Genomic DNA, 72089 nt, shown 5'->3' on the forward strand with positions numbered 1-72089 from the left:
CCTTTCATTTTAAAACATTTAATTTCTTGTAGTAAATTGTCTATTACAAGACATGTTTCTAATTCTATTTGTCATTCATGCCCATTAGACAAGAGCAAGAGATTGCCATTTTCTTTGTCTACTTCTGTTTCTCAATTTCCATTGCAATTAATTCACTCAGATGTTTGGTCATCATCTACTTTGTCAATATCTGGATTTCGTTATTATGTGGTTTTATTGATGATTTTTCTCGTTATACTTGGTTGTATCCACTTAAGTTAAAATTTGATGTTTATGCCACTTTTGTCAAATTTAAAAATCAAGTGGAAAATTTGTTCAATACTAAAATTAAACTTTTCCAAACGGATGGTGGTGGTGAATATGTAAACAATGCCTTTAAAACCTACTTTGAAACTCATGGGATTCTTCATCATTATACATGTCCCCATCATCCTGAGCAAAATGGTATGGCTGAATGTAATCATCGTCATTTGGTTGAAACTGGTTTAACGTTACTAGCTCATGCAAAAATGCCTGAGGCTTTTCATATGGCAAATTATTTAATCAATCATCTTCCAACTAAAGTCCTCAACCTTGTTTCCCCATATACCAAATTGTTTCAACGAGATCCCACATATAAAATTTTGAAAGTCTTTGGTTGTGCGTGTTTTCCGTATCTTCGTCCTTACAATAATAATAAACTACAATTTCGATCTCGCAAATGCATTTTTCTAGGCTACTCGTTAAATCAATTGGGCTATCGTTGTCTTGATCCTCAAACTGGATGAGTTTTTCTTTCAAAACATGTAATTTTTTATGAATCCTCATTTCCTTATGCATCATTGTGTTCTCCTAATGTTTCTGGAAAGAATCTGCCTCCTTCACCTATCCATGAAATAGGACCATCCCATCCCCCCATCCTAGTCAACCCCTTGACCACACACATCCCAATCCTCTACCTACCCCACCACTCACTGCCTCACTACCAACGCCTCTACAACCTACAACTGTTGCCACTCTACAACTGGTTCTCTTATTTACAAACTGACCTTCATCTCATTCCTTATCACCCCACTAGTCTTGACCACCCTCAATCACCACTTCATCCTTCAGCCAATCCACCATAGTCTATTCCCTTGTCTCAGCCATTGACATCTTCCTCTTCTAATATGAGTAATTCAATGCATCCAATGGTTACTCGAGCAAAACTTGGTATTCATAAACCGAATCCTAAGTATGCTCATGTGTCCTCTTTCGGATGGACGATTGCCGTCGCTTTATTCGGGCACTCTATGGCCATAGATACTAAGTTGCCAGTCAATTTTGAGCAATTTTTCCAGGTGAGGGGTTCTTCTTCTGATCCAAATGCTCAAGGCCTAGATTACTTGGTTCCTCTATCAATTTAACCTATTACGTAGCTTAGACACTCTCAGACATCATCGTCATGATAATTTCGATGGCAGTGGCTTTACACCCAGCCCTAATGGCAATATCGATTGAATTTTCCAAGATTCTATGAGAAAGGTGACTGCTAGCATGAATCTATATAGTAGAGCAATATTTCTCCTATTACAATGTCCTTGAGCACCAGAAGGTTGTCACTGCCTCATTTTACCTAGAGAATGAAACACTCTATTGGTTCCATTGGATGGATTGTCTACACATTACTCCAACATGGGGAGATTTTACAAAGGTCCTTTGCCAGGAGTTTGGACCATCAGAATTAGAAGATAGCATGGAAGTCTTATTGAAGCTACGTCAAAGAGGTACATTGAAAGAATACATCATGGAAATTCATAAGCTTGCTACTAAATCTACTAATGTTGGACTCATATTATTAAAGAGTTGTTTCTTGGGTGGTTTGAAACGTGAAATTAAGTATGATGTTAAATTGCTTAGGCCTACTTTTGTTCATGAAGCAATTGCTTTAGCTATCCAAACTAATACCAAATTCAGTGATCTTAGAACAACCTTATCTTGTGTAGTAACAATTCCAAAGCCTTAGTATGCTCCAGTGTCCAATGTTATTGCCCTTAGACCTAGAGTTGGTACTCTTTCTTTACAAGGAAACTCAATCTTAAAGGAATCCAACGTAAGAAGGACAATGAATAATGTTGGTTCTGTGAGAAGTAAGTCAGGGATTATAAATGCCCTCATAAGCAATTATTGATGCTAGATATTTTACATTTGGATGGTTCAAAAGATAATGAAGAAGGTAGTGTTGAAAAAGATGACCTACATATGGAGTTAAGTGAATGGGCCTATTATGGAACAAATGCAAAACAGACCATTCAAACAATAAAGGTTAAAGCGGTTATTGAAAGGCAACCAGTGATGATTTAATTAGATTCTGGGAGCACTCATAATATCATATATTCTAGGTTAGTCGAGAAATGGGGTTGGTAAGTGCAAGACACTAAAGTATTTGAAGTTATGATTGCTAGTGGAAGAAAGATTAAGGGGCAATGGAGTTGCAAGGGAATACCATTGAATATAGGAAGGTATAAGTGTACCACTGATTTATTTCCTCTACCATTGGGAGGATGTGACATAGTTCCAAGAGTGCAATGGTTATTTACTGTTAGTCCTATTCTCTAGGAATTTCACTTGATGACCATGGAATTCTAAAAAGGGGGACATGCACATAAACTTGCTCATAGTACCATTAGGGCACCCTTGGTGTAGGAGATGTCTTTTCAACAGCTTGATAAAGAGTTTTACAACTCTAATTTAGGCATGCTTTTGTATTATATGTAATCTAAGAAATTAGAGGCTTGTTGGATAAGCTCTTTGGGGCTAACTTTTTCTCCAAGTTAAATCTCAGATTAGGGGAGCTAACTTTTTCTCCAAGTTAAATCTCAGATTAGGATACCACCAAATTAGAATGCACCCATATGACATTGCAAAAAATGCATTCAGGATATGTGAGGGCCCCTATGAGTCCTTGGTTATGCCATTTTGGCCTCACCAAATCTCATGCCACATTTCAACGTCTAATGAATGACCTTTTCATATCATATCTCAGGAAGTTTATCTTAGTGCTTTTTATGGTATTCTTATATATAGCAAAACCTTGGAAGAACATTTGTGCCATTTGAAGAAGAACCAACAATTTGTCAAGAAACCAAAGTGTGCATTTGGTGAAAGTTATGTGGAATAACTTGGGCACATTGTTTCTAAGGATAAGGTGGTAGCATACCCTTCCAAGTTCAAGCTATACTTGATTGGCCTATCCATACTAATGTTAAGTAGTTGAGGAAGGTTATTGGGACTCACTGGGTATTATAGGAAGTTTGTACCTAGCTATGGAAACATTTCAGCCACTCACTAGGTATTATAGGAAATTTATACCTGGCTTGGAGTCAAAAAGCGATAGAGGCCTTTAACAAGTTGAAACACATTATGGCATCTTCATAAGGTTGGCCTTACTAGATTTTTTAACACCATTTGAGTTAGAATGTCATACATCTAGTAGTGGGATTGAGGCAATTTTGCAATAAAAACAAAGACCTATTGCTTTTACTAGCCAATCTCTAGGACTAAGAAACCAAGCCTTATCTACATATGAGATAAAGTTGATTGCTATTGTGTATGTAGTAAGGAAGTGGCAAAACTGCCTACAAAGAAGGCACTTTGTCATCAAAGCTGATCACGACAATTTAAAGTACTTTCTCAATTACAAGGCTGATACATCCTTCCAGTAAAAATGGTTGTCAAAATTGATGGGTATGATTATTATGAGACCATGATTTTCCAAGGTTAAGAGTAAGGCTGATTCAAATACAGTAACCCTAAAAGTCCAATCATAGACACAGCAGCTCCGAAGTCAATTCTAAGAAAAGACTAAGACTTCAACATCAGTTAGGTCTAGAGGGAAAGTATGAGCATTATGTATCAGATGAAGTAGGGTACCACTATAACTCTACTCAGGGGCATTAGACAGAGTCCTAGTGACTATGCTAGATGACAATGATTATTCTGCATGACATGCGATCAAATCTGGATATGGAAACCTTCTGATCTATAAGTTTTGGGGTGCCTCCATTCAAGGGATAAGCATGCGCCACAAGTAATCACAACTCCCAAGAGGATGCAATATCTATTTACTAGATATTCCCTCAGATTTTTTTCAGCTTAGAACGAGGATTTTATCCTAAAAATATCTCTCTCCCATGGTATAAATACACTCATTTAGGGTTCATATATAGCAATGCAATTTATACACTTGATTTTCTTGCCTACTGCTTGAGGCCCAAATCATTCGCTAACTTGATCGTCAAAGAACCTTTGGCCAGCACACCCAACCCCCCTATCTCCCCCCTGCGGCCTAAGGTTTGCTTACAGTTGTTTTACTGTTTTGCATGTTACTCAGGTTCACTTGAATTTGGTTCCAATAATTGGTGCTTTCATTGAGAAGGATCATATATTCCTCTCGACCCTACCACTCTGTTATAGAGCCCATGCCCAAAAAATTGCTATTTGGATGAACACAACCTTGAATGAAGAAGAAGCTTCTTTTATTCATGGGACAAAATCCTAAAGATACACATATCTATGAAAGACCTCAAGCGAAACTTACAAGTCAGAGAAATGATGAAGCTTACTGGGCTGAACTAGAGAATGGAGACTGTAAAGGATGTCCTCGCCTGATTTGAAAGTTCTGTTCCACGTCTAGAAAGATTGATCCAGGAGTCTTTCTTGGTTACCTCCCCAACACCCAAGTAAGAAGTCATTCCTAGGCATTAATTGTATAAAAATAAAGTAAGAATATCCAAGAAAGCTCAAAAGAGAAGGAAGACAACTCGGGGAAAACCTCAGATGAAAGATCCTTCAATCAGGCTTGGTTACCCATCTTCCAATGGCATCATCTTCGTCAGGCTACAAATCAAAGACGCCATAGTCGGCATAGTCTTAATCGATAACAAGTCATAAGTCAACATCTTCTTCAAAAGGGCAGCTATAAGGATAGGCATCCTTGACGAAGTTAAGTAAAAGAGGTTCACTGCCCAAACTCTTAAAAGGATTCTGCTCAACACCATGAGACAATAAGTCTCATGGTTCGAGCAAAACCATCTGGACATATGATGACTTTCCATGTGATGGATAGTGATAGGAGCATTATTTATCATATTTTCATGTTAATTATCCCTAAGTTTTTTAAGGAATTGATTATAAAAGAACCTTATTATTTTTCTTTTTTTCAATTTCAGCCAATCTGCACACTTAGAATGTTTTTTGTGATAATTCGACTTTCCGGATGAGTTTTGTTGCAAGGCCAATTAGAGAAGGAACTTAAGAGGTTGAAGATCATTTTATCCAAATTTCATAATTTTCCATGAAACCGTTCATTCCAGTTTTACAAATTAATCCCACAAAAGTTGTTTTCCCGTCAGAATTGCGTAACTATGGGAGAATGAATATTGAAGGCTTTCTCGATTTTTCCTAGTGGCGTGCAATATATTCTAGGAAAGATTAGAGATATATCTACGTTTTTCATATTTTTACAGAATTTTCCAGAAGATAAATCGACCCTAAATCTGGCATGCAAGACAGATGACGTGTTTCCCAAGCCAAGAAGGATTATTTCCTAGTTTGTGTCATTAATTGTTCAGGAGTTTGTTTTATTTAGTAGAGTTTCTCCCAGACCTTTTAGGGTTTTTCTAGTATAAATAAGGCGTCTCAAGTTATCCCTACATAACCCCACAATCACGACATTACCCCACACCATACTATTATTCACCATCTCCGCAATTTGTGGAGAAGAGTTTAGGGACGTGCTTTGCCATGGACTTCGGGTTCTAACTTCCTTTTATTTTTAATTTTGCATCTAGATAGTTAGATAAATCTATGAAGATGGTTAATCAATTAGGTTTATTGAAACTAAGATTAAGCAGAGTAGACAAACTAGTAAGGATGACCAATATCAAGCTAGTCCTACTTGGTTGACATGATTCTTCTATGCGTAATGGGCTTTTATGTGTTTAATTGTATGCCTAACCACAACAACAACAACAACAACAACAAAGCCTTTTCCCACTAAGTGGGGTCGGCTATATAAATCCTAGAACGCCATTGCGCTCAATTTTGTGTCATGTCCTCCGTTAGATCCAAGTACTCTAAGTCTTTTCTTAGGGTCTCTTCCAAAGTTTTCCTAGGTCTTCCTCTACCCCTTCGACCCTGAACCTTTGTCCCGTAGTCACATCTTCGAACCGGAGCATCAGTAGGCCTTCTTTGCACATGTCCAAACCACCGTAACCGATTTTCTCTCCTATTTCCTTCAATTTCGGCTACTCCTACTTTACCTCGGATATCCTCATTCCTAATCTTATCCTTTCTGGTGTGCCCACACATCCAACAAAGCATCCTCATCTCCACTACACCTACATGTTAATGCTTCACCGCCCAACATTATGTGCCATACAGCATCGCCGGCCTAATTGCCGTCCTATAAAATTTTCCCTTGAGCTTCAGTGGCCTACGACGGTCACACAACACGCCGGATGCACTTTTCCACCTCATCCATCCAGCTTGTATTCTATGGGTGAGATCTCCATCAAATTCTCCGTTCTTTTGCAAGATAGATCCTAGGTAGCGAAAACGGTCGCTCTTTGGTATTTCCTAATCTCTGATCCTCACCCCTAACTCATTTTGGCCTCCGTTTGCACTAAACTTGCACTCCATATATTCTGTCTTTGATCGGCTTAGGCGAAGACCTTTAGATTCCAACACTTCTCTCCAAAGGTTAAGCTTCGTGTTTACCCCTTCCTGCGTTTCATCTATCAACACTATATCGTTTGCGAAAAACATACACCAAAGAATATCATCTTCAATATTAAGTTTGTGATCTTCGCTAGATTGCTCCAGTCATTTGTGTGGATAAGTATGTAAATGGATAGAGACAGGAAGCAAACACAAGATGTACGTGGTTCACCCAGATTGGCTACGTCCACGGAATAAAGGAGTTCTCATTAATTGTGAAGGGTTTACATAGTACATAGGTTCAAGCTCTTCTTTAGTAAGTACAAGTGAATGATTTAGTACAAATGACATTAGGAAATATTATGGGAGAATGATCTCGTAATCACGAAACTTTTAAGTACCGAAGTGTGGTATCGTCTTCACTTGCCTTATCTGTCTCATAGGTAGATGTGGCATCTTCTTTGGAAGTACTCTTCCTCCCTCCAGGGGTGGTATCTTTAACTGGTAGAGATGCACAAGGTAATGTATCAATTTCATTTGACGCTTACTTGTAGTTTCAGGCTTGGTCAAACGCGATACAAACCATGTAGTAGGAGTCTCCCAAGTCGCCGAGCTAGGGGATCAGCTGAAAGAGGTGATAGACAAGGTAAGCAATCAGAGCTCCAAGCAATCAGTCCCAGATCAGAAGTTTGATTTCGAGTTCTGGCTGATTGTTATCATTCTCCTTATCTTGCAGGCAGCATGAAGGATAAAGAGAAGAAAATGAGAAAAGGTGATATGAGATACTTTTGCTTTTGAAGAAGTAACTTTCCACAGGCTTATTCTTGAACTAGGCTGAAGGGTTTTCTGGTTTCCGCCAGAGTATAAGGCCGACTGAAGAATTTGAGGGTCAAAACAAATCCATCAAATCTAGAGTACGTTCGACCCTGCTGATATGGGGTACTTTTGTTGTTGACCAAGTAGTGGATGTATCGGCACGTGTTCTGTTGCGCTTGTCTCCACATGCTTCCTTGTATCCTTCTCACTTGCCATATTTGTTCCTCAGGCAGATGTGGTATCTTATCGGGAAGCATAAGATGTTGAAGATAAGTACTTGAGAGCAATGCCAGGTAAGTAATCAGGTAAGGGGTTCCAGGCAGTCAGTTCCGGACTGGAAGCTTGATTCCAAGTGCTGACTGATTGCTCTCTTTCTCCTTGTCTTGCAGGTAAGAACATGGCCAAAGGAAAAGATAGGGAAAACGCATGATATGGGATACTCTTGCTTTTAACCCTGATGATATGAGATATTCTTGCTCTAGTGTAGCTTGTTTGCAGAGGTATTCTCGGGGTGGAAAGAAAGCTGAGTATTTCGAGAGGCTTCGTTGGGAGTGCCCTGTCAAATATGAGGAAGGGTTGAGCATTTTTGCAGGTCTGCCTGTCCGTTGAGGATGGAGATCGACATATATAGGAGTCTCCCTAACAACAAGGAGTAATGCTATTCCTTTACCCTGCTTGGTCATAGCACGGTAGTGGAAGCTGCCAGTTTCACGTGTTTTAACTCTGTCAGAGCACTTTGAAAAAGTGGTCTGTGGTATCTGGAAAGCTGATGTTACGTGTGAAGATTACAGACAAGCTTTATCCAAGAAGATCTGGCTCTCGAAGTTGAGAAAGTGGTGTGAGGATTACAGACAAGCTTTATCTAAGGGGCTCTCGAAGTTGAGAAAGCGGTGCCTCTTCGACTTTCGAACAAGCAATCCTGTCGGGGATCTGTCTCTCGAGATTCGGAGAACGGTGCCTCTTCGATGTTTGAGAAAGCAATCCTGCTAGGAGTCTGGCTCTCGAGATTAGGAGAGCGGTGTCTCGTTGCTTTTTGAGAAAGTAATCATGTTGGGAGTCTGGCTCTCGAGATTTGGAGGGCGGTGCCTCTTCGATCTTGAAGCAAGCAATCTTGTTGGGAGTGTTTTCTCGAATGTGAGTAAAGGTTAGGCCTGTTTGCTAGTCTACCTTGCCACGGAGCACAGAGGTTGACACACAAGGACTTTCCAATTATCCAGCAGTGGTCATGTTCCATTACCCTTGTGGGTAATAATATGGTAGCTAGACCTTCAAAATTTATGTGTCTAAACTTTGTTAGTGCTGTTTCTTTACTATTCTTTTACCTTTCTTGGTCATAGCGATGTAATGGGAGCTGCAAGCTTCATGTGTCTAAACTTTGTCAGAGATTTTTGGCAAAGTTATCTGTGGTACCCGTAAGCTGATGTTGCGTGTGGAAAGTGGATGATTGAACAGTAACATTCACGTGTTTTCTACTTCACCAGAAATTTTCGACAGAATGCCCGTAATTTTCGTAAAGTTGAGTGTGCATGTGACAGGTGCTGACAAGGCTGAAAAAACAGGTGCCTCTTCGATTTCTGAGATCGGCCCTCGTGGTCTCTGAGCAGCCCAACTTTTGAGAAAGCAAGCGCCTCCTCGATTTCTGCAATCGACCTTCGTGGTCTTTGAGCAGCCCAGCTTTTGAGAAAGCAAACGTCTCTTCGTTTCCTGAGATCGGCCCTCGTGGTCTCTGAGCACCCCAGCTTTTGAGAAAGCAAACGCCTTTTCTATTTCTGAGCAGGCACCTCTTCGATTTCTGAAGCTCCATCGAGTGCAGATTTTTATAGAGGCTGGTATTAAGTTCCATAGCACACTTGAATCTCCACCAGTAGAAGCTCCCTTCTTGCATTTCTAAGATCTTGATTTATCCGACCTCTTCTCTCTTCAACACCTTTGAAAATGTATGGCCCCTCCGACCGTCGTTTTGACTTGAACCTTGTTGAAAAGGCAGCCACACCTTCTCCAGACAACATATGGCGCCCATCCTTCTTATCCTCTACTGGTCCTCTTACCATTGGGGATTCCATGATGAAGAATGACATGACCGCTGCGGTGGTGGCCATGAACCTTCTCACTCCCAAAGATAACAGACTACTTTCCAAACGGTCTGATGAGTTGGCTGTTAAGGATTCTCTGGCTCTCAGTGTTCAGTGTGCAGGTTCTGTGTCTAATATGGCCCAACGCCTATTTGCTCGAACCCGCCAAGTTGAATCATTGGCGGCTGAAGTGATGAGTCTCAAACAGGAAATTAGAGGGCTCAAGCATGAGAATAAACAGTTGCACCGGCTCGCACATGACTATGCTACAAACATGAAGAGGAAACTTGACCAGATGAAGGAATCTGATGGCCAGATTTTAAATGATCATCAGAGGTTTGTGGGTTTTTTCCAAAGGCATTTATTGCCTTCGTCTTCTGGGGCTGTACCGCGTAATGAAGCTCCAAATGATCAACCTCCGATGCCTCATCCTTCTAAGGTGCTGTCCAGTACTGAGGCTCCGAATGATCCCCCTCCGGTGCCTTCTCTTTCTGTGGCTCTACCGACTGCTGAGGCTTCTCCTAAGCAACCTTTGTGAAGGCTCCCTCTTGTTTGTTTATTTTGACTCATGTATATGTACATATTTGTAACTTATTGGAGATATCAATAAATAAGCTTTGTTTCATTTCAACGTATTGTGTTAAATACACCAAAGCCTTCTTCGCTAAGTTCTTTGAATTTTTCTTTTGTTGAAGCTTGTATGTTGAAGCTTTGTGAGTGGAGCATGTAGGTTGAGGTAGTGTTCCCTTAATTTCCCGAGTGGGGAAAACTTCTCGATTGGAGACTTGAAAAAATCCAAGTCACTGAGTGGGGTCGGCTATATGAATCTTAGAACGCCATTGTGCATGATCCTGTGTCATGTCCTCCGTTAGATCCAAGTACTCTAAGTCTTTTCTTAGAGTCTCTTCCAAAGTTTTCCTAGGTCTTCCTCTACCCCTTCGGCCTTGAACCTTTGTCTCGTAGTCGCATCTTCTAACCGGAGCGTCAATAGGCCTTCTTTGCACATGTCCAAACCACCATAACCGATTTTTTCTCAGCTTTCCTTCAATTTCGGCTACTCCTACTTTACCTCGGATATCCTCATTCCTAATCTTATCTTTTCTCGTGTGCCCACACATCCAACGAAGCATCCTCATCTCCGCTACACCCATTTTGTGTACGTGTTGATGCTTCACCGCCCAACATTCTGTGCCATACATCATCGCCGGCCTTATTGCCGTCCTATAGAATTTTCCCTTAAGCTTCAGTGGCATACGACGATCACACAACACGCCAGATGCACTCTTCCACTTCATCCATCCAGCTTGTATTCTATGGTTGAGATCTCCATCTAATTCTCCGTTCTTTTGCAAGATAGATCCTAGGTAGCGAAAACGGTCGTTCTTTGGTATTTCCTGATCTCCGATCCTCACCCCTAACTCATTTTGGCCTCCATTTGCACTGAACTTGCACTCCATATATTCTGTCTTTGATCGGCTTAGACGAAGACCTTTAGATTCCAACACTTCTCTCCAAAGGTTAAGCTTCACATTTACCCCTTCCTGAGTTTCATCTATCAATACTATATCGTCTGCGAAAAGCATACACCAAGGAATATCATATTGAATATGTCCTGTTAACTCATCTATTACCAACGCAAAAAGGTAAGGACTTAAGGATGAGCCTTGATGTAATCCTACAGTTATAGGGAAGCTTTCGGTTTGTCCTTCATGAGTTCTTACGGCAGTCTTTGCTCCTTCATACATATCCTTTATAGCTTGGATATATGCTACTCATACTCCTTTCTTCTCTAAAATCCTCCAAAGAATGTCTCTTGGGACCCTATCATACGCTTTTTCCAAATCTATAAAGACCATGTGTAAATCCTTTTTCCCATCTTTATATCTTTCCATCAATCTTCGTAAGATATAGATTGCCTCCATGGTTGAGCGTCCTGGCATGAACCCGAATTGGTTGTCCGAAACCCATGTCTCTTGCCTCAATCTATGCTCAATGACTCTCTCCCAGAGCTTCATTGTATGACTCATTAGCTTAATACCCCTATAGTTCATGCAATTTTGTACGTTGCCCTTATTCTTGTAAATAGGCACCAAGGTGCTCTTTCGCCACTCGTTTGGCATCTTCTTCGTTTTCAAAATCCTATTGAAAAGGTCAGTGAGCCATGATATACCTGTCTCTCCCAAGGCTTTCCACACTTCAATCGGTATACCGTCTGGGCCCACTGCTTTTCTATGCTTCATCTTCTTCAAAGCTACAACCACTTCTTCCTTCCTGATTCGACGATAAAATGAGTAGTTTCTACACTCTTCTGAGTTACTCAACTCCCCTAAAGAAGTATTCCTTTCTTGTCCTTCATTGAAAAGATTATGAAAATATCTCTATCTGTCTTTGACCGCGTTCTCTGTAGCAAGAACCTTTCCATCCTCATCCTTGATGCACCTCACTTGGTTTAGGTCCCTTGTCTTCTTTTCCCTTGCTCTAGCTAGTTTATAGATATCCAACTCTCCTTCTTTGGTATCTAGTCGCTTATACATATCGTCATAAGCCGCTAACTTAGCTTCTCTCACGGCTTTCTTCGCCTCTTGCTTCGCTCTTCTATACCTTTCACCATTTTCATCGGTCTTATCCTTGTATAAGGCTTTACAACATTCCTTCTTAGCCTTCACCTTTGTTTGTACCTCCTCATTCCACCACCAAGATTCCTTTTGGTATGGAGCAAAGCCCTTGGACTCTCCTAATACCTCTTTTGCTACTTTTCAGATACAGCTAGCCATGGAATCCCACCTTTGGCTAGCTTCCCCCTCTCTATCCCACACACACTGGGTGATTACTTTCTCTTTGAAAATGACTTGTTTCTCTCCTTTTAGATTCCACCATTTAGTCCTTGGGCACTTCCAAGTCTTGTTCTTTTTTCTCACTCTTTTGATATGTACATCCATCACCAACAAGCGATGTTGATTAGCCAAGCTCTCCCCCGGTATAACTTTGCAATCCTTACAAGTTATACGATCCCCTTTCCTCATTAGAAGAAAATCTATTTGTGTTTTTTACGACCCACTCTTGTAGGTGATCACATGTTCTTCTCTCTTCTTAAAGAAGGTGTTGGCTAAGAAGAGATCGTATGCCATTGCAAAATCCAAGATAGCTTCCCCATCCTCGTTTCTCTCCCCAAAACCATGGCCACCATGAAAACCTCCATAGTTGCCTGTCTCCCTGCCCACGTGTCCATTTAAATCTCCTTCTATAAATAACTTCTCCGTCTGAGCAATTCCTTGCACCAAGTCTTCAAGGTCTTCCCAAAATTTCTACTTCGAACTCGTATCCAACCCTACTTGAGGTGCGTACGCACTAATCACATTGATGAGTTCTTGTCCTATTACAATCTTGATTGCCATGATTCTATCTCCTACCCTCTTGACATCTACAACATCTTGTGTCAAGGTCTTGTCCACAATGATGCCAACACCGTTTCTCGTTCTATTTGTGCCCGAATACCAAAGCTTAAACCCTGAGTTTTCTAGATCCTTTGCCTTAAGACCAACCCACTTAGTTTCTTGTAGGCACATAATATTTATCCTTCTCCTCACCATTACTTCCACTACTTCCATAGATTTTCCCGTTAAGGTTCCTATATTCCACGTTCCTAAACGCATTCTACTATCTTGAACTCTACCCTTCTGTCCTAGCTTCTTCACCATCCCCCGTCTAATAGGATCAAAGTACTTCTTTTGTGTGTCCTGTGTAAAGTTGATAGGAGCATATGCTCCCAAACAACTTTGAGTGGAGTCGTTCGAAAAGAAGTTTCTATGGCCCCCTTGCTCATTTAACACTGCATCCGGGTGCCGATGGAGATACAGCGACCCTTGCTCACTTATCACTGTGCTCGGGCCACAAAGCGCGCCACTTATGGGTGATGTCCTAGCTTTAGCGCAATTTCGTTCTGGATTCATTGTCATAAGGATTCGACGTAACTGTGGAGTGCCGGCTGTTGACTACCTGACGCCCTCCCCCTCCTCATTTATCCGGGCTTGGGACCGGCAATGTAAGATAAACTTACACAGGCGGAGTTAATTGTATGCCTAACCGATAAGATATAATTATCATGTAAAGATACAAGAGTTGATGCCTAGCCATGGATTAATTCATACCTTATAAAGAACAATCTTTAACATTGGCATAGTAATTGGATAGTAGTTGGCTGTAGAAAAAGTAAATAGGATTGTTGTTGGTGGATTCATAACCTTATACTTCCATTGTTTCTCAATTTCTTCTTCTGTTATGTGTTTATTTTAATTAATTATCTTTTCTTTTTCTTGTTAATTTTAGCCTTAATCAATTACTCAATTATTCAATTCAATCTATCCTTTGTTTGTTTAATAAAGTCTAGTGTGATTAATCAATTAAATTGGTGTTAAAGCAATCCCTGTGGGATCGACCTTGTATTTGCATATATTACTACAATTGATTCATGCGCTTGCGAGTTTAATTTGGTTTAAATTAATCTATCATTTAGGTTAGTTTAAATTTACATCAGATAGCTCATCGCCATACAACGTTATCCTTGGCCGAGAGTGGTTATACATCATGGAAAAGGTCCCTTTTAAAGATGGAATATCGCCTCGTTACCCTAGAATGACGCCAAGCAGCGAAGGATTCAATAATAGAGAAAATGGAGGACTTGTGCCAGAATAGAGCTTTTGTTAAACAAAATTGAAAGCCTTGCAGACTGCTTCAGGTGACCTAACACAAAGTGAATCTCACACAAACTACACGCAATTTGATTTCCTTCCTAGAATATGTAGGCAGTCCTTTCTTGACCCAATTCCAATGCCACCAACTGCACGAAGACAAGTCCATGGAGAACTCATCTCCTAACGCCCCACCATAGGTTTATCATCAAAAGTGACCCTTGATTTAATTTTTTACATAACGTCATTTTTTTTCCTTAGAACTACATAAGTGGTTTGATTATCCGTCCCAGAGATATGTAGGCAATCATTCTCAAATTCAATCACCCCCTTGTATCAATCAACTTTACGTGGATCATGAATAAAGAGCATTTATTCGTCTTAAATATATGTTCTTTCTTTATTTTTTTATGATGCTGGGAGTAACCTACTCATTCAAAACATGGCCTAACCTTTAAAAACTTCGCAGCAATGCAAGTCTAAAAACGTTCAACATTATACTGTCAGTAGAGCCTCGTTTAGCCTAATTCATCTGGAACGGTTAATAACTTAGAAGTCTTGAATCATTATAAGCATGGTAATGGTTCATGGGCTACGGGCACGAGCACATAGCGTCTTGACCCAGAAGATGCACAATCTGGTCTTAGAAAGTTTTTGCAACTAGCAAGGTTATGGGTTATAACATTCAAAGCCGAGCTCTATGTTAATCTAGGAAATAGACAGGGCGATCCATAACTCATTCGAGGGTGGCTCTGAAATTTGACCCCAAGTACAACTGCTTCTATCCTAGACAAACTTACTGAGTCAACTAAGCTCTGCAGCACCAAGTGTTAGTAGGTTTGAAGTGAGCATCCAAACAAGGCATTCCCCAAAAGGACTTTATACTAACGGAGCTTCGATATGTGGAAATGATTTGGCCCAGCCAACCAAGGTAATCCTATCGGAAATGCTCAGGTCTGGAGCCTATGGTACAACAAAAGGATTCAAAAAGTGTTTCTGACTCCCATGTTGACGATCATGCTCCCAAAGACTTTCATTTAAAATTCGCTGGGAACGGACATGCAATCTAGTTTAGGAAAATTACTCCCATACTACATTGCAAATATTGAGGATCTTAATTCAAAAATGGGACAAAATTTTAAGCATTTTCGCTAACTTACTCCCTGCAAGATACTTCGAGAACAATGCAGCAGTCTCAGGTCTGATAAATGCACAAATGAGCTCAGAACGGAGGATTCCTCATGGGTTTAAATGGTTGTATTCTTAGCACCAGAGTAAAGTGGTACTCTGGCTATCATGATGAGAATCCTTTAAGGATGCTAAGTTTGGAAGGTAATGTTTCTCCAAATCAATATTACTAAGGGGTTTTTTCACTAAAAACTTTGTCCCAAGCCCAAAAACTTACTTGCATTCTATTCCATTGTTTATTATATTCTTTAAAGTTTGTATACATTAGAAACATTTATCAAATTGGGAATTTCACCTGAAGAAGATGTACGAGATGGGAAAATCTTTACACAAGCCACCTAGCAATGAAATATTTGAAAATGACTACATGAGATTCGTAATTAACTTCATCAGGTTCTGTTGTCGGATCAGTGATCTGATATGCCTACCTTGCTGCATACTGCACATGATACTACATTGAAGGCGAGTATCTTGTGGAAGATTTGCCACCATCATCATCCATACGAGGAGGACATGGAGAAACTTGGAGACTAATAATTCACAAGAGCACCCCATCATCTTAAATGAGTGGGCACTAGTACATGTTCTGCACAAGGTGTCCGGCGAGAAGAGAATGGGCCACTGCTGTCATCGTCAACAAGCATTAGATGAGGAAGAAAGCGGAGATGGAAATGCCTTTCAGGGATGAAAATTATAGAGCGAGTTGCACGAAGAAGGGAGATATTCAGAGATATTTAGGGATTTTCAGTAGGCAGTACGATTTTCTAGGATTAATATTTTTTTTTCTCAACGAGAAGCTAAAAAAAAAACTAGAGTTAAGCAAGAAAAGCACAGGCATCATGACAGAATATGAGGAAGTGTTGAAGAAAAACTGTGATTTGGTAAAGCTATTTAAAGGCAGGTCACCAGAAGATCCCACCGTTGAAAGTGAAGAGTCGCGCATCTCAGGATCAATGCATACGACGATTGGAGTTAATTAATAAAATGCTTGGTAAAGCAACCGCGTAAAGCAGAGGCATTCATCATCATGGCAGTTGATCTTTTTTCGTGATTTTAAGATTTATGCGATGAAAATCAAAGCAACTCGACTACCTCGCTTTAATGATGATCCGGACCTATGTGCAAAGAATTTGAAGACTAAACGATATGTATTATAGCTTACTCCAAACGGCATGGTCTTTGGTAACAATCCATTTTCAAAGGGAACAAGTTGCCTCTCAAACGGATAGTTAGGGGAAATTACGGGACCATGATGTTTCATGGCTGGAGTAAGGCTAATCCGATTACTATTACTTAAGAAGTCTGGTCATGGACTCACCAGTTCTGCGCAGAGCTCTATCATACAAAGTAAGGTGCCACCATCATTCTACTCCGGGGCATTAGGCAGAGTCCTAGCAACTCCACTAGATGGCCATGCTTGCTCTGCAAGACATGCGATTTGATCTAGATATGGACACAATCAAATCCTATAAGTCTTGGAGTCCCTACAATCTAGGATTAGGTATGCACCGCAAGTAGTCACAATTCCTAAGAGGATCTACTTACTAGATATCCTCTAGGATACTCCGGGCTAAAATGAGGATTTTCTCCTAAAATGGTCTATCTCCCAAGTGTAAATACACCCATCTAGGGTTCATTTATGGTAGTGCAATCTATACACTTGAATACTCTTACTCACTGCTTAAGTCTTAAATCATTCGCTTGACCGTCGAAGAGTCTTTGGCTGACACATCCTCCCCTCTCCCGGCCTAAGGTTTGCTAACAGTTGTTTTACTATTTTGTAGGTTGCTCAATTTTACTTAGATTTGTGCTCAACCATCGATCACAGAGGTGCACAAATTTGGTTCCGATAATTATGAAATACAATATAAGCATGGGAAAGATAGCATAGTTGTTGATGCCTTTTCAAAGGGGTATGGTTTTCATAACCTTCATGAAGGGGGCAAAAGTACCAACGGGATGACTAAGTGTATAGCAGTCCCTTATCCATACTTTAGGTGGGCTAGATGAATTGAGAAAGGAAGTGGATTAAGATGAATGGATTATTTAGAAGAATAACGAAGTACAAAGGGCAGCCTTTTATAATATCCCAATGCATATCTCCAGTTTATCCAAGTTTCAAGTTGACAATGGATTTCTCAAGTATAAAGCTAGGATTGTGATAAGCCCTACATCCCATTCATGAGCAAAAAACATGGAAGAGCACCACTTCAACTCCCTCAATTGGTCATCAAGGAATCTTGAAGGCATACCAAAGAATAAAAAGTGTTTTTATTGGCCTGGGATGCAAACAGAAGTCAAGCAATTTGTGGCTGACTGTTAAGTTTACCAATTACATAAACAAGAAACCATAGCACCTTAGGCTTACTGCAACCTCTTCCCATTGAATGTGGACAGAAGTTAGTGTGGATTTTATTGATGGCTTGTCAAGCTACAAAGGGAAGTCTGTGATTTTAATAGTGGTGGACTGGTTAACAAAGTATGCATACTTCACTTTTAGTACCACTTCTTACTGTAACAAAAACACTTGTTGGAAATATGGTGCAACCAAGAAAGGCACGGGAGTCTTTGGGCATTCCTTGGACTAATTACAACTTGAGTAGAGATAAGGGGCTCAACAGTGTGGAAGTAGATGACTAAATTAAGTCTCGTTGTCCCACACAACAGAGTACAACCTTTCCATTTGTCATTTCGTATTGAACTTAAAGAAAATGTGGTTTCCCTGATTATAGTGTGCCACCTCCTCCACCCTCCCTAGAAGATTTTTACAAAACCCAACGGTTACCTTATCGAGCGCTAATAGTTCGATGTGCTCGTAAAAGGTTATGTTGGGAAGGGTGTGCGGTGAGTGACAGGGACCCCATTTTCCTTAACAACTTTTGGAGAGAATTTTTCCAAGTTACAAGGTTCTACTTTTATGGGTATCACCCTTAATGTGATGGCGAAACTAAGGTGATGAACAGGAGTCTAAAGACTTATCTTAGATGTTTTGTTGGAGCACAACCTAAAATATGGGTCCAATGGTTACCCTGGGCTGAGTGGAACTACAACACCCCACAACTAAGTTCATTCCCTTTGAACTAGTTTATAGTTACCCACCTCCCCACATTGCTACTTATGAATCGAGATCAACTAAAATGGATGTGGTTGAGCAAAGCTTGCAGGATAGGGATAAAATGTTGTCCATTCTTAAATCCAACTTGGTTCTGGCACAAAATGGAATGAAGGTTTAGGTAGACAAGCACAGAATTGGAAGGGAATTTGCTATGAGGGATTTGGTGTATTTGAAGTTGGTACCTTACTAGCTACAATCACTAAACTCACATTCCCATCACAAGTTACATCTAAGATTTTGTGGGCCGTGAGGTTTTACAAAGGATTAGTGAGGTAGCCTACAAACTCAAGTTGCCAGCCAATACAAAAATACATCATGTCTTCCATGTAGGGATGGGCAACGGTTATAGCAGGCGGGTAACCGCAGTTATTTACGCATAATCATTTATGTTCAGACCGGTATAACCGTTTACCGTACGGTAATTGCATAAATGGTTATACCCATACCCATAACAGTTTATAAACGGTTAACAATACCCATAACCGAGTACCCATTTAACCATAACCATTTACCCATTTAACCATAACCGTTTACCCATTTAACCATAACCATTTACATATATTTACGTATCTCACTTTCTATAACACACACACACACATATAATAACAGATGTAAGGTATACAAAGAATTCCTCTATCTAACTTGGAAGTTGAGTTTCCTAATGCAGAAGGCAAACATGAAGGCGAAGAAGACTCCGAATCCAACTAGAACTCCAGCCACTGGTCCCTTGAAATCTGATTCAAATCCGTAACGGTCTTTTAGGTACCATTTCACAGTTGGGTCAGGTGTATACCCAGGTGCTTTAATGGTCTCCTCAATGTCACCATACTGTGTTACAATCAATCCATACACCGTCCATGCCACGGGACATATCCAGTAGTACCAAATCCACCAACCGGGTATTTTCTGAAAATTCAAAAGATAAAGAATTCGTGTTAACATACTTTTATAACGAGTTTTAGTCACTTCATCACCGCTGGGGACGAAAATCGAATCACCAACTGTTAAATCAAAATCCAATAGTTGAGATGCAAACTCGATTCAGAACACTTAATCATTGGATTTTAATCAGTTGGAAAATGATTGCTGTGATTTTGTTGATCAATTTAGACCAATAAATCACAGTATTATTATAATCCAATTTAAATTGAAGTATATGCTTGTGGGAAGAAAAATACTAGTACTTACTGGTCTTGGAATGAAGAAACCGGAGAAGAGATTGAAGACTGAATAGAAAGCTGCGGCGAATATGGCTGCTACTTGGTGGTTCGGTGTGATGGAAACGGTCATCATGCCGTAGTATGTGAAGTAAAGGAAGGAGAAGAAGTTGATAAAGAAGAACCAGAAGAATTTTCCTGCTTCCCATTGGAAGCTCACCATAGCATACACTATCAGTGTATAATACGTGGTCTGGATAAACACATATGGTATTTCAATAATGACCTGCATGTCATACAAATGGTTTATTTTAGTCAGTCAGATGACAATTTTTTCTATAGCAACAAATATCGATTTATAATAGTGTTATACATGAAACTAGGATCAATACTATATATGTGCACAATGTGAGTTAACGTAAGTATTTATTCTCCCTTCACCTGTGCCAGTGCATAAGGTAATGCAGAGTACATCCCAGCAGCTCTTTCTCGATAGAAAACTGTTCTTTCAATGGCGACCACGGGTTGCACCGTTGTGCAGTTATCAAATCCGACGAAAAAGACAGCAGCGTACATCGCCCCGATAACCATGGTCAAATCAGAACTGCTTTCCCTGGATAAGGAGAAATATATAATTAGCAAGAAATTGGTGTATGGAATCTCTTGAACGAAAACTTTTATAGTCAAAAGAATGAGTACTAGTTGAAGTTTGAAATAGTGAAACTTTGAGATAAGCACACACATTTTTGAGCCAACATCCCAGAAAATAGATCCAACGAGAAGGGCTGCTGCCAAGGTAAAAAAGAATCTGACAAGGTTATAATCAGGACTTCTCCAATACGTCCACCACTGCTTCCAGAGGCAAGACTGGAATTGCTTCCATGACGGCTGAGAAAACTGAGTGGGAAAATAGAGGTCGTTTGCTCCTGCTGGTGGTGTGCTCAACTCATTTACTAAAGCTTTGTTTCTCCTGGTCATAAATATTGGAATATAAGTTTTATATCTTCCAAAAACCAGCCAATTTCGAACCCTGCAACTAAATAGTATTATTTACATTTTTTTTCTACTTACTGATACAAGGCAGATGATTTGTAGTATTGAGCAAAGTCCATTCCAAGCCGGACCTCAATTGACGTTGAGCTCGCCTCAAGCATCCATGTAGCTGGATTGTACTTCTCTTTGATTTTTGGCACGCCAGGAACCGCCTGGAATTAAGTTGGTAAGTTTACACTTGGATGACAATGCCTTTGATTATTTCTCTGTACAAAATTAAGATACGAAAAAAGTTGCACGCAGATAAAATACCTCAAAATATTCAACAATCTTGTGAGAATTGCGGCCCAGTGGTCCTAAGTAGACAACTTGTCCTCCTCTCTTCATCAGTAGCAGCTCATCGAATGCCTCAAAGATATCTATGCTAGGCTGATGAATTGTGCAAACAACTGTTCTCCCAGTGTCCACTGTATTTCTAACAGTCCTCATAACGATGGCAGCTGCCCTTGCATCAAGACCTGATGTTGGTTCATCCATGAAAATAATTGAGGGATTGGCAACAAGCTCAACTGCAATCGTTAACCTCTTTCTTTGTTCTGTTGACAGCCCTGAAACTCCGGGAAGCCCTACCAAAGCATCTTTAAGATTGTCCAGCTCAACCAGTTCCATCACTTGATCTACAAAAATCTGCAAACATATATAGTATATGCAGTTCAGCATTTAAATAATTGCACTATGCTTTGTTAAGAGAAGCAGTGCAAGTCATGGTTTTACCATCTTTTCCTCGTTGCTGACTTCTTTAGGGAGTCTAAGGAAAGCTGAGTAAACCAACGATTCTTTGATAGTGACTTGGGGTGAGTGGATATCAGTTTGTTCACAGTAACCAGAAATTCTTGCAAAGGTTTCTTGCTTCTTAGGGTACCCAGAAATTCTAATGTCACCTTCAATGTAACCTCCGGTCTTTCTTCCTGCTAAGACATCCATCAAAGTTGTCTTCCCAGCCCCACTTACCCCCATTAGGGCAGTCAAGACCCCAGGCCTAAATGCACCAGTTACTTCACGAAGTAGTTGCAGCCTGTCCTCTGCTACTCCTTCCTCCTTCATTTCCTGTTATAGTGAACTAAGTTAGCTAATTAAGTAGTGAAGTTGGACTACAAGATAATGTTTCAGATAAACAAAGAGTGAAATACAGAAAAAGAAATATTACAGCGGGCATGTCCACGAAATAATTAACACTGTCGAAGGACATTGCAAGAGGAGTGAAAGGTAGAACCATTCCTCTCTTGGGGGCAACGCCACCGGAGACTTCGAGAGATGAATCAGCATTTCTACCTAGTCCACTAGAGCTGGATCGACTGCTCATTCGTCGGACTTCCATTTCTCCTACAGAAAATTTAATCCAATAAGAAACTCGGATAACAATATGCTCACATTACACTTGACGATATTTTTCTGTTTCTTACTTGTATTGTTTCCATCAGTAGAAGATAATGATCGAGGCAATGAAACATTCTTAGATGGGGGTCTTCTCAGTCTTGGCTCTTCCTTTGATTCTTCTTGGTCTAGCTCCATTTCGTTTGCCGCGTCTTCAGATATGATGGCTTGTGGCTTTCCAGGAGCTAATTTATTAAAACAAAACCATGAAAAACTGCAACTTTAAAAGTACAAATGAAAGAAGTTCCGTGTAGACATAAAAAGGAACATTGACTCTTACGACTTAGGTACATAAGGGAGACCGTATAAAGGGAGTTGAAGAGAACAATAAACCCCAGAAGAGCGCCAGAACCAATCCAAAACCAGTTTTTGTTGTGGTAAACATCAAAGTTATTAAGCACTGCCTCACCCACCCTGGTAACATTATCTAAAGCCTGCAGCACAAGGAAGTTCGATGCAGAAGCTTAGCCTTTTTGTTAAGTTAAACAAATGTAGCTCATGAATGACAGGTGCAAGGAAGAGCTTAAGTTTATCATACCAGTTTGTTCATCCACCTCGGAGCATACATTTCATTTACGGAGATAGCATTGAAGCCATATGTCAAAGGTGAAATCCAGTATGCCCACGTCCACCAGTTCGGAATTTCACCTGTCACAAATGAAGCAACTCGTTGAATATTCAGTGAAATACTAATTTGGTCCCTTCTTGCTAGTTTTTGACTATTTTTTAAAAACTAAATTTGCAACTCAAACTAACCTCTTGGAATTATGAAACCTCCAAGCAAGAAAAGAATTAGAAGAGAGAGAGTCCCGCCAGTGTTGGATATGATCATGGTCCTGCTAACTCCAGCAATAAGCCTAAATAGCGCAGATGCCATTTGTTGCATCAGAAATATCAACAATAGTTGCTTGAAAAACCTGCAAATATTTTGACAGTTGCTTAGTATCTCAAGGACAAGAAACTTTTCAAAGTAATAAGATTTTGTACCTAATCAAAAAGTAATTTGCAGTTTTATCAACTTACCCACACGTGTGTTTATAATATTATAACTAATCAAAATAATAAGATTTTGTGCCTACGTATCTATTCAAAACTACATAAAATAGTTTACCTAACGACGAAAGGACCAACATAAAAATTCAATAAAACATTTGGTTGATGAAAAAACTATGTTAGTCAATGATGGAAAACTAATTTACGAACAAAATATATAGAAATGAAATTAAGCAGAGATAAATGTGGTACCTGCTAGCTTCAGGTGCAAATCCAATGGTGTAGTATGTAATGCCTATAAAAACGGTAGATTCTATGATGGATATAGGAATCCCAAGCAGAACAGATGGGACAGTGAAAGTCCAAGCAGGGTGGAAAAGAAGGTCTCTATGCTTGTAAAACACAGGAAGTCTTGCAATGGTCAATGAGAGCTCAGCAAATCCATTAAACATGTTAATGATTAGGCAATATATAAGTGCACCAACATAGAGTGCTCCATCATTTTCATTTCGAGCGTCCATTTCGGTCCTCAAAAACACTGTCGCCGTTATGATTGCCCCTATTATAATTTGGACAGTCTTGAAAATGTAAATAAATGAGTTCCTCTGCATGAGCAGCCATTCTTTGTCAAAACATGCTTTGAGAAGCTGCATTTTAGGCATTGAATATGTTTTGAATACAAGAGCTGCTTTGTGGCTTTGAGCCTTGTCGAATGGGATTGAGAGCTCATCCGCTATCCTCATGCCCACATGGAAACGCTTGAACCGGTTTGCAAATTCTGTGACCGATACATATCTGTATGGAGTCCTTCTGTCTGCCCAATACTGCTCCTGGTCTTTTCTTGAGGTAACCTGAAAAGGTTGGACAAGAGTTATGGGATGTAAAGGCTTATAACAATATCAAATTGGATTAGCAAAGGCTTATTACAATTGTTCACAAAAAAAACAAAAGGGGCTTATTACAATTTCTTGGACTTCAGTTTTTATATAAGCAATACTAGGGCATGGCTGGAAGTCGAACTCAGGACTTCAGGTGCAGTGACAAATGCTTTTAAACGCTACAAACCCTTGGTTTGGGCTAGAAGTTGGGAGAAAACCTAAGGTACAGTCAAACTAGTTATATACAATTATATATCATGACTAATCACGTGATAAGTGATAAATAGAGACATACAGGTAAATGTGTGCAACTGGTGGTAGGGAAGATTTTTTCAGAAGAAAGTCTTAAGCAATATGTCACTTGCTCCTAATTTTTAATTAGATGTGTCACCACCTATTAAATTAATGTGAGACTTTATCGTGATTTCACCTCTTGCAAGAAATCAGCAGTTCCCTTTCTCTCAGGGCATCGAAATCCACATGTCTCAAAAAACTCTAATATCTGCTCACGTGGTCCCTGGTAGACGATCTGACCTTCTGATAAAAGGATGATATCATCAAAAAGATCAAATGTCTCAGGAGCAGGTTGGAGTAAAGACATCAAGATCGTAGCCTCAGTGATGTGTACAATTTGTTGTAGGCACTTCACGATTTGGAACGTCGTGGAGCTATCGAGACCCGTTGAGATCTCATCCATGAATAATGTTTTAGTAGGTCCAACAATCATCTCACCTGTAATTAACCATAATAATTTACTTTCTCAACACATTATACATGTACAAGACAACGTATACAATTTAAGACGTCGTATAGCATTTTTTTGCTTTTTTTTTTTTATAAAAAAATACAAGAATATAGTAATTAGCTTACGATTTAGAATGACTCGTATAAAATTTATTTAAAAGGTATTTGTTATACTATTATTCATCTAAATTTAGTTATTGCTTATCAAACAGTATTGAAAAATCCTGCTCGATATTCTAAAGACATTTCTTTTCAAAGTGCATTTAAATTCCAGTTCTTACGGTATTGATGACTTTGCAAAGAAATTTCAAAGTGTGACACCACCCACAAGTATCTTTGGTCTACAACATGATACCATATGATCGCGACCCTATTGAGAATACATTTGCTCACCACCTCCATGTGGTGATGATGCTCCACTTTATTTATCACCATTAGATAAGTTTAAATATTGAGATATATGTAGTGGACAAATCTCAAAGTTTAAACTCATCAAATGATAATAAATAAGATAATGAGCAATACCACAACTTGAGAGTGATGAACAAAATGCGCTGCAAATTCTAAACAAAATCAGAAGGACAAAAAAGGTGGGAATTGACCTGTGGTTACTCGTTTTTTCTGGCCGCCAGATATCCCTCTCTGCATCTCATCTCCAACAATTGTATCCTTACATATATCAAGCCCCAAAATCTGTACCATTCAATAAAAAATCATGCTTCATCATTATTTCATTGAAAAATTTTAGAATATAAAAAACATTAATTCTAAATGGTGTTTTAGTAAATTGCTTCCAAAAGCATGCTTGGTCAACAACCAAAGTGTAAGCATGGGCCTCCCTAATTCCCTATCCAGCAATGTGTTTAGACAACAGCAGTCATCAAAGTAGATTGGGAAGAATAATTTGACAAAAGAACAAAAAACAATTTGACTATTAAGTAACGTTAAGCAACGTCTACATTTTCATGATCTGGCTTATGGTCAAATCCCCATAAGGACCATTTCTAAATAAGAATACTAAAACATCCATGTTTATGGGACTGACTAACCGATGAATGCCTGCCTTCTTCTTGATCGAGCTCTTATATGTATACTCATTGTTTTTAGGAAAATATGTGAAAGAGAAGTTTAAATTTCTATATTTTTAATTTAAAATGAGAGATATGCTGTGATGATATATAGATGAAGACTAAATTGTCTTTCCACCTTCTTTTAATTGACAAAGAGAATTTTATTAATAAGTAGTTTAGATGTACGCAACTACTTGAACCATTACTCATTAATACTTAAATTTGCAGATTAAGATAAGATGGACCATTTTAGTTTAGGGCCTAGTTTTTCCTTAAAACAAAATTTACTTACTTTGAGAGTATAATCAGTAATGAGACTGCTCTCAAGTCCTCCCATTGCAGTAGCCTGAAAAGGAAAAAAAACCCAGAAATTTAGATATAATTAAATATATACGAGGGGTTTGTGTGTGATATATATATATATATATATATATATATATATAATATTACCTTCATGAAAAGGTCTACTTCGGGCTCTGGATATATTCCAGCGGCTTTTTCTCTTCTAGCAAGCTCAGTAAGAAGTTCTACATATGAACCATTGAATAATTAAAATGGGGATTGAATATGAATATGAGAGTCTCAATTTTGATGAGATGGATTAATAAAATACCATATCGGGTCCCAACCCCTTGGCACCTTGCTGAAAAATCTAGTGTTTCTTTGACCGTCATATTTCCAACGTGAAGATCATTTTGGCTAATATATGCCGATGTCTTCCGTGGCACAAACTCATTCAGCCGGTGACCATTGTAAGTTATCTCTCCTTTAACCTGTTCCATATAATTTAACCAGAAAAGTATTATAGTAATAATTATAATTATAAAAGAAAATTGGGATTAAAATACTACAAGCAACATTTCCTTCATTTAAATATTTAGACTTTCAATGTATATTACTGCTTTGTCAAAAAAGGAGGCTGATGTTAGTTTTTTTATTTTTTTTCTAATTTTTGTAGAAGTAATCTATTTCATCCCGTTTCTTATAGGAATTAAAGCCCCTTAGGTCAAGTAATTGTTGATCAAGTCAAAGCCACATGTCACTGACCTTCAAGCTTGAATCCAACTTCCCAGCTAAAGCCAGCAAAATGGAAGTCTTCCCCGAGGATGGAGGACCTAATAAAAGGGCCATCCTACAGAAAACAACAAAAAGGTTACATCAAAAACTTAGAATTAATCAACAGCAAAAATATTTTTTAATCTATCGAATAAAAACATCAGCTAACTTATCAGATCACATAGAATGGTAACTTAAATAAATCATAAATCTAATGCTTAGTTACCTTGAAGGTTTAATAATGCCAGAGACATCTTTGAGAATTGTTAGTTTTGTTTGCTTAGTCAACTTAATCCCAATTAAGCCAAGAGCTGATTCTGCGATGTTCCGAGCAACATTTGGGAGGGTGGGAAGAGCTCTTGTTCCAACATGGCAATCAGCTTCAATTGTCAAATGCTCGTACCTTACTTCCACTGTGGGAAGTTTGATCCCAACCCTGCAATAAATGACAACACATGAAAATTTTAATTAATTAGTTAGAGTTTAATTAGATTAATTAATTAACATGTTCCTTTTCATGCAATGTTTTACTATGTTCACCAATTAGATTCCCTTAACAATAAAGGAGCTGCCGGGAAGTTGTTTTATTGACCTAATTCGTTTGTCACTTAAGAAATTAAGGAAAGGTACACAATCTGAAATGCCATTTCAATACCATATTAAAAAAAAGTACGGTAAAATAATTTAACAAAGGGTGTATTAGAAAGACCATACTTTATAAATCGCATCGAAAATAAAGACCAAACCACAAGGTTCTTGGCATGTGCATGATGGAATATATATCACCGAATAAAAAACAAATAATAAAGTTACCAAACCATATACTATTGGGATATAGACCTCACAACACAATTAACTAGTACCCTGCTTGCATCACAGGCCTGCTACTATATATGCTAACCAAGAAAGCGACTCTAGCTTATTTTCGTCTTTTACATCTTAACGTTTCATTTGTCCACCAGGATGAAAGAAATGATACGACAGCGATCAATGGTAAATTATGCATGAAAGCAACCTTGTAACTAATTAAAACAAGTTTGATCAAGTAAGAGTAAATTCTAGGTAGGCCATATTTTTAAATTAAATAATGTGTCATAAAAAAGAAATAAGTAAGTTAATTAATATTTAAATAATAATTCAATTATCAATATACAAAATTTTAGTTTAAAAATTTTCTCTAGCATTCATAATGTTATATGTGCTAAATTTACTCTTTGCATTATTTATTGTATTGTTAACTTAATTCTATTGGAGGAAATCAATGAATGACTCCAAAACATTATTAGCACCCACATCTACTATTTTTTATTATTGCAAAAAGTTAAAAATAAAAAAATAAAAAATCACATACTTTTTCACGTTACACAGACTTCTAATTTTCTAAAATAATATATATATATATATATATATATATGTGTGTGTGTGTGTGTGAATGTTCTTTGATTTATTCAATCTAAATGTAAGAAATATAGAGGGTGTGAATATTGTTTTCCTTATTTAAAAGAAATTTAACCAAACCATGAAAGATAAAAAACAAAGGACTTACTTATCAAGTCTACTTCTGAACTTTTTCAGGAACGTCTCGTTATCTTCCTCTGCAACCTTGAAAACCCTTTGAATGAAATTCTGACGGTCGTCCATGTCGAGCTGTAGAACGTCTACTTGCTTATGTACTCCTTGATGCTCAGTTTCCCCAAGGGACTTGATGATGCTTGTTCTTAGCCGATCATACGTGGGCAGTTTCTCAATGGCAGCCCATGTCAGAGCTTCTTCGTCTTCGTCCGCTTGGCTGCTTCTTCTCGAGTGCGTGGCAGTCGCAAATACTTCTTCCATGCGCCAACTTGCCCTGCTCAGGCTCCTGCTTATGCTTCCGCTGCGGCTATGGCGCTTTTGATGATGTGGCTCTGAACCTTTCGGTTTCTCTGTTCCCTCCATTTCGGTTTACCTCCTGAAAATAAACTGAATTTAGAATATTGTATCAACGCTTCGATGTTTTGTGAAATTTTCTTGGCAGCCAAACGAGGTATGGAGAACTAAAAGGACTTACTTATTTGCTGAGTTTGTTGAATGACAAGCGTAATGGATGTTAAATCTATATCCTTTTCTTTCAAAACAAAAATCTATACTTTGTGGAAATATGGAAATGTGTTGGGTGGAGAAATTTATGATTGCTTTTCTCTAAATTTCCAAAGTTCCCACTCCAAATCAAAATCTCCTCTATCTTTTCTCTCTCTCTCTCTCTCTCTCTCTCTCTAACCTTTGCAAAAACTGAGAGATTCATTTCCTTGAGAATTTTCGAGGGTATTTATACGTGTACAAAGGGAAGAAAATTCTCAAATTTTCAAACAACTATTAAAGTCAGAATACTATATTTTTAGATGCCAAAGTCAGAATATTACATGTGTATTGATATAATAGATTGCATTGAACAGTATTCAAATGTGATTGGCGGCGGCCATACCCACTTTCTCCAAGATCTTTTGAAGAATTATGTGGGCTCCACTGTGCTCTTCATCCAAACTATAGTCAAATGAGGTTTGGTAATTTATGACACCCTGCCACCAAAGTTATATGCCTGTGAAAATAAAAACAAAAATTAAAATGACGCAATATTATTTCTATTGTTATTACCACTGTAAAATGGTCTTTTTCAACTGTAAATTATTATATAATTCCTTAAAAAAATATTATGAGTGGTGTTATTAGGATCTGAAAATGGTAATCATTATGCACAATAAGTGTAAATTAGTGTAAAATATTTCTTGTAATTGAAATAAATAATTAATTAAAGTAAAATACCATTTAAATTGAGGGCACAATAATTTTTCTAAAGTGCGAGCAAATTAACAAAATAAATTAATGGTGAATGACACCTCAAGTTCACCTTTTAAAACAGATAAAAGCATTATTGATATGGTGAGACAATTCAAGTATTGAACCTAGTTCGAATACTAGTTTATTCGTACTACTAACGTAGCATATGCATAACATTGTTCATTTACAAAAAATCTTGGTGGCTTTGAGATCATCTGTAGGATGTTCGACAAAGGTGATGGCAGCATTTTGTCATCTCTTATGTATTTGCAGTTTTGGAAGGTAACAAAGAAGCTATCTACAAAATCACAATGAGACTTGTAGAACCAAAGTGTGTGTCATTATCAGATCACACGTTAAGGACCCGTTAATAACGAGTTCTTAATAAGTTTATCTACAAAAGGTGGTCTGTTAAGAAAAAAAAGTAGTTTGGTAATTTTAAAGACTTTTTTTATTAGCACCCCACATAGTATTGAATACATCCCACATTAAAAATGTAATATTAAATGACTTATATATCTAATATGTAATGACAAGTTCGACCTTATAGGGTTTAGAAAAATAAAAAAAAATTCTAAATATACCTCAAATAAGTTTTAACGTGTATATCTCAAAATTATTTATCCTCTTCAAGACTTCAACTCTTTTTCTCAAAATCACTTTCACCTTCCTTTGTAGAGCACATCCACTGATTACTGATTCATCAGGGCCAATGTTGACCTTAATCGTCAAACGTCTCTCAACTGGTTGTCGACAAATAGGGCAGTGGTTTGTTTGTAATCTCTAGAGCTTGTCACACACATGCATTGTAGCAAGAAAAGAAGTCCAACTAAAAATTAGTCAAGCGAAAATCCACCATAAATTACACTCAAGTTGATTCAAGTAGATTAGTTTTGCGAATATAGGATAGATATCCAAGTCATGGGCGGGATGGGATACCTCGGCCTTAACAACTATAAGACAGATATCCAAGTCAGCTACTTTCAGTAACTCTGTATCCTCAAACATTGAGAAGTTAATCCCAATTCCGAGGGCCTCCCTGAACTTTTGGCCTAGACCGTGTTCAAAATGTATAGTCACAGGTGGATGAAGGTTGAAATGTATTGTCATTTCTGGGATTCACTAGGAGGCTGCCTGAACTTATGGCTCAAACCGTGTTCAAAATGTACCGTCACAGGTGGATGAAGGTTAAAATGTATTCTCATTTTTTTGGACACACACCTTCACTGATCAATGTTCACTGGTTAGAAAAAAGTTGGGCAAATCCTTGTTGCCAAAAAATAATTTAGGGGAAAAAAGTTAAGCAAATCCTTCATGACATGAATGATTTTGTATCAAATAGCATAATAAGAAAGAAACCATTATGAAGAGAGTGGAGTGTATGTAGAAAATGTGGGGTGTATGTAAAAAACGTGGAGTGTATGTAGAAGATGTAAGGTGTATGTTGGGAGTGTGGGGGTCTGAGGGTATTATGGGAAAGTACATAGGGTGCAATAAGATAAATTTTAATTGAAAAAACATATGTGGGGTGTGTTAAGAATGTGGGGTATATTCAACAATATGTGGGATGTTAATATAACAAGTCATTTTAAGCTATGCTAAAAAAAAACCTTACTACAATGGTCAAAGCCAGTCTGCAACGGTCAACGGTCATGGGTACTCAACTTTGACCCCTCATTATGAAAATTTTAATATAATTTGATTTCCTACAAAATATCAAAGCAGATTAAAAAAAATCATAATAAATATAAAAGCGTGAAACTGTGAAAAAAAAAATATCCAAACATTCATGACCGCATCATCTACACTTTGACGATGAGTACATCGTCGTTTGAATTTTTAAAACCTCTAAACCCTTGCGAACAATATTTTTAGATGGAGTTGAAAATAAATAAAAACTCATAATAATTAATGTACAAAGTGAAAAATGTGTAAAGAATATATAAACACTTATGATTATATCCTCTACATTTGGATATTGGTTATATCATTGTTTAGATTCTGAAAACCCTTCAAACTCTCATGAAAAGTGTTTTTGTTTGAGTGCAAAATTAAAAAAAAAATCATAATAATAGATGTACAAGTGTGAAAAATGTAAAATATATACATATATACATACATATACACACACAAACACACACACACACAAACGCTCGTAATGATAAACTCTACAACTTTTGTGAAGAGGCCAACTCCAAAATTCGACACCATAAACCCTAGATTTATATTTAAATGTCAATTGTCATTTACGTTTAAACTCTATTCTTCTCACTAGATTTAGTGTTTTATTTTTTTTAGATTTTCTTTTTTGAAAACATGATCTTTTGGCGGAGGCAGAAAGATAAATGGTTCGGATCGTTGATATCATGTTCTGATATTTACGATTAACTCAAGCATGAGTTGATGTTATATAGTTTCTAGAGACTTTATAAACTCCGAGCAATATTTTCACTAACCGTAAAATGTGAACGTGATATCAACGATCCAAACCCTTCACCTTTTTGCATCCGCATATCATGTTTTCAAAAAAAAAAATATGAAAAAAAAAATTTCGGTAAGAAGAATGGAGCATAAACATAAATCACAACACACAGTTAAATATAAATCTAGAGTTTATGGATTATTGTGTCAAATTTCAGAGTTGACACATTTCGCGAAAGTTGTAGAGCTTGTCATTACAAGTGTTTGTATATTTTTCTTTATTTTATATTTTCACAGTTGTAAATTGATTATGATGAAATTTTTATTAACTTTCACTCAAACAAAAATACTATTCATGAGGGAGGGATATAAAATCCAAATGACTATGTAACCATCATTCAAGTGTAGAGGATACAATCACAAACATTTGTATTGACATCCCTACCCAAATAGCCATCAAACCATGGGTGGTGATGTGTTGAGCTATCACCAAATTAATAACATAACATCTTTAAAATGATAACAAAACATCACCAATATGATGGCAGAGCCATAGGTAAGGAAGTAATGCTGTGAATAAATTTGAACTAAACAACTCATTATTATTAACTACTAAAATTATCCTACAAGTCACTACAACACCCTCACCTCTTGGTGACACATTAGGGTTCAACCCTATTATTACCACATCAGTTCAAAGCATAACAATAGTGCATACATTAGTTATCACAAAAGTATGCGTTGTGCTCTGGGCATAATCGAAAGTATGACTATGCATTATTACAACTAGATAAGAACATAGAAGACAGAGAAATCACCCTACTTTGTAGGATGACTACACTATTGCCAAGCCCACTAGTCCCCAAACATCGCCTTGTTCTCGCGAGGTACCTATGGGATTGGAATATATACTAACGTCTACTAGTGCGAGTACAAGCATGCATGTGTACATGGGCATCTACCTGTTTATTGCTAGCATCCACTAGCAAAAAAAATCTACTAGTATCTACAGTACATCTAGCCTCAACTAGATAAATAACACATGCAAGTATCCTATGGCCACAGATAGCTATACTCGATCTGTAAGAGACCATGTGGTGAAAATAAATCATAAATATAAACAAGTCAATCATATGATCATCTAGTCATTTCAATATTAGTATCTTCCACTCAAAGAAATTCTGAGTTTGTCTCTTCAAAAGGTGTCATGCTTTTGTCTAGGTTACTCAAGCTTGCACCTAAAAAGCATTGTGTTAGCACTTAACTAAGTAAATTCTAAAGCTAAGTAAATTCTAAAGATCTCTAATTCAAATGTGGTAAACAACTCCAATTTAGCAAAAACAGAGTCCACCACGTGATTCGGAACTTCGAATAACCTTTGGTTGGGTCTCGGGTCCCCATGTGTTGCCACACGCTGCTACACGTACTATCACATGTTGCCACGCATTGCCTCAGTGACCTCGCGCCGTCACTCGCCGGTGGATGCACAGAACAACACAGAGGTCAAAACCTCATATTTAAGCTCAAATTTGACATGAAGAGCAAGGAAAGGATACCTGACATTAATTAGAATCAAATTCAAGCCCTTTTGACCTCGAATTTGTCGGGTTCAAACTCGAGCTTGTCATAGGGCCTTGGTGAATGAGTTGCTCCCTTCCCCAATTCTGATTCTCACATTCAAGACCATTCTCGTGATCCTTAGGTCACCTAGAGAAAATATGGTGGTTTTGAGGTGGAGTTTGTTGAAAAAATTGGGGGCTAATTGCTATATTAAATCACATGAAAAATCAAGAAATAATTCATGAACTTATATATCAAAGTAATGCATAGACATGATCAGCCAATGTTAAATGAACATGACATAATAGATTAGAAAAACCTGAAAATACGGTCGAGGTAAGTGTTAGACACTTTGTCCTTAAGACAAGTTTACGCCCCACTACGGTGCTCATTGTTGATCGGCGCATGTCTCCTAAGATATAACGACCATGTCCTTGTAATAGTAGCACTCCTAATCATAAAGGCTCCATAAACCACGATTGTGTTGAAAATCCTCTCATATGGACTCAATGAGACTCTCTAATATTTAGAGCACTCTATGTATGATTATGTAAACAAATGGAAAGTTTTTAAATGATTATGGGGGGCTTCCCTATTTATAGAGTGTGAGATACCTTTTTGGAAAACATGTGACTATTCATGAAGAGTCAGAATTTGCAACACTTTATTTAAATAGACATATCTTTCTACCAAAAGGCTCCACTTCTAATTTCCTTTCAATTAATAAATTTAATATAAAAATATTATTATTAAATTTTCCAACAAAGTTTGGTCAGGATTAGTGGTGGATTGGGTGGTTGTTCACGATGGTTAAGAGAGAGAGAGAGAGAGAGTTACAAAGATGACAAAGAGGAAAGAAAACTGACCAAGAGTGGGGTTATGATTAGGGCTGGTTCGGTATGGGATACCGAACTGAAAACGGCATATCAAGTCCCAAACCGACTATTTTCAGGATAGAAATCTGAGGACCAATCCCAAACCAAAATTTCGGTATTCCCGAAATATTTTCTGTATTTCAGGATTTCCCGAAACCGAACATGCATTAAAAATTTAAAATTTAAAACTCCAATTTAAAATCAGAGACACTGATGAATCAATGAAAATTGAAGGTCGAGAGAGAGAGAGAGAAAGATAGAATGCAGAGATAGTCAAACCTTCATCTTTCTCCCCCAATTCGTAACTCTAAGCCCCAATTTGAAACTCTAACCTTGACTCTAAGCCCCAATTTGAAACTCTAACCTTGATTTGAAACCCCACACATATAGAGAATCGCTTGAAAGAATCAGAGGTGGGGATGAAGCAGTGCGGAGTGGTGGTGGCCGGAGTGCAGAAAGTTGGACGAAGTCTGATTGTGAGAGGATGGGTGGGTCTTCGAATTCGAGAGGAGAGACAGAAAGAGTCTGAGATTTTGGCGAAGGTAGTGATGGGAGAGACACTTTGTCTAAAGAGTCTGAGTCTTTAGACATCTTTTTGCAAAACTTTCTTTATTTTAATATTATATAATAGGCTATGTTTGCAGTTTGCTTGATTGTAATTTGGACAACACACAACAATCATGTGCTTTTCTGCACACTTTGATTATTTTAGTAATATATAATTGATATTCCAGTTTGCTTTTCTGCACACTTTGTTCTTTGGTAGCGTGGGAAGTACGAACCAAAGGCAAAAGGAAAAGAAGATTTCAGGATTACAGAAAAATGAAATTTGAAAAACCAATCCCATACCGAATATTTCGATATTTTTTGGTACGGGATTACCAAAGTTCGGGATAATTTAGGTTTGAGATTTTTCAGTTTGGATTTGGGATTTTTTTGGTTTGGTTTAGGATTTTTGGGAATTTTTTCCAACCCTAGTTATGATCCCTTAAATTTTTCCAAATGAAAATTACCAAATTGCCATTCTTGATTAAAAAATTATAACTCAATCTCCGTAACTCCAAATTTGATTCTACTTTCACCCACTCGCTTGTGAGTACGAAAACCAATCTAATAAAATTAGAAAACCTGTGAAATTAGAATTAAACTCAAAGGTCCATAATTATTCAAGACACCCACAATAGGAATATTTTGGTCATTTCACACTTCGTAGGCATAACTCATAAGATACATTATTTTAAGGTATGGGTTATAGCATGTACGTGTTTTTTTTTTTTCAAATTTTTCACATGTGTACATTAGTTATTATGAATTTTTATTTATTTTGAACTCACTCTAAAAATATTGCTCACGAGGGTCTGGAGATTTTAAAAATGCAAACGACAATTACCATCATCAAAGCATAAAGGATGTGATCACGAGCGTTTGCATATTTTTTCAATTTTTTCCCAGTTCTATTAATTATTACAAATTTTTTAATGTGCTTTGGTATTTTGTAAGAAAAATAAAAATAAATTAAAAATTGGTGATTTTGTATAAAATCAATTAAAAGTTATGATATTAACAATAAGTCAATCAATTTTTTGGAATTATAAATAGGTCAATGAGACTTTAAGATACATTAAAACACATCAATCATATTAAAATTACAAATGATGCCATTACCATTTAAAACACCAAACCTTTCCATCTCCTTCATTGTAAATCGCGCCTCCCCCCACCTTCAAACTTCAACCTCCCCCGCCTCCCACCACCATCAACCTCCATTACTTCAACCTCCCCCACCTTCTACCACCCTCAATCTCCATTTTTTAGACACTGCACATCAGTGTTTGTTTCCTGTTTTGTGATTGTGCATTTGAATTCAAATAAGTTTATGGATTCAGATACTTCGTTGCAGTGTCTGTTTCATGTTCTGTGATTGTGCATTCTGATTCAAATAGGTTTGTGGATTCATGTTTCCGGTTCTGTGGATTCAGACACTCCGTTGCAGTGTCTGTTTCCTGTTCTGCGATTGTGCATTTGGATTCAAATAGGTTTATCGCTTCAGACATTGCAACACAGTATCTGTTTCCGGTTCTGTGGATTCAGACACTTCGTTGCAGTGTCTGTTTCTTGTTCTATGATTGTGTATTGAGATTCAAATAGATTTGAGGATTCAAACACTACAACATAGTGTCTGTTTCTTGTTCTGTGAATTCAGACACTTCGCTGCAGTGTCTGTTTCCTGTGCCCAAAATCGAGTCCTTCTTCGACAATTCCATCTAAGAAATTTGAAATTTGAACCTCAATTCAATTTTTTACAATTTTTCTAAAAAAAAAAATAAAAAATAAAAAAAAAAAAAAAACTTAAGAGAGAGAGAAAGAGAGAGAGACAGAGAGGGTCTGACAACGAAACATCCTGATACAAAATCCTCACAACCCCATACGAAGCTAAGTGTCTGCCTACCGACCCAACCGACACTCAAAATTCAAAATTTGAACTTCCTCTCCTCTTGTTCCTCCAACTGAACTGAAATTCCTAAAATTCAAACAAACCTCAGAAAATAAAAAATCTTCATCTAATATGGTCCCAATCCCAAATGGCCGCCGCCAATTCTTTTAATTCCTCGATTCCCTCCACTCCTTCTCCACTCTCATCTGTACACATGCTCCTCCTCTTTATCCCTACCATTTCTTTCTCTTTAACTTGTAATTTCATGTTTGTAAATCTTTTAAAAATGTTTTCAACTTGGAACTTGGCTGTTCTTCATAACCAAATCTACTGACTTGATATCGAGTCCTCTGTCGAACCTTGGCAGTGATCGCAATCCCAAAAAGTTTCGAAGCTGAAAGCCCTAATTGTTCGATTTCGGTGTTTCTCAACCCTAAAAAGTTTGAATCCTAAGCTCTGGAAGTTGAACTACGGTGATGCGACGGTGGAGTACGATCAGAGTTCAGAAGGGAGAGTCTGCGAGCTTTAATTGTGAACTTTGGGTTCCCTCTCTCTCCGGAGTGCGATCAAACACTTCCTTTCTTTTTCTTTGGAGGGTATTTTGGTGTTTCCATGGATTTTATAATGACTTAAAGCTTTTGTGGCATTCATCATTGATCTAAGCCAAGTTAATAAAAATATATCATTGATTAAGTCCAAAATAAAAATATGTCATTGATATATGGCTTAATAGTAAAGTTTTTATTGACCTTTGGCTAAATTACCTTTAAAAAAAATCATAATAATTATTTTAAAAATGTGAAAAATGGGAAACAAATATGTAAACACTTGTGATCGCATACTCTACGCTTTGATGAAGAGTACATCATCGGTTGGATTTTTAAAACCCTCCAAACCCTTGTGAACATTGTTTTTAGATGGAGTTGAGAATGATGATAATTCATGATCGCATCTTTCAAGCTTTGATGATGGTTACATCATCGTTTGAATTTTTAGGGTTTAGGATATGTAGACACTAATTTAGTGACAACGTAGTATATAGATGCTAATTTATTATGACGATTTTCATTTGATTATTTATTGAAGTAATATATATTTTCTTTAATGGATCAGGTCATATCACCCATTAATTTTAACGGGTCGAGTTCGGGTCAGGTCATATTATCCATTCATTTTAACGAGTTTGACATGACACTATCCATTACGATATCGGGTATATCATAAAATGACACGAACACGACAAATATGACACAATTACCAGGTTTAATATTGAGAAAGTTAAAATACAGTCCTGACACCACTGAAGATCAAAACTTATAACCAGAACAAATTTATTTTATATAAAAGGTTTCATGCATACATAAAAACTTTGTACAATTTACTTCAAACAATTTCTATATATACTCAGATTATTTTTTTTATTTTTTATTTTTTGAAAAGTAACATTCATTAAGGGAAAAAGAAAGATTATGCAAGGCAAACACAAAGGAAGGTAAAACAACCCAAAACAAATTGGGGAAATCCCAATACACATAAAGCACAATCTAATAAGAAAAAAGACAAAACACTAAGAAAACCCTAATCTTTATCATAGCGCAGTAAACAACTGCTGCTACCAGGGACGAACGACTTTAGCAGCAACCACCAAGGTAGCCACACTGAAGAAAATGATCGAGTGGTCAAATAGAGACTAAGACTTTGCAACATAAAATTTAAAAATGCATAACCAAAAGTACAACACAACCAGATTATGTCACCAGAAACACTGCACCAAGATATAGTCATTGGATCCAATTCACTTTCACTAACCCCTGAAAGGATATACAAACACAATAATAGATGAAAAGGGGTGAGGCTAAGGGGTATGTGAAAACCCTTAGGTAAAAGCCTTAGAACATTTGGCCCCAAGGAAAATTTGGCATTTCGGTCAAGGGAGGGGCATTGAAAGAAAGAAATGAATTTGACATCCATCTTTGGTTCGTCAATCGTATATCTGATTAAAGGTTAGGGTGGAGATGAATTATGAGGATGGGAGGTAGAGGGAAGAGATAAGGGACGATGGAAGTTTGGGTTTGAAAAAGGTGGAAAAAAAAAGCGTGAAAAATAATGAATTAAAACATAAAAAATCTCAAATTGACAACCGGAGGAAACGACTAAGGGGGTAACAAATTGGGAGTTTTTTTAGAGAGAAGGATAAACTTTCTCTCTAGGAAGCTGTAAACTCACCGGTAATAGGATTCCGTTTAGGGTTTAATTGTGTTAAACCTGCGACGGTGTTATCACAAGTGCTAGCATAGCTGATCATTCCATTCAAACCAAAACTCAGCCATGTTATGATCTGTGATTAGCTTAATCATAATGAAGGACTAATTAGTTAATTGGGGGTTTTGTTAAGTGAAGTAATTAGTTAAGTTTTTTTGGTTGCCAATTAGCAAATGATGTATGGGCTGTATATGTCCACACTTTGGGTGTGATTTTGGCCATCGGTCATTTTAAATAAAATAAAATATTACAAAAACAAGTGGAGCTCAATTCTGGTCTCCCCTTTGTATACCACGCTCCCCGAACAACTCTCAAACCGCTACCATGAATGAGCTTCTAGCTACCTTGGAATCTTCCATGGATGCTCGTTTTCCTACTTTCGGATCAACGATTGCCGTCGCTTTATTCGGGCACTCTATGGCCATGGATACTAAGTTGCTAGTCAAATTTTAGCAATTTTTCCAGGAACTTTCTTATGGCAGTAGGGGGCTCTTCCTTTGATCCAAATGCTTAGGCACTACAAGAAAAATGAGCTTTGGGTACAAAATAAAGGGCACAATTGGGAATTTTGTGTCTATTTGACCACCAAAAGGCTGAAATAGTTCCCATTCCATAGAGGCATCTATGGTGCCCAATGTAAAAAAGCAAAGACACAAAACAATAATGGGCACAAAACCCGTGCCAAGTGGATCAGATGACAACTTTTTGACTGAAGATGGGCACAAAAAACATTTTGTGTCTATAAAAATTGTTTGTTAGCAACACATTATGTGTTTTTTCGTTTGTCTTTACCTCTACCACACCAAAAAAAGTAAATTTATAAAATTGTGGTAAATAATGGTATGGAGCTGTTTATTACTGTGCAATGTTTTAGCCTCAAAATAAGTTAACAATAATGTTGTTTAAATTTATTTTTGGCAAGAACCGAACCTCAGATCTCTCACTTACATGTTAGGGGATGATGATATAGTTCAAACAAGGCCAAATGTTGCATAAATTGTTATTGCGAAATGATTATCATACTTGTAATGATCATGAACTTATATCTACTATGTAGCTTGGTCATGTATTTTGTTATGTAAGCTATTACATTAAGGAAAAAGGGGTTTAAACGGTTTTTTATTTTTTTCTTCTCCTTGGACTTAAGTCAATTTAAGGGTAAATTTGGCAAGAGAATACAAATAAGCTTATGTGGATAATGAATCACTGGACTTCACCCAAAAATTAAAATGAAATTGGACTATAACTAATAATGACTTATAAAATTGGACTCCTCCAAATTGGACTTCTCCCTCCCTCTATTTTATGGTGCATGTTTGGGTTTCCCACCACCAAATTCAAAAACTTGGGTTTCCTACCATCTATTTTTTTTTTTAAACGCACAACATTACAAAATTGTGCCCACTAACTGTTATAATAAAATTAAAAAATAGGTTTTCTGCCCACTAACTATTATAATAATAATAATTAAAACTATAATAAAGGGTGAGAAGCTGGGAAGCTTTCATTCTACCCTTTCTCCCACTTTCATCAGACAAAAGGCTAGTTTGGTATTGCTGTGTTTTGAAAAAAAAAACTACTTCTGCTGTGCTGTGAGAATGAGCTCATTTTTGCTGCTTTTTTTCACCCAAAACTGTGAAAATAAGCTGTTTTTAAGTATTTACCAAACATCTTTTTGAGCTCAGCTTTTTCTAATACCCACTTTTTATAAAATCCCTCATCTCTCAATCCGTCTCACCCTTAGTCTCAAAAAAATCGAATGGCACTCCTCCCCACTCCTCCGTCCAGTTCGAACCTGCTCTTTCATCGTTCACTTCAAAGCCGTTCCTCTGTCCAATTCAAAGGCACTCCTCTAGTGACACACATAGAGACATAAGAGGCCCAAAATACAAGTAAGGTTTCTGAATTTCAAATTTTCAATGGGTGTTTGTTCTTTAGGGTTTAGGGTCAAATTAGATGTTTATTTTGTTGAATATGGTTTATGGTTTGAGGATAGTGGGTTTCAAAGGACAGTGGGTTTGGGATTAGGAATCTAGGATGGGTGTAAGTCATTAGGATTGGAAGGGTTTCAAGTTGGGTGTGCCCCGGTTTAGGGTGGGTGCAGGACCTGCAGGTCATTGGGAAGGTGGGTGGTTAACAGTTCATAGGTTTAGGTTGGATAAATCAAGTCTTACATAGACTTGATTAAATAGGTTTCGTATAAATTGTAGTTAACAATTAGAATGGACAAATCAAACCAAAACGACAGATATGATTAAATAGGTTTGATATAAGTTTGCTTGGGATCGAGCAGCAGTCCGAAGAAACTTAAGTTATGGTATAGAGCCTAGGACAAGATTAGGCAGATTAGCCTCAGCTGGCTTGGAAACTGTAAAAGGCTGGTTTAGGACCCTTGTGTGACTCACACATTTTGACACTATCCAGACTAACTATGAAATGAGAGGACCAAATGTATGTACATGATAACTAGTTTATCCACATAACTAATTTAAGTGGAAGTAATAATTCAATACTTTATGCCAATTTCTTGACAAAAGAAAAAGAGAGAAATTATGTGAATTTCAAATTGATGCTGCTTGCGAATCAGTTTGAAGGACAGTCTAATTGGAAATTAGGTAGTTATTCTTCTGTTTGTCCAAAATCCCTTTGTGAAACCATATGGTACAATTCTTGAGGATTTGTCCCATGTGGTGTATTATCAACCAAAGAGAAAATGGCACTTGTCTTATAGTTAACCCAAATTTAGTTATAATTCAATTAGTTTGGGATGCGATAAAATGCCTTGATAGTTGTCATAATTCACTAAGTGCCTTGCTGAAGTATACGTAAGTCTTCCTTGCATTTTGCAAGTCTCTTATACTTTTTCTTTTGCTGCTTATGATACCAGATGCTCATTAGCGAGAATAAAAGCCACATATTGTCACCAGCATTTCATCATTGTTTCTTATCTACCCCCGGCTAGTACTCCTCTGTATAATTCAGTTGGAATTCAAGCTTTGATGTGGTACGAAATTAAATCATGTGAAGAAATTAACTACAATGGTGTCAATAATTCACTATTCTGTGTGCTAAGAGTTTTCTATCCATAGCATTCCATTTTCTTGTAATCATTTTCATATAATTCCCCTACTTTCCTATGACTACAGTTTTAACCGTGTACCATATAATTCATTGGTCATACTAAAGCTGATGGTGCAGAACAATCTCTTAAACCTGTAAGTGCTGGCTTAACAGAAGCAGAGGAGTTGGAGAAGTATATCACCATTAGAGAAGAGGTGTATAAGAAAGCTAAAGAGTTCGATTCTAAGATCATTAGTTTTGAAACAGCTATTAGGAGGCCCTACTTTCACGTGCAGCCTCTCAATTCTGCAGAGCTTGAAAATTGGACCAGTTACCTAGACTTTATAGAAGAGGAATGCGACTTGAGCAAGGTATTTTCAGTGAATTTGATTTCATTTTTTTATTTATGGCTTGAAGTTTTTAGTTGCCTTGCTTGTTATGCATTAACTCACAACCGAGTAATATTTGTTGCACTATGCTTTATTGGCTAAATTGTTGGATGAAGCAACTTTGATAAAGGGAATTTGAACTGAGACTAAAGCATGGGCCTTCGATTTGGTTTCTTAAAGGATAAGTATTTCAAACTCTCATTTGTTAGTGCACGTTCTAGGTTCATGATGTGTTAATAAATTTTATTGTTTTTAAAGTTCCAATGTTATGCATGCAAGTATCTTCTTATCTTCGTCCAGGCAAGAAAGGTCCATCCTTTCCTATTTGAGGGGCCTTTCTGTTCTACTAATGGAGTATTTCTTGGGCATATCTCGTTTGTGTTTTGTTTATCCATTCGTTCTTTTATGGTTAATGAATGCATCTTTTTAATTTTATTCTTTTGAAGGTTGTCAAGCTATATGAAAGGTGCCTAATTGCTTGTGCTAATTATCCTGAATACTGGATTCGATATGTTCTATGCATGGAGGCCAATCGAAGTATGGATATTGCCAATAAAGCTCTTGCACGTGCAACCCAAGTTTTTGTGAAGGTATTTCCTTGTATGCTATCAACTTAGACATGATTTTGTGGTGAGTGAACTTCAATGATTCTTTATTTTGGAAGAGATAATGATGATAAAAACCATGTCTTCCTTTTTTCTAACTAATCTTGTATCCTTGTAAATTGTAGTTTGTGGACTGAAAATGAATCAGTTAATGAGTTAGTTTGTGTGGAGAATTGAAGTCCAATGTTGTGCATGCATTTATCAAGATTGGTCTAGAATGCTGTATATATTAACAGTCACAACACAACAGTCACAAACATGATTATGAACTTAGATTTTAAAGTATTGAAACTATTGTAGATTATTGACCATTGAACCCTCAAAGTGAGCTGGGCAGATACATAATATGATCAAATAATCATCCATGGAATTTTCTTCTCTTTATCTTTCCCCTGTGTTATGTTTGTAAACCTTGCCTCTTCCAGTTGAACAATAGGAAATTTCTATTTCTTTTTTTACCCTACACTAGATACATAGCTTTATGCGACATTACTACCAGCCTTTCATACAGGATGCACTCGTGTTCCTTATATTGAAGTTAGTGGTATATTATCATATGCTAATTTAGTTTAGTTATGTGTTGAACTGGAGCTATTTCTCATAACTAAACAAAATTTTGGGAACATGCCTTTTTTATGTTATCATTATGTTGAGTAACGTTTCTTTTTTCTGGTAACGTTGCATGTTTGACCTGTTTGTCTTGAAATTAAAGAGACAACCGGTGATTCACCTTTTTGCTACTCGGTTCAAAGAGCAGAGTGGGGATATACCTGGTGCTCAAGCTGCCTATCAACTTGCACATTTTGAACTCCCACCGGAGATTCACCGTTTGTTTTTGGTGTTTCCTTTTATATGTATGTGTATGTGTTTTTCCTTTGAATTATCACTTACATTTTTTTTCTCAACAATCAAAATATGGAAAAATAATTTTTTGCTTAGCCTAAAGATTTGTAGGTGATTTCGGTTTTTTATTATTTTTATTTTTTTAAATAGTTGACATATTGGGCACAATAACAATAAATGTGCTAACATGGGTGGCAGCAGTCATCTGACAACTTTTTCAAAACTGGGCACAAAAGGACCTTTATTTATGCTTACACTTTTCAGCACAGCATACCTTATTGTGCTCTTTAATCAAAGGTGATGCCCATAGAGGGCACATATAGAAACTTAGTTGTTGCACTGTTGCGATTGGTCTATAGGCACAATTGATGGTGCTCTTTGGACTCAAAGGGCACAGATAATTTATTGTGTGCAATGTCCATATTTTTGTAGTGAGGGCCCAGATCAGGTGGTTCCTCCATCGATTATTGCTGAGGAACCTGACTTACGTAGCATGGACACTTTCAGACATCATCGTCATGATAATTCAAATGGCGGTGGCTTTACACCTCTTCTTAATAGCAATATCGATTGAATTTTCAAAGATTTTATGAGAAGGGTGACCTAGTAGCATGAATCTAAAAAGCAGAGCAATATTTATCCTATTACACTATCCCTGAGCACTAGAAGGTTGTCATTGCCTCATTTTACCTGGAGAATGAAACACTTTATTGGTTCCAACAGCTTGATAAAGAGTTTTACAACTCTAATTTAGGCATGCTTTTGTATTATATGCAATCTAAGAAATTAGAGGCTTGTTGGATAAGCTTTTTGGACTAATACTTCAAGAAAAGACTAAGACTTCAACATCAGCTAGGTCTAGAGGGAAATTATGAGCATTATGTATCAGACGGAGTAGGATGCCACAATCACTCTACTCTGGGGCATTAGGCAGAGTCTTAGTGACTATGCTGGATGACCATGCTTATTCCGCAAGACATGCGATCAAATCTGGATATGGACACCTTCAGATCTATAAGTTTTGGAGTCCTTCCAATCGAGGGATAGGCTTGCGCCACAAGTAATCACAACTCCCAAGAGGATGCAATATCTACTTACTAGATATTCTCTAGGATTTTTTCCGGCTTAGAACGAGGATTTTATCCAAAAAAAGATCTCTTTCCCATGGTATAAATACACTCATTTAGGGTTAAAATATAGCAACACAATTTATACACTTGAATTTTCTTGCCTACTACTTGAGTCTCAAATCATTTGCTAACTTGATGGTCGAAGAACCTTCGGCCAGCACACCTACCCCCTCCCTCCCCCCTGCGGCCTAAGGTTTGCTTACAGTTGTTTTACTGTTTTGCAGGTTGCTTAGGTTTACTTGAATTTGGTTCCAACAATTGGTGCTTTCATTGAGAGGGGTCATATATTCTTCTCAACCAGACCACTCTGCTCTATAGAGCTCACGTTAGAAAATCGCTGTTTGGATGAATCACAACCCCGAATAAAGAAGAAGCATTTTTTACTCATGGGACGATGTCCTAAAGATACACATGTCTGTGAAATACCTCAAGCGGATCATACAAGTCAGAGAAATGATGAAACTCACTTGGCTGAACGAGAGAATGAAGACTGTAAAGGATGTCGTCTCCCGATTTGAAAGTTTTGCTCCACGTGCAGAAATATTGATCCAGGGGTCTTTCCTGGTTACCTCCCTAACACCGAGGTAAGAAGTCATTCCCAAGCATTAATTGCATAAAAATAAAGCAAGAATATTCCAAGAAAGCTCAAAAGAGAAGGAAGACGACTCGGGGAAAACCTTAGATGAAAGATCCCTTAATTAGGCATGTTTACCCATCTTCCAACGACATCCTCTTCATCAGGCTACAAATCAAAGACGCCATGGTCGGCAGAGTTTTAATCGATAATGTGTCATAAGTCAACATCTTATTTAAATGGGCATCTATAAAGATGGGAATCTTGGACGAAGTTAACTAAATGAGGCTCACTGCCTAAACTCTTAAAGGGACTCCGCTCAACACCGTGGGACAATACATCTAATGGTTTGAGCAAAACCATCTGAACATATGATGACTTTCCATGTATGGATAGTAATAGCAACATTATTTATCATATTTTCATGTTAATTATCCCTAAGTTTTGTTAAGGAATTGATTATAAAAGAACCTTATTACTTTTCTTTTCTGAATTTCAGCCAATTTGCACACTTAAAACTTTTTTTTGTGATAATTCGACTTTCCGGAGAAGTTTTGATGCAAGGCCAATTGGAGAAGGAAGCTAAGAGGCGGAAGCTTGTTCTGAATTTCATAATTTTCCATGAAGCCATTCATTCGAGTTTTACAAATGAATCCCACAAAAGTTGTTTTCCTGTTAGAATTGCATAGCTGTGGGAGAATGAAGATTTGAAGGCTTCGTTGATTTTTCCTAGTGGCCTACGATATATGCTTGGAAAGATAAGAGATAAAGCTACGTTTCCCATATTTGTACATAATTTTCCAGAAGATAAATCGACCCCAAATTTGGTGTGCAAGACAGATGACGTGTTTCCCAAGCTAAGAAGGATTCTTTCCTAGTTTGTGTCATTAATTGTTTAGGAGTTTGTTTTATTTAGGAGAGTTTCTCCCAGACCTTTTAGGGTTTTTCTAGTATAAATAAGGTGTCTCAAGCTATCCCTACATACCCCCGCAATCCCGACATTACCCCACACCATACTACCATTCACCATCTCCGCAATTTGTAAAGAATAGCTTAGAGACGTGTTTTGCCATGGACTCCGGGTTCTATCTTTCTTTTATTTTTAATTTCTATGTGTAACTAAGTTATTTCTAAGGTTTACGATGAAGCCATGACATGAATATTTGCAAAGTACTTTGTTAATTATTATCCAATTATATGCCGTGTTATATTCTTAATATTTGTGGGTATTTCATTCTAGGTTCTGATTTCTAATGACTAATCACCTTTAGGAATTTTGCATCTAGATAGTTAGATAAATCTATGAGGATGACCAATCAATTAGGTTTATTGGAACTAAGATTAAGAAGAGTAGACAAACTAGTGAGGATGACCAATATCAAGCTAGTCCTACTTGGTTGACATGATTCTTCTATGCTTAATGGGCTTTTATGTGTTTAATTGTATGCCTAACCAATAAGATATAATTATCATGTAGAGATACAAGAGTTGATACTTGACCATGGATTAATTCATACCTTAGAAAGAACAATCTTTAACATTGGCATAGTAATTGGATAGCAGTTGGCTCTAAGAAAGATAAATAGGACTGTTGTTGGTGGATTCATAACCTTAGACTTCCATTGTTTTTCAATTTCTTCTTATGTCATGTGTTTATTTTAATTAATTGTCTTTTCTTTTACTGGTCAATTTTGGTATTAATCAATTAATCAATTACTCAATTATTCAATTCAATCTATCATTTGTTTGTTTAATAAAGTCTAGTGTGATTAATCAGTTAAATTGGTGTTAAAGCAATCCCTATGGGATTGACCTCGTAGTTGCATATATTATACAATTGATTCGTGTTCTTGCGAGTTTAATTCGGTTTAAATTAATATATCCTTTAGGTTAGTTTAAATTTACATCGCATAGCCCATTATTATACAACGCTATCCTTGGCCGGGAGTTGTTACACGTCATGGAAAATGTCCCTTTTAAAGATGGAATATCGCCTCGTTACCCCAAAATGACACCGAGCAGTGAAGAATTCAGAAAATGGAGGACTTGTGCCAGAATGGAGCTTTTGTTGAAGAAAATCAAAACCCTTGCATACTGCTTCAGGTGACCTAAAACAAAGTGAATCTCACATGAACTACACGCAATTTGGTCCTTCCTGGGATATGTAGGCAGTCCTCTCTGGACCCAATCGCAACACCGCCAACTGCGCGAAGACAAGTCCATGGAGAACTCATCTCCAAACGCCCCACCATAGGCTTATCGTCAAAAGTGACCCTTGATGTAATTTTTTACATCTCATCATTTTTTTTCCTTAGAACTACATAAGTGATTTGATTCTCCATCCTGGAGATATGTAGGCAATCCTTCTCAGATTCAATCACATCCTCTTGTCAATCAACTCTACGTGGATCATGAATAAAGAGCATCTATTCGTCTTAAATATATGTTCTTTCTTTATTTTTGGATGATGCAGGAAGTACCCTACTCGTTCAAAATAGGGCTTAAACTTCGAAAATTTCACAGCAATGCAAGTCTAAAAACATTCAACGTTATACTATTAGTGAAGCCTTGTTCAACCCAATCCATCTGGAATGGTTAGCAATTTGGAAGATGCACCATCTGGTCTCCGGAAAGTTTTTGCAACCAGCAAGGTTATAAAATTCAAAGCTGAGCTCTATGCCATTCGAGGAAATCGACAGGGCTATTTGGAACTCATTCGAGGGTGGCTCTAAAATCTGACCCCAAGTATAACTACTTCTATCCCGAATAAACTTAATAAGTCAAGTAATCTCTGCAACAAAAAGTGTTAGTAGGTTTGAAGGGGGCATCCAGACAAGGCATTCCCTGAGAGGACTTTATTCCAATGGAGCTCCGATATGTGGAAATGATTTGGCCCAACCAACCAAGGTAATCCTATCAGAAACGCTCAGGTCTATCGCCTAGGGTCCAACAAAAGGATTCAAAAAGTATTTCCGATCCCCATGCTGATGATCATGCTCCCAAAGACTTTCGTTTAAGATTCAGACAGACATGCAATCCACTCTGGGAAAATCACTCCTAGACTACATTGCAAATATTGAGGATGTTAATTCAGAAACGGGACAAAATATTAAGCATTTTTGCTAACTTATTCCTTGCAAGATACTTCGAGAACAATGCAGCAATTTCAAGTCAGATAATTGCACAAATGAGCTTAAAACGAAGGATTCCATATGGCTGTAAATGCTTGCACTCTTAGTACCAGAGTAAAGTGGTACTCTGGGTATCACAATGAGAATCCTTTATGGATGCTATGTGTGGGAGGTAATGTTTCTCCAAATCAATATTACTGAGGGGGTTTTTCACTAAAAACTTTGTCCTGGGCCCAAAAACTTACTCGTATTCTACTCCATTATTTATTATATTGTTTAAAGTTTGTACACTTTAGAAACATTTATCAAATTGGGAATTTCACGTGAAAAAGATGTACAAGATGGGAAAATCTTTACACAAGCACATATATATCATTAAAGTCTCAAAGGAGATCAATTTAGTAAAATAGTTTAGGAGAGACAAGCCCCTAGCGATGAAATATTTGAAAATGACTACATGAGATTCTTAATAAACATCATCAGGTTCAGTCGCCGGATCAGCGATCTGCTATGCCTACCTTGCTGCATACCGCACATGATACTACATTGAAGATGAGTATCTTGTGGAAGATTCGCCATCGTCATCATCTGTACGTGGAGGAAATGGAGAAACCTGGAGGCGAATAATTCACAAGAGCACCCCATCATCTTAAAGGAGTCGGCACTAGTACATGTTCTGCACAAGGTGTCAGGTGAGAAGAGAATGGATGATGGGGCATTCCAATGCAATTCTAGACACTCAAGCCACATAAGTGCCACACGGGGCGAATGTTTAAATGAAGGGCCATCGCCATCACCGTCAACAAGCATCAGATGAGGAAGAAAGTGGATATGGAAAGGCCTTTTAGTGGGTCTCCATGCTCCATGCAGATCCAACTTTTCCATAAGGCCCATATGGAAGCCTTACAAAGGGATATAGAGCGAGTTGCACGAAGAAAGGAGATATTTTTAGAGATATTTAGGGATTTTCGGCAGGCAGTACAATTTTCTGGGATTAAATTTTTTCTCAGTGAGAGGCTCATAAAAGAACTAAAGTTAACCAAGAAAAGCACATGCGTTATGGCAGAATATGAGGAAGGGTTGAAGGAAAACTGCGATTTGGTAAAACTATTTAGAGGCAGGTCACCAGAAGATCCCACTGTTGAAAGTGAAGAGTACCGCATCTCAGGATCAATCCATACGATGATTGAAGTTAATTAATAAAATGCATGGAAAAGCGACCGCGTAAAGCAGAGGCATTCATCATCATGTCAATTGATCTTTTTTCGTGATTCTAAGATTTATGCGATGAAAATCAAAATGACTCAACTACCCCACTTTAATGACGAGCCGGACCTATGTGCAAAGAATTTGAAGACTAAATGATATGTATTCCAGCTTACTCCGAAAGACATGGTCTTTGGTAACAATCCCTTCTCAAGGGGAACAAGTTGCCTCTCAGAATTATAGTTAAAGGCAATTGCGAAACCATGATTTTCATGGCCAGAGTAAGGCTGATCTGAATACAATTACTTAAGAAGTCCAGTCATGGGCTCACCAGTTCCGGGACGAGCTATATCAGATAGAGTAGGGTGCCACTATCATTCTACTTTGGGGCATTAAACAGAGTCCTAGCGACTCCACTGGATGACTATGCTTGCTCTGCAAGACAGGCGATCTGATCTAGATATGGACACAATCAAATCCTATAAATCTTGGAGTCCCTACAATCTAGGGATAGGCATGCGCCGCAAATAATCACAATTCCTAAGAGGATACAATATTTACTTACTAGATATCCTCTAGGATTCTACTAGCTAGAATGAGGATTTTATCCTAAAATGGTCTCTCTCCCAAGTGTAAATACACCCATCTAGGGTTCATCTATGGTCGTGCAATCTATACACTTGAATTCTCTTGCTCACTGCTTGAGTCTCAAATCATTCGCTTCACCGTCAAAGAGTCTTTGGCTAACACACCCTCCCCCATCCCGGCATAAGTTTTGTTTACAGTTGTTTTACTATTTTGTAGGTTGCTCAGTTTTACTTGGATTTGTGCTCAACCACATATCACAAATGTTGGAAATATGCCCTGAAAGTCAATCTTTGGAAGAAACCTTTCAGGACAAATGAATCAATGTATGGATGACTCTTATACATCAAATGGCAAAGATACTAATTAGGACTATCTCAATAAACGATATATGTCCTTATTAATGAATCCATGGACAATGGATCGATTGAAGAAGTAATCTAATGATGTTAGACTACAGAGACCTTCTTCACATAACCATTATGTCCAAAAAGGTTCCTGGTCATTGGATTGTCGGAGGGACACTGACAATGCTTAGACCGGTACATACTGTGTCCACTTCAAATGGAAGAATGGAAAGTCTCATCCCATTTGTGTAGTGACACTAAGACAAGTATGTAGGTGCTCATTAAGGGAATGAGTTCACTGAACATAATCGAACGAGAGTACTTGCATGGAGGTTTACTCACATGTCAAGCAAGTAACTCTAATGGTTGGAATAATGTAAGTAGTCCTTTGACCTGAGGCATCGTCGTTGTCTTGTGGCTAAGTACTTAATCTTTGATTATGTCAAAGTCACCCCATTCGCGGATGTCCACGGCATAATTAGGGTTAAGCCACTTAGTCATGAAGGCAAGTGAATGCGCAACAAGGAATCTCTAATCCTCAATTAGAGAGGAAGAATACTCTAAGATATGATTCGGGAATCTTCGGCCGAAGTATCGAGCGTAATAAAGGAAAGCGTTCCTATACGACTCAAATGAATCATATAAGAAGGAATAATCACATTAGGGGTTTGACATAATATATCCATACCCTAGTAATGTGATTGAGAGTATTGTTTTAGAGAAGGATCGAATTACATTGTAATTCCAACTGAATAGGTTATCCGAACAACTTCTACATTAGCTTGGGTAGCTATGACATATGGTTAGATGTCACTCATATAGTCATCAAAGAAGAAAGGTGAATTAAAAGGAAGTTTTTAATTCACTAAGTGATTGGATTAAATATAATCAATTGGATTGATGTCAATCACCTCACTGCCTTGCTAATTAGAACCTAAAATGATTGTACACCGATACACTCTTGTAGTGAGTAATTAATGGATGATGGAAATAATTAATTGGATTAATTAAGTGTTGTGATTAATTTAGAAAGTCTAAAGAAATCATAAAAGCGATAAAAGATCGTTTTGGGGTTAAAGAAACGTTCGGGTTTAATTGGGCCCATTGGGCCTAAACCCATTGGGCTTTTATTCAAGCATTGGATGACTAGAAATAAATAAAAGCCCAAAGCCCAAACCAACACAAAGGGGCCGGCCCTTTAAAGTGGAGAGGGAGAGATATTTAGTCAAGTTGTTGACTAGGTTTCTTTTTGTCTATATAAGGAACTTTATAGAGACTTAATTCTTAGGGTTTTTTGTGTGTTTTAAAACAACAAAGAGGCAAAAGAAACATCTCTCTAAAAACCACAAAAGGCCGGCCACCTTGAGGGTGATTTAGCTAACAATCTTTCACCCTTTTGGTTATTCCTCCATCCATCTCACTACACTAGTGGGTGTGGATATTTAGAGGTCTTCTCCTTTGGAGACTAAAGGAGAACCTTGGAGCACTCTTACTAACAAAGTGGAGGAGGCAAGGAGGGAGGCTAGGCTCAAGGACTTCAAGGAGCAAAGGACTTGGAGGTGGTCCATCCTTGGTCTAAAATCAAGATCAAGAGGTATAGATCTATACTTTCACTTAGTTCTTTACTTGAATGTTTTAGATGCATTATATATAAACCTATGAACCTTGAAGGGGATTTGCATGACTATAACTTTGATATTATTTGATAAATTGCTTCCGTTGCTCATGTATATAAATTTTGAATTGTATATGCATGCTAGTCATTTAGAAATCCCATGTGTTATATTCATAATTTTCCCTTCAACAAAGGCGCGCAAATTTGGTTCTAACAATTATGAAATACAATATAAGCATGGGAAAGATAACATAGTTATTGATGCCCTTTCATGGGAGTATGGTTTTCATATCCTTCATGAAGGGAGGAAAAGTACCAGTGGGATGACTAAGTGTATGGTAGTCACTTATCCATACTTTAGGTGGCCTACATGAATTGAGGAAGTGGATTAAGATGAGTGGATTATTCAGAAGAATAAGGAAGTACAAAGGGCAACCTTTTCTAATATACCAATGCTTAGCTCCAGTTTATCCAAGTTTCAAGTCGACAATGGATTTCTCAAGTATAAAGCTAGGATTGTGATAAGCCCTACATCCCATTCATGAGCAAAAATCATGGAAAAGCATCACTCAACTTGCACAATTGGTCATCAAGGAATTTTGAAGGCATACCAAAGAATCAAAAGTGTTTTTATTGGCCTGGGATGAATACAAAAGTCAAGCAATTTGTGGTTGACTGTCAAGTTTACCAATTACATAAACATGAAACCATAGCACCGCAGGCTTGCTGCAACCTCTTTCCATTCCCCTGAATGCAAACAGAAGTTAGTATGGATTTTATTCTTGGCTTGTCAAGCTACAAAGGGAAGTCTGTGATTTTAGTAGTGGTGGACAGGTTAACAAAGTATGCATACTTCATTGCATTGTCTTATCCATGCACGGCTGCATTATAGCTCAGCTTTTTCTGGGGCATGTGTTCAAATTACATGGGAGATTCACTTTTAGTACCGCTTCTTACTATAACAAAAAGACTTGTTGGAAATATGGTGCAACCAAGATAGGCATAGGAGTCTTTGGGCATTCCTTGGACTAATTACAACTTGAGTAGAGATAAGGGGCTTGGCATTGTGGAAGTAGATGACTAAATTAAGTCTCGTTGTCCCACACAACAGAGTACCATCTTTCCTTCTGTCCTTTCGTATCAAACTTAAAGAAAACGTGGTTTCCCGGACTATAGTGCGCCGCCTCCTCCACCCTCCCTAAAAGATTTTTACAAAACCCAACGATTGCCCTATTGAGCGCTAACAGTTCAATGCGCTCATAAAAGGTTATGTCGGGAAGGGTGTGTGGTGAATGACAGGGACCCCATTTTCCTCAACAACTGTTGGAGAGAATTTTTCCAAGTTACAAGGTTCTACTTTTATGGGTATCAGCCTTAATCTGATGGCGAAACTGAGGTGATGAGTAGGAATCTAAAGACTTATCTTAGATGTTTTGTTGGAGCACAACCTCAAATATGGGCCCAATGGTTAGCCTGGGTTAAGGGAACTAAAACACCCCACAACTAAGTCCACACCCTTTGAACTAGTTTATAGTTACTCACCTTCCTACAATGCTTCTTATAAATAGAAATCAACTAAAATGGATGTGGTTGAGCAAAGCTTGCTGGATAGGGATAAAATGTTGTCCATTATTAAATCCAACTTGGTTTTGGCACAAAACAGAATGAAGGTTCAGGAAGACAAGCACAAAATTGGAAGGGAGTTTGCTATGAGGGATTTGGTGTATTTGAAGTTGGTACCTTACTAGCTACAATCACTAAACTCACATTCCCATCACAAGTTACATCCAAGATTTTGTGGGCCATGAGGTTTTACAGAGGATTGGTGAGGTAGCCTACAAACTCAAGTTGCCAGCCAATACAAAAATCATGTCTTCCATGTAGGGATAGGCAACAGTTATAGCAAGCTAGTAACCGCAGTTATTTACGCATAATCATTTATGTTCAAACCCACATAACCGTTTACCGTTAGGTAATTGCATAAATGGTTATACTCATACCCATAATCGTTTATAAATGGTTAACAATACCCATAACCGAGTACCTATTTAACCATAACTATTTACCCATTTAACCATAACCATCTACCCGTTTTTGAATCTGTTTATCATTTTTTTACCCATTTACCCATTTTTCATCCGTTTACATGTTTTTTTTAACAACTTGAAAATTACAAAAGAATTTTTTTTTGTTTTCTGACAATTAAACACTGTTAAAGGTACATTTTAGCATGTATTTCCCTATTTAAATCATTTAAGTCCTCATACAATTCCAATAATTGAAATAATAGTTTACGAATGATATTTTTCTGCTACACCCAAGCAAGTCTTTAATTATAATCCATATGATTAGAAAGTAAAGCTTCTAAAACAAAAAGTACTCATTATCTTGAATACTAGATGATTCAAAGCTCCAAAATATTCCAAAACTAAATACTTTCGAACACTAATGCTTTAGCACGATCAATCACAAAATCTCATCAACTCGTTGTCACCGAAAGAGGTCTACAAAGGAAATATATAAATTCAATAGTATCCCATTTAGGAACACCGGCACCAATTAGCATGAATCCAACAAAGGTAAGTGATCGCATAAGGTTTACATTGTACACTTAGTTATCAGACAAAAAAAAAACAAAACAAAATTAAATAAAACAAAAAGCAAACAAAAGCAGTGTACCAAATCAATTGAGTTAGTATCACCATTCATCAATATGCATAAACAAAAGGTTTACATTCCATGATTTTTCACACACCCATATGCATAAATTGAATTATTATCGCCAATAACTCCAAAGTAAAAAACAAAGGATTAGTGAGGTAGCCTACAAACTCAAGTTGCCAACTAATACAAAAATACATCATGTCTTCCATGTGAGCTGTTTAAAAAGCATTTGGGAACACAAGTGACTACTGCAACAACTCTTCCAGAAGTAAGTGATGATGGCATGGTGATGGAAGCCCCCTTTGCAGTGTTGAGTAGAAGAATGTACGAGAGAGGGAATACTACAGGGGTCCAAGTGCTACTACAGTGGGTAGGCCATACTAAAGAAGGAGCAACCTGGGAACATTATGATGTTTTTGTTTCTCCATTTCCTGATATCAAATTCTAAAACCTAGTGAACAAGGTTTTGCTTGAGGGAGGGGTAATGTTATGATCTGTGATTAGCTCAATCACAATCAATAACTAATTAGTTAATTGGGGAGTAATTAGTTAAGTGGTTTTGGCTTCCAACTGGCAAGTGATGTATAGGCTGTATATGCACACACTTTGGGTGTGATTTTGGTCAATGGTCATTTTGAATTAAATATAGTATTACAAAAACAAGTGGAGCTCAGCTCTCTCTTCTCTCCTTCCGTCCTCTTCCTCCATTGTTACTGTGATACTTGCAGGTTGAGTAAGGGTTAGATTTTGTCATAACAAGCCACAGAGTAAGAAGAACATGAAAGCTACTCTGTGAGAGAGCGAGAACATGAAAATCCAGGGTTAATTCCCAATTCTGACTTACCAAGTTACCAGTATAAACATATATTCTAGCAGCGTAATTCGATTCCAATGTCACTTGCGTGCAATTGATCTTTCCTCTTTATTAGTTTTGTCCTTGTAATAGCTTTTTCCATGTTAACTAACTCATCTTTCATGGAAATATGCATGATTTTCCTTTCAGATACAATCTGTAAGAGACGTCAACTAAACCCATCATCTGCAACAAAAATAACCCTAGCGATCACAATTACTTTCTCAAGGGAGCAATTCATGTTTAAGGAAAGGCCTCCTTTATTCTTCTTGTTACATTATTACATATATTTACGTATCTCACTTTCTATAGCACACACACGCACACATACATATAATAACAAATATAAGGTATACAAAGAATTCCTCTATCTAACTTGGAAGTTGAGTTTCCTAATGCAAAAGGCAAACATGAAGGCGAAGAAGACTCCGAATCCAACTAGAACTCCAGCCACTGGTCCCTTGAAATCTGATTCAAATCCGTAACGGTCTTTTAGGTACCATTTCACAGTTGGGTCAGGTGTATACCCAGGTGCTTTAATGGTCTCCTCAATGTCACCATACTGTGTTACAATCAATCCATACACCGTCCATGCCACGGGACATATCCAGTAGTACCAAATCCACCAACCGGGTATTTTCTGAAAATTCAAAAGATAAAGAATTCGTGTTAACATACTTTTATAACGAGTTTTAGTCACTTCATCACCGCTGGGGACAAAAATCGAATCACCAACTGTTAAATCAAAATCCGATAGTTGAGATGCAAACTCGATTCAGAACACTTAACCATTGTATTTTAATCAGTTGGAAAATGATTGCTGTGATTTTGTTGATCAATTTAGACCAATAAATCACAGTATCATTATAATCCAATTTAAATTGAAGTATATGCTTGTGGGAAGAAGAATACTAGTACTTACTGGTCTTGGAATGAAGAAACCGGAGAAGAGATTGAAGACTGAATAGAAAGCTGCGGCGAATATGGCTGCTACTTGGTGGTTCGGTGTGATGGAAACGGTCATCATGCCGTAGTATGTGAAGTAAAGGAAGGAGAAGAAGTTGATAAAGAAGAACCAGAAGAATTTTCCTGCTTCCCATTGGAAGCTCACCATAGCATACACTATCAGTGTATAATACGTGGTCTGGATAAACACATATGGTATTTCAATAATGACCTGCATGTCATACAAATGGTTTATTTGAGTCAGTCAGATGACAATTATTTCTATAGCAACAAATATCGATTTATAATAGTGTTATATATGAAACTAGGATCAATACTATATATGTGTAAAATATGAGTTAACGTAAGTATTTATTCTCCCTTCACCTGTGCCAGTGCATAAGGTAATGCAGAGTACATCCCAGCAGCTCTTTCTCGATAGAAAACTGTTCTTTCAATGGCGACAATGGGTTGCACCGTTGTGCAGTTATCAAATCCGACGAAAAAGACAGCAGCGTACATAGCCCCGATAACCATGTTCATATCAGAACTGCTTTCGCTGCATAAGGAGAAATATATAATTAGCAAGAAATTGGTGTATGGAAACTCCTGAACGAAAACTTTTATTGTCAAAATAATGAGTACTAGTTGAAGTTTGAAATAGTTAAGCTTTGAGATAAGCACACACATTTTTGAGCCAATATCCCAGAAAATAGATCCAACGAGAAGGGCTGCTGCCAAGGTAAAAAAGAATCTGACAAGGTTATAATCAGGACTTCTCCAATAAGTCCACCACTGCTTCCAGAGGCAAGACTGGAATTGCTTCCATGACGGCTGAGAAAACTGAGTGGGAAAATAGAGGTCGTTTGCTCCTGCTGGTGGTGTGCTCAACTCATTTACTAAAGCTTTGTTTCTCCTGGTCATAAATATTGGAATATAAGTTTTATATTTTCCAAAAACCTGCCAATTCCAAACCTAAATAGTATTATTTTCAATTTTTTTCTACTTACTGATGCAAGGCAGATGATTTGTAGAATTGAGCAAAGTCCATTCCAAGCCGGACCTCAATTGATGTTGAGCTCGCCTCAAGCATCCATGTAGCTGGATTGTACTTCTCCTTGATTTTTGGCACGCCAGGAACCGCCTGGAATTAAGTTGGTAAGTTTACACTTGGATGACAATGCCTTTGATTATTTCTCTGTGCAAAATTAAGATACGAAAAAAGTTGCACGCAGATAAAATACCTCAAAATATTCAACAATCTTGTGAGAATTGCGGCCCAGTGGTCCTAAGTAGATAACTTGTCCTCCTCTCTTCATCAGTAGTAGCTCATCGAATGCCTCAAAGATATCTATGCTAGGCTGATGAATTGTGCAAACAACTGTTCTCCCAGTGTCCACCGTATTTCTAACCGTCCTCATAACGATGGCAGCTGCCCTTGCATCAAGACCTGATGTTGGTTCATCCATGAAAATGATTGAGGGATTGGCAACAAGCTCAACTGCAATCGTTAACCTCTTTCTTTGTTCTGTTGACAGCCCTGAAACTCCGGGAAGCCCTACTAAAGCATCTTTAAGATTGTCCAGCTCAACCAGTTCCATCACTTGATCTACAAAAATCTGCAAACATATATAGTATATACAGTTCAGCATTTAAATAATTGCACTATGCTTTGTTCAGAGAAGCAGTGCAAGTCATGGTTTTACCATCTTTTCCTCGTTGCTGACTTCTTTAGGGAGTCTAAGGAAAGCTGAGTAAACCAACGATTCTTTGATAGTGACTTGGGGTGAGTGGATATCAGTTTGTTCACAGTAACCAGAAATTCTTGCAAAGGTTTCTTGCTTCTTAGGGTACCCAGAAATTCTAATGTCACCTTCAATGTAACCTCCGGTCTTTCTTCCTGCTAAGACATCCATCAAAGTTGTCTTCCCAGCTCCACTTACCCCCATTAGGGCAGTCAAGACCCCAGGCCTAAATGCACCAGTTACTTCACGAAGTAGTTGCAGCCTGTCCTCTGCTACTCCTTCTTCCTTCATTTCCTGTTATAGTGAACTAAGTTAGCTAATTAAGTAGTGAAGTTGGACTACAAGATAATGTTTCAGATAAACAAGGAGTGAAATACAGAAAAAGAAATATTACAGCGGGCATGTCCACGAAATAATTAACACTGTCGAAGGACATTGCAAGAGGTGTGAAAGGTAAAACCATTCCTCTCTTGGGGGCAACGCCACCAGAGACTTCGAGAGACGAATCAGCATTTCTATCTAGTCCACTAGAGCTGGATCGACTGCTCATTCGTCGGACTTCCATTTCTCCTACAGAAAAGTTTAATCCAATAACAAACTCGGATAACATATGCTCACATTACACTTGACGATATTTTTCTGTTTCTTACTTGTATTGTTTCCATCAGTAGAAGATAATGATCGAGGCAAAGAAACATTCTTGGATGGGGGTCTTCTCAGTCTTGGCTCTTCCTTTGATTCTTCTTGGTCTAGCTCCATTTCATTTGCCGCCTCTTCAGATATGATGGCTTGTGGCTTTCCAGGAGCTAATTTAATAAAACAAAACCATGAAAAACTGTAACTTTGAAAGTACAAACGAAAGAAGCTCCATGTAGACATAAAAAGGAATATTGACTCTTACCACTTAGGTACATAAGGGAGACCGTATAAAGGGAGTTGAAGAGAACAATAAACCCCAGAAGAGCGCCAGAACCAATCCAAAACCAGTTTTTGTTGTGGTAAACATCAAAGTTATTAAGCACTGCCTCACCCACCCTGGTAACATTATCTAAAGCCTGCAGCACAAGGAAGTTCGATGCAGAAGCTTAGCCTTTTCGTTAAGTTAAACAAATGTAGCGCATGAATGACATGTGCAAGGAAGAGCTTAAGTTTATCATACCAGTTTGTTCATCCACCTCGGAGCATACATTTCATTTACAGAGATAGCATTGAAGCCATATGTCAAAGGTGAAACCCAGTATGCCCACGTCCACCAGTTTGGAATTTGACCTGTCACAAATGAAGCAACTCGTTGAATATTCAGTGAAATACTAATTTGGTCCCTTTTTGTTAGTTTTTGACTATTTTTTTAAAGCTAAATTTGCAACTCAAACTAACCTCTTGGAATTATGAAACCTCCAAGCAAGAAAAGAATTAGAAGAGTAAGAGTCCCGCCAGTGTTGGATATGATCATGGTCCTGCTAACTCCAGCAATAAGCCTAAATAGCGCAGATGCCATTTGTTGCGTCAGAAATATCAACAATAGTTGCTTGAAAAACCTGCAAATATTTTGACAGTTGCTTAGTATCTCAAGGACAAGAAACTTTTCAAAGTAATAAGATTTTGTACCAAATCAAAGAGTAATTTGCAATTTTATTAACTTACCTACACGTGTGTTTATAATATTGTACCTAATCAAAGTAATAAGATTTTGTGCCTACGTATCTATTCAAAACTACATTAAATAGTTTACCTAACGACGAAAGGACCAACATAAAAATTCAATAAATCATTTGGTTGATTAAAAAACTATGTTATTCAATGATGGAAAACTAATTTACGAACAAAATATATAGAAATGAAATTAAGCAGAGACAAATGTGGTACCTGCTAGCTTCAGGTGCAAATCCAATGGTGTAGTATGTAATGCCTATAAAAACAGTGGATTCTATGATGGATATAGGAATCCCAAGCAGGACAGATGGGAGAGTGAAAGTCCAAGCAGGGTGGAAAAGAAGGTCTCTATGCTTGTAAAACACAGGAAGTCTTGCAATGGTCAATGAGAGCTCAGCAAACCCATTAAACATATTAATGATTAGGGAATATATAAGCGCACCAACATAGAGTGATCCATCATTTTCATTTCTAGTGTCCATTTCGGTCCTCAAAAACACTGTCCCCGCTATGATTGCCCCTATTATAATTTGGACAGTCTTGAAAATGTAAATAAATGAGTTCCTCTGCATGAGCAGCCATTCTTTGTCAAAACATGCTTTGAGAAGCTGCATTTTGGGCATTGAATATGTTTTGAATACAAGAGCTGCTTTGTGGCTTTGAGCCTTGTCGAATGGGATTGAGAGCTCATCCGCTATCTTCGTGCCCACATGGAAACGCTTGAACCGGTTTGCAAATTCTGTGACCGATACATATCTGTATGGAGTCCTTCTGTCTGCCCAATACTGCTCCTGGTCTTTTCTTGAGGTAACCTGAAAAGTTTGGACAAGAGTTATGGGATGTAAAGGCTTATAACAATATGCAATTGGATTAGCAAAGGCTTATTACAATTGTTCACAAAAAAAGGGGGCTTATTAAAATTTCTTGGACTATAAGTTGTTATGTAAGCAATACTAGGGCATGGCTGGAAGTCGAACTCAGAACTTCAGGTGCTGTGACAAATGCTCTTAAACGCTACAAGCCCTCAGAACTTCATGGCTGGAAGTTGGGAGAAAACCTAAGGTACAGTCAAACTAGTTATATACAATTATATATCATGACTAGTCACTTGATAAGAGATAAATAGAGACACACAGGTAAATGTGTGCAACTGGTGGTAGGGAAGATTTTCTCAGAAGAGAGTCTTAAGCAATATGTCACTTGCTCGTAATTTTTAATAAGATGTGTCACCACCTATTAAATTAATGTGAGACTTTATCGTGATTTTACCTCTTGCAAGAAATCGGCAGTTCCCTTTCTCTCAGGGCATCGAAATCCAAATGTCTCAAAGAACTCTAATATGTGCTCACGTGGTCCCTGGTAGACGATCTGGCCTTCTGATAAAAGGATGATATCATCAAAAAGATCAAATGTCTCAGGAGCAGGTTGGAGTAAAGACATCAAGATCGTAGCCTCAGTGATGTGTACAATTTGTTGTAGGCACTTCACGATTTGGAACGTCGTGGAGCTATCCAGACCCGTTGAGATCTCATCCATGAACAATGTTTTAGTAGGTCCAACAATCATCTCACCTGTAATTGACAGTAATAATTTACTTTCTCAACACATTATACATGTACAAGGCAATGTATACAATTTAACATTTACACATTTGACGCTTATATAGAGTACAGCATTTTTTGCTTTTTTTTTTATAAGAAAAAAATACAAGAATATAGCAATTAGCTGACGATTTAGAATGACTCGTATAAAATTATTTAAAAGGTATTTGTTATACTATTATTCATCTAAATTTAGTTATTGCTTATCAAACAGTATTGAAAAATCCTGTTGAAACTGTAAAGACATTTCATTTCAAAGTGCATTAAAATTCCAGTTCTTACGGTATTGATCACTTTGCAGAGAAAATTCAAAGTGTCAAACCACCCACAAGTATCTTTGGTGTACAACATGAGACCATATGATCACGACCCTATTGAGAATACATTTGCTCACCACCTTCACGTGGTGATGATGCTTCGCTTTATTTATCATCTTTAGATGAGTTTAAATCTCGAGATATGTGTAGTGGACAAATCTCAAAGTTTAAACTCATCAAATGGTAATAAATAAGGTGATGAGTAATACCACAACTTGAGAGTGGTGAACAAAATGTGCTCCAAATTCTAAACAAAATCAGAAAGACAAAAAAAGGTGGGAATTGACCTGTGGTTACTCGTTTTTTCTGGCCACCAGATATCCCTCTCTGCATCTCATCTCCAACAATTGTGTCCTTACATATATCAAGCCCCAAAATCTGTACCATTCAATAAAAAATCATACTTCATCATTATTTCATTAAAAAAATTTAGAATATAAAAAACATTAATTCTAAATGGTGTTTTAGTAAATTGCTTCCAAAAGCATGCTTGGTCAACAACCAAAGTGTAAGCATGGGCCTCCCTAATTCCCTATCCAGCAATGTGTTTAGACAACAGCAGTCATCGAAGTAGATTGGGAAGAATAATTTGACAAGAACAAAAATCAATTTGACTATTAAGTAACGTTAAGTAACGTCTACTTTTTTATGATCTGGCTTATGGTAAAATCCCCATAAGACCATTTCTAAATAAGAATACTAAAACATGCTTGTTTATGGGACTGACTGACAGATAAATGTCTGCCTTCTTCTCGATCGAGCTCTTATATGTATACTCATTGTTTTTAGGAAAATATGTGAAAGAGAAGTTGGAGAGAAGTTTAAATTTCTATATTTTTAAATTTAAAATGAGAGATGTGTTGTGATGATATATAGATGAAGGCTAAATTGTCTTTTCATCTTCTTTTAATTGACAAAGAGAATTTTATTAATAAGTAGTTTAGATGTACGCAACTACATGAACCATAACTGATTAATACTTAATTTGCAGATTAAGATAAGATGGACCATTTTAGTTTAGGGTAAAGCTTTTTTTTAAGCAAAATTTACTTACTTTGAGAGTATAATCAGTAATGAGACTGCTCTCAAGTCCTCCCATTGCAGTAGCCTGAAAAGAAAAAGAAAAGGAAAAAGCCCAGAAATTTAGATATAATTAAATATATACGAGGGGTTTGTGTGTGATATATATATATATATATATATTTATATTACATACGTAAATGTAAAATATTACCTTCATGAAAAGGTCTACTTCGGGCTCTGGATATATTCCAGCGGCCTTTTCTCTTCTAGCAAGCTCAGTAAGAAGTTCTACATAGAAACCATTGAATAATTAAAATGGGGATTGAATATGAATAGGAGGGTCTCAATTTTGATGAGATGGATTAATAAAATACCATATCGTGTCCCAACCCCTTGGCACCTTGCTGAAAAATCTAGTGTTTCTTTGACCGTCATATTTCCAACATGAAGATCATTTTGGCTAATATATGCAGATGTCTTCCGTGGCACAAACTCATTCAGCCGGTGACCATTGTAAGTTATTTCTCCCTTAACCTGTTCCACATAATTTAACCAGAAAAGTATTATAGTAATAATTATAATTATAAAAGAAAATCAAGATTAAAATACTACAAGCAACATTTTCTTCATTTAAATATTTAAATTTTCAATGTTATTGCTCTTCGTTTGTAAGTTAAAAATTTTAATTTAAATCTCGTAAATGATGAATTCGATATAATTTATTCTTTATATTTTTGGAAGATTTTATTCTAGTTGAAAAGTCAAAATAAGTTTTTCAAACAAAATATTTGGACGACAAGGTAAATGGCTACCTAAGTAAATTACTGCTTTGTCAAAAAAAGGAGGCTGAAGTTATTTTATTTATTTATTTTTCTAGTTTTTCTAGAAGTAATCTATGACATCCCATTCTTATAGGAATTAAAACCCCTTAGGTCAAGTAATTGTTGATCAAGTCAAAGCCACACGTCACTGACCTTCAAGCTTGAATCCAACTTCCCAGCTAAAGCCAGTAAAAGGGAAGTCTTCCCAGAGGATGGAGGACCTAATAAAAGGGCCATCCTACAGAAAAACAACAAAAAGGTTACATAAAAAACTTAGAACTAATCAACAGAAAAAATATTTTTTAATCTATCGAATAAAAATATCAATTAACTTATCAGATCACATAGAATGGTAACATAAATAAATCATAAATCTAATGCTTAGTAACCTTGAAGGTTTAATAATGCCAGAGACATCTTTGAGAATTGTTAGTTTTGTTTGCTTAGTCAACTTAATCCCAATTAAGCCAAGAGCTGATTCTGCGATGTTCCGAGCAACATTTGGGAGGGTGGGAAGAGCTCTTGTTCCAACATGGCAATCAGCTTCAATTGTCAAATGCTCGTACCTTACTTCCACTGTGGGAAGTTTGATCCCAACCCTGCAATCAATGACAACACATGAAAATTTTAATTAATTAATTAGAGCTTAATTAGATTAATTAATTAACATGTTCCTTTTCATGCAATGTTTTACCATGTTCACCAATTAGATTCCCTTAACAATAAATGAGCTGCTGGGAAGTTGTTCTATTGACCTAATTCGTTTGTCACTTAAGAAATTAAGGAAAGATACACAATCTTAAATGACATTTCAATACCATATTAAAAGAAAGTACGGTAAAATGATTCAACAAAGGGTATGTTAGAAAAACCATATTTTATAAATCGCATCGAAAATAAAGACCAAACCACAAGGTTCTTCGGATGTGCATGATGGAATATATATCACCAAATAAAAAGCAAATAATAAAGTTCCCAAACCATACACTATTGGGATATAGACCTCACAACATAATGAACCAGTACCCTGCTTGCATCACAGGCCTGCTACTATGCTAACCAAGAAAGCGACTCAAGCTTATTTTCGTCTTTTACACCTTAACGTTTCGTTTGTCCACTAGCCAGGATGAAAGAAATGATAAATTATGTATGAAAGCAACCTTGTAACTAATTAAAACAAGTTTGATTGAAGTAAGAGTAAATTCTAGGTAGATCATATTTTCAAATGAAATAATGTGTCATAAAAAAAATAAACACGTTAATCAATAATTAAATAATAATTTAATTATTAACAACTATATCATAGATCTACAAAATTTACGTTAAAAATTTCTAGCATTAATAATGTTATATGTGCTAAATTTACTCTTTGCATTATTTATTGCATTTTTAACTTAATTCTATTGGAGGAAATCAATGAATGACTCTAAAACATTATTAGTACCCACATCTACTAATGTCAGAGTCACGTTCTATTCTTGATTATTGCAAAAAAAAATAAATAATAAAAATAAAAATTCACATACTTTTTCACCTTACTCATACTTCTAATTTTCTAAAATAATTTATATATGTAAATGTTCTTTGATTTATTCAATCTAAATGTAAGAAATAAACGTAAGAAATATAAAGGGTGTGAATATTGTTTTCCTTATTTAAAAGAAATTTAACCAAACCATGAAAGATAAAAAACAAAGGACTTACTTATCAAGTCTACTTCTGAACTTTTTCAGGAACGTCTCATTATCTTCCTCTGCAACCTTGAAAACCCTTTGAATGAAATTCTGACGGTCGTCCATGTCGAGCTGTAGAACGTCTACTTGCTTATGTACTCCTTGATGCTCAGTTTCCCCAAGGGACTTGATGATGCTTGTTCTTAGCCGATCATACGTGGGCAGTTTCTCAATGGCAGCCCATGTCAGAGCTTCTTCGTCTTCGTCCGCTTGGCTGCTTCTTCTCGAGTGCGTGGCAGTCGCAAATACTTCTTCCATGCGCCAACTTGCCCTGCTCAGGCTCCTGCTTATGCTTCCGCTGCGGCTATGGCGCTTTTGATGATGTGGCTCTGAACCTTTCGGTTTCTCTGTTCCCTCCATTTCGGTTTACCTCCTGAAAATAAACTGAATTTAGAATATTGTATCAACGCTTTGATGTTTTGTGAAATTTTCTTGGCAGCCAAACGAGGTATGGAGAAATAAAAGGACTTACTTATTTGTTGAGTTTGTTGAATGACAAGGGTAATGGATGTTAAATCTATATCCTTTTCTTTCAAAACAAAAAAATCTATACTTTGTGGAAATATAGAGGAAATATGTTGGGTGGAGAAATTTATGATTGCTTTTCTCTAAATTTCCAAAGTTCCCGCTCCAAATCAAAATCTCATCTATCTTCTCTCTCTCTCTCTCTCCCCTTAACCTTTGCAAAAACTGAGAGGTTCATTTCCTTGAGAAGTTTCGAGGGTATTTATACGTGCACAAAGGGAAGAAAATTCTCAATTTTTCAAACACCTATTAAAGTCAGAATAATATTTTTAGATGCCAAAGTCAGAATATTATATGTCTATTGATATAATAGATTGCATTGAATAGTATTCAAATGTGATTGCCGTCGGCCATACCCACTTTCTCCAATTTATCTTGAGGAATTATGTGGGCTCCACTATGCTCTTCATCCAAACTATAGTCAAATGAGGTTTGGTTATTTTATGACACCCTACCACCAACGTTATATGCCTGAGAAAATAAAAACAAAAATTAAAATGACGCAATATTATTTCTATTGTTTTTTTTAAAAGAGTATTATTTCTATTGTGATTAACACTATAAAATGGTCATTTTTAACTGTAAATTATTATATAATTCCTTAAAAAATATTATGAGTGGTGTTATTAGGCTCTGAAAATAGTAATCATTTGTGCACAATAAGTGTAAATTAGTATAAAATATTTCTTGTAATTTAAATAAATAAATAGTTAAAATAAAATACCACTTAAATTGAGTGCAGAACAAATTAATGGTGAATGGCACCTCAAGTTCATCCTTTAAAACAGATAAAAGCATTATTGATATGGTGAAACAATTCAAGTATTGAACCTAGTTCAAATACTAGTTTATTCGTACTACTAACGTAGCATATGCATAACATTGTTCATTTACAAAAAAATCATGGTGACTTTGAGATCATCTGTAGGAATGTTCGACAAAGGTGATGGCAGCATTTTGTCATCTCTTATGTATTTGCAGTTTTGGAAGGTAACAAAGAAGCTATCTACAAAGTCACGATGAGACTTGTATAACCAAAGAATGTGCAAAAATTCAAAACGTTCTTTTTTTTTCTTTTTTTTTTTCTTTTTAATACTTATGTGTTTGCAGTTTTGGAAGGTAAGAAGAAGTTTTGGTGTTTTACGTTTTAAACGAGAAAATCTGGGTCTGTCATCGGTTCATTGAAGACTGATTCAATACCATCTGAACTTATACAATGTTAGGAAAAAGGAAAATATGCTCTTTCCAGATTGTCTATATAAGTCTTTCAAATGATTGATGTGACTTCAAATCTACCATATGTTTCAATAGTCTAAAAATTTTGGGGTGCTATAAATGTTTAAATAGTAAATAAAAATTTAACAGTTAAAACAATCATAATACTCAATATTTCGGAGTACTCAAAATATCTCTTCAATCGTCAATTATGGGTTTTTATACGTAAAGTTAGTCGGCTTTGAGAAGGCTCCTCCCTTGTTCATTTCTAGGATGTTTGTAAGCAGTAGAAAATAGTGATCACAAGCAAATACTCTTACCATCATTTCTTTATATTCGGTTTGTATTGTAGCGTGAGTCAAAATTGGTGTCATAGACATATAATATTATAAATCGATTCTTTTGATAATTTGATCATCTTTACAGACTCATACATGAGTTTCTTTTATACAGGACTAGGAAAACATGATCCTATATCTAAGCCTCGGAAAACGTAGTTGCCTAGTTTACAATGCTACAAAAGGAAGTACATATTATCTAAGCCTCGGAAAACGTAGTTGCCTAGTTTACAATGCTACAAAAGGAAATATAATATGTACAATCAATTAAGCATGATACATAGAGAATAGGAGATCAAATCTTCAGCTTTCTTTACTCCATTTTCTAGACAATCCCCATCAAGTTGGAATGTATGTTAATGGTTCCCAACTTGCAAGAGTAAAGTTGAAAATTGAGAAGAACTCAAGGCTTTAGTAAAAATATCAGCTGGCTGTTGTGAAGTTGATATGTGTGCTGTTTTGATCATGCCTTCTTGAACCTTCTCTCGAACCAAATGACAATCAATTTCTATATGCTTTGTTCTCTCATGAAAAACTGGATTTGAAGCAATGTGTAGGGCAGCTTGATTGTCACAATACAATTTGACGGGATGTGCATGCTTGATTCCTAAGTTTGCCAAAATGTATTTTAACCAAGTAATTTCACAACATGTCGCAGCCATGGACCGATATTCTGCTTCTGCTGAAGATCATGACACTGTTGGTTGTTTCTTGGTTTTCCAAGACACTAATGACTTCCCAAGAAATATACAATATCCAGTGGTAGAACGTCTAGTGTCTCGACACCTTGCCCAATCTGCATCACAAAAAGCATTCAACTGTATTGAGCTTGTCGCTGAAAGAAATATACCTTGACCAGGCGAGTGCTTAATGTAACGCAAAACTCTATGAGCTGCTTCTAGATGTGGTATCCTTGACTTGTCCATGAATTGGCTCAAGATATGCACAACATATGCTAAATCTAGTCTCGTAATGGTTAGGTAGACTAAACGCCCAACAAGTCTTCGATATGATGATGGGTCATCAATGAAACTCCCATCATTTTTGCTAAGGGACAAGTTTTGTTCCATGGGAAATGGCGTTGGTTTGGCACCAAGACAACCTGCATCCTCTAGAATCTCCAATGCATACTTCCTTTGTGAAAGTACAATGCCCCTGGTCGATCTAGCCACTTCAATGCCTAAGAAGTGTTTTAGTTGACCAAGATCTTTTAATTTAAAATGCCGCTTCAAAAATAACTTTGTTGCTTCAATATCCTCCAAATTATTTCATGCTAAAATGATATCATCCACATAAACAAGTACGGCAGTGAACGTACTACCTTGGGTACGGACGAATAATGAGTAATCGGCTTTGGATTGTTGATACCCAGCTTGCTTGAGTGCCGTAGAAAGCTTCAAAAACCATTGTCGAGAGACTTGCTTGAGACCATATAATGATTTGTGAAGCTTGCAGACATGTGTATCCCTTTTTCGTCCGAACCCAGGTGGAAGGGCCATATAGACATCCTTATCGAGATCACCATAAAGGAAAGCGTTATTGACATCTAACTGATGAAGATGCCAATTCTGAGTAGCAGCAACGGCAAGTAAGATACGCACAGTGACTAGTTTAGCAACAGGAGCAAATGTTTCACGATAATCTAGGCCTTCTATTTGATTATAGCCTTTGGCGACTAATCGAGCCTTGTATTGCAAGACACCATTTAAAGTGTTGTATAGCCTGGGAAAAAGAGCTTGGCTCCTTCTCAACGGAGATGGAGGCAGTAAAAGCACGATGTTGAGGTGATAGTTGATCATAAGATAGAACATCAAACAAAGGATAAGAAATACCTGTGGTGTGAACCAAAGCAGAGGTTAATGACGAGGGGGAACGAGAGGGAAGGGACACTTCAACATGATAGTCTGTAAGATAACTTAGAGGCTGTGTAATTCGTGTAGGCCATGAAGGATGTGTTGGAGCTTCAATAAATGGAGGATGCGATGGTGGTGTTACCTCAATGGGAGGAGACTCTGAGCCATTGTTGCCGGATGGAGATGAAGGAAGAGTATGGAGAACCGTATCATCAATGTATGTTGTGGTATCATGTGTAGTAGGTAAAACAATAGATGAATCCATGGTTGAAGGAGGATAGGGAAAAATGTGCTCATAAAAAATAACGTCTCTAGAAACAAAAGTTTTACCCGTATCGAGATCGTAGAGACGATATCCTTTTTGGCCATACAGGTAACCAAGAAAAATACATCGTAAGGCACGAGCATCAAATTTAGTGGGACGTTTGTCATGAGTGGATGCAAAACATAAACATCCAAATACCCTTAAGTGATCATAGGCTGGTTGTTTGTCATGAGTGGATGCAAAACATGGCACGGCTCCAAGTCCCATAGTTTTCTTCATTCAACAACTGAGTGACTAGTATTGCACCAGGTTGATCAGAATGATGTAGGTAAAAAGGATAATTTGGATTCTCATTTATTCTAATCGAAATGTTAAAGTTGATATAGAAAATAATGCTAAGTTGACATGGACAAAGAAATGTTAAATTTGAACCTGCCTTCATATATGATTTTTGTTATTTTCAAAGACATTTCACTTGCCTTACCTTTAAATGCTAGCATATTAAGTATTATTTTATTATTTTTAAACAAACAACAATCCAACTTTTATTATTTTTGTTTAAAAAAAAAACATAAATGAGACAATAAATTTTGGCATATTAAGTGGAAGGAAAATATTAACAATATCTAAAATTATCAAGTCAACCATCAAATTGAATTTAATGTTTTGAATTTGACGTATCTTTTAGAGATATTCTTATAATTTGTTCAACAAGTACATTTTTTTAATTAAATGACTTATTTTCTCTTAGTATAAATGGTATATTTTGGCCTTAAAAAGTTTTTTTTCTAAATGATTTTGTTTTCTAAATACACTTCTCATGTCCAACGTGAGATAACCTTGCACCCAAAAAATCATTTTTCTCAAGCTCTCAAACTTAATTTCACTCTCTAATGTAGAACAACATAACCACAGCCTGAAAAAACACAAATAATCACATTATTATTTAAAGAAAAAAGTTTATTTTATATGAAAAATGAATCGACAGTTTTTATTTTTTTATTTTTTTATTTTTAAGAAAACATGAATCGACAGTTTGGAAGCTGCACATACGTACGATAGGGCTTCATTTATCCATTTTGACTCAGTTTTATTGTTGGTCAGTGGTCCATTTTGTTGGTCAATGGTTGTATGGTATGACCATGATGCAGTTTTCTGTAGATGACAACCGAAAAGTACGCAAAGATCTAAAGTGGGGTTCTTTCCTAGGGAGATGGATCCATCCGGATCCAAGTTGATGGAATTCCGGGAATCGTTACATCTTAATCATTTATTATACGTCATGTGTTTAGAAATTATTTTAAATTTATTTATTTAAAATTAAATATAAATAGATTGTATGATATACAATAAACAACCATGATGTTAGGATTCCTAAAATCTCCATAAAGAATATTCGAAAATGATCCTTATCCCTTTCCTAGTAACTCCAAAAACTTTTAAGGTGTCAATTGATTTTTTATTTTTGGAACTTTAACGAAAAATTTTCAATATTATTTATTTTAACGAAAAATCATATTTTTATACTAAAAAAATCAATAATTGTACTATTCACTTTACCTTTTATTTTATCTTTATGTTTAAAACTCAAAATTTTCAAACAATTTTTATTAGTTTTTTTCTTTTCTTTTTTCCCAATCAATTGTCAAAATCAAACATGTCCAAGAAGAAAACATAAATATGCATGGTTCACATTTAAGAATTATACCCTCTCCCCCATTTAATTTTTCAACTTTAATAGTTCAGTTTAATCTAAACCTGAGCTTCATTCTAAGCCATTACATTATTACAATTAGGATAATATT

At 37.0% G+C, this 72089-nt stretch overlaps 2 protein-coding genes across 4 annotated transcripts; both read right to left on the reverse strand.

The window, feature by feature from the left end:
- Positions 1-19050: 19050 nt before the first annotated feature.
- On the reverse strand, positions 19051-29161 carry LOC114827016 (ABC transporter G family member 35-like). Of its 2 annotated transcripts, none has more exons than XM_070805225.1 (22): positions 28930-29161; positions 28429-28830; positions 27109-27318; positions 26874-26958; positions 26440-26599; positions 26277-26353; positions 26119-26172; positions 25359-25449; positions 24443-24744; positions 23387-23985; positions 22898-23058; positions 22680-22789; positions 22422-22575; positions 22171-22326; positions 21915-22090; positions 21482-21814; positions 21020-21394; positions 20786-20919; positions 20457-20684; positions 20156-20327; positions 19746-20000; positions 19051-19463 (listed from the first exon to the last, which is right to left on the reverse strand). In XM_070805225.1, the coding sequence occupies exons 2-22, from the start codon at positions 28815-28817 to the stop codon at positions 19191-19193; spliced, it is 4494 nt and encodes a 1497-aa protein (XP_070661326.1). In that variant the 5' UTR covers positions 28818-28830; positions 28930-29161; the 3' UTR covers positions 19051-19190. The 2 variants fall into 2 exon arrangements, with proteins under 2 accessions (XP_070661326.1, XP_070661327.1); XM_070805226.1 differs by having other exon boundaries at positions 28429-28841; positions 28930-29070.
- A 27331-nt stretch (positions 29162-56492) lies between these two features.
- LOC103443776 (ABC transporter G family member 35-like) lies at positions 56493-66789 on the reverse strand. Of its 2 annotated transcripts, none has more exons than XM_029108338.2 (22): positions 66561-66789; positions 66060-66461; positions 64745-64954; positions 64509-64593; positions 63909-64068; positions 63746-63822; positions 63566-63619; positions 62799-62889; positions 61863-62164; positions 60807-61405; positions 60318-60478; positions 60100-60209; positions 59842-59995; positions 59591-59746; positions 59335-59510; positions 58902-59234; positions 58440-58814; positions 58206-58339; positions 57884-58111; positions 57583-57754; positions 57173-57427; positions 56493-56890 (listed from the first exon to the last, which is right to left on the reverse strand). In XM_029108338.2, the coding sequence occupies exons 2-22, from the start codon at positions 66446-66448 to the stop codon at positions 56618-56620; spliced, it is 4494 nt and encodes a 1497-aa protein (XP_028964171.1). In that variant the 5' UTR covers positions 66449-66461; positions 66561-66789; the 3' UTR covers positions 56493-56617. The 2 variants fall into 2 exon arrangements, with proteins under 2 accessions (XP_028964171.1, XP_070661295.1); XM_070805194.1 differs by having other exon boundaries at positions 66060-66472.
- Positions 66790-72089: the final 5300 nt, after the last annotated feature.

This window comes from Malus domestica, chromosome 09 (assembly GCF_042453785.1).
Source record: "Malus domestica chromosome 09, GDT2T_hap1".
NCBI lineage: Eukaryota > Viridiplantae > Streptophyta > Magnoliopsida > Rosales > Rosaceae > Malus > Malus domestica.

Excerpts from the sequence above, each read along its gene's own strand:
- LOC114827016 (XM_070805225.1), bottom strand. The coding sequence starts at position 28,817 with ATGGAGGGAACAGAGAAACCGAAAGGTTCAGAGCCACATCATCAAAAG. Across the intron at positions 26,600-26,873 it reads AGTTGGATTCAAGCTTGAAG|GTTAAAGGAGAGATAACTTA; the intron begins GTCAGTGACATG and ends TATATGGAACAG. Across the intron at positions 21,815-21,914 it reads ATTTCGTGGACATGCCCGCT|GAAATGAAGGAGGAAGGAGT; the intron begins GTAATATTTCTT and ends TCACTATAACAG.
- LOC103443776 (XM_029108338.2), bottom strand. The coding sequence starts at position 66,448 with ATGGAGGGAACAGAGAAACCGAAAGGTTCAGAGCCACATCATCAAAAG. Across the intron at positions 62,890-63,565 it reads TTACTGATTATACTCTCAAA|ATTTTGGGGCTTGATATATG; the intron begins GTAAGTAAATTT and ends TGAATGGTACAG. Across the intron at positions 56,891-57,172 it reads GTTTCTTCATTCCAAGACCA|AAAATACCCGGTTGGTGGAT; the intron begins GTAAGTACTAGT and ends TTGAATTTTCAG.